The 51,271-nt window shown below is 52.3% G+C and overlaps 1 protein-coding gene across 2 annotated transcripts; it reads right to left on the reverse strand.

The window, feature by feature from the left end:
• Positions 1–4,599: 4,599 nt before the first annotated feature.
• Positions 4,600–30,026, reverse strand: LOC140392944 (uncharacterized). Of its 2 annotated transcripts, XM_072478738.1 has the most exons (5): positions 29,198–30,020; positions 24,511–24,599; positions 12,816–12,992; positions 9,822–9,975; positions 4,600–4,893 (listed from the first exon to the last, which is right to left on the reverse strand). In XM_072478738.1, the coding sequence occupies exons 1-5, from the start codon at positions 29,927–29,929 to the stop codon at positions 4,699–4,701; spliced, it is 1,347 nt and encodes a 448-aa protein (XP_072334839.1). In that variant the 5' UTR covers positions 29,930–30,020; the 3' UTR covers positions 4,600–4,698. The 2 variants fall into 2 exon arrangements, with proteins under 2 accessions (XP_072334839.1, XP_072334840.1); XM_072478739.1 differs by lacking the exon at positions 12,816–12,992 and having other exon boundaries at positions 29,198–30,026.
• Between the last annotated feature and the right edge of the window lie 21,245 nt (positions 30,027–51,271).

Genomic DNA, 51,271 nt, shown 5'->3' on the forward strand with positions numbered 1-51,271 from the left:
CCGGGGAGTGTGAGTGCCGGGGAGAGGGGGTGGGTGTGAGTGCCGGGGAGTGTGAGTGCCGGGGAGTGTGAGTGCCAGGGAGTGTGAGTGCCGGGGAGTGTGAGTGCCGGGGATGGGGGGAAAGTGTGAGTGCCGGGGAGTGTGAGTGCCAGGGGGAGAGTGTGAGTGCCGGGGAGGGTGAGTGCAGGGGAGTGTGAGTGCCGTGGAGGGGGGAGAGAGTGAGTGCCGGGGAGTGTGAGTGCCGGGGAGAGGGGGAGAGTGTGAGTGCCGGGGAGTGTGAGTGCCGGGGAGAGGGGGAGAGTGTGAGTGCCGGGGAGGGTGAGTGCAGGGGAGTGTGAGTGCCGTGGAGGGGGGAGAGTGTGAGTGCCGGGGAGTGTGAGTGCCGGGGAGAGGGGGAGAGAGTGAGTGCCGGGGAGTGTGAGTGCCGGGGAGAGGGGGAGAGTGTGAGTGCCGGGGAGGGTGAGTGCCGGGGAGTGTGAGTGCCAGGGAGTGTGAGTGCCAGGGAGTGTGAGTGCCGGGGAGGGGGGGAGAGTGTGAGTGCCGGGGAGTGTGAGTGCCGGGGAGAGGGGGGGAGTGTGGGTGCCGGGGAGTGTGAGTGCCGGGGAGTGTGAGTGCCGGGGAATGTGAGTGCCGGGGAGGGGGGGGAGAGTGTGAGTGCCGGGGAGTGTGAGTGCCGGGGAGTGTGAGTGCCGGGGATGGGGAAACTGGGGAGTGTGATTGCCAGTGAGGGTGAGTGCCGGGGAGTGTGAGTGCCGGGGAGGGGGGGAGAGTGTGAATGCCGGGGAGTGTGAATGCCGGGGAGGGTGAGTGCCGGGGATGGGGAAACTGGGGAGTGTGATTGCCAGTGAGGGTGAGTGCCGGGGAGTGTGAGTGCCGGGGAGGGGGGGACAGTGTGAGTGCCGGGGAGTGTGAGTGCCGGGGAGTGTGAGTGCCGGGGAGGGGGCGAGAGTGTGAGTGCGGGGGAGGGGGGGGAGAGTGTGAGTGCCGGGGAGGGGGGGAGAGTGTGAGTGCCGGGGAGTGTGAGTGCCGGGGAGAGGGGGAGAGTGTGAGTGCCGGGGAGTGTGAGTGCCGGGGAGATGGGGAGAGTGTGAGTGCCGCGGAGTGTGAGTGCCGGGGCGGGGGGAAGAGTGTGAGTGCCGGGGAGTGTGAGTGCCGGGGAGTGTGAGTGCCGGGGAGGGGGGGAGAGTGTGAGTGCGGGGGAGGGGGGGGAGAGTGTGAGTGCCGGGGAGGGGGGGGGAGTGTGAGTGCCGGGGAGGGGGGGGAGTGTGAGTTCCGGGGAGGGGGGGGAGTGCGAGTGCCGGGGAGGGGGGGGGGAGTGTGAGTGCCGGGGAGGGGGGGGGGGTGTGTGAGTGCCGGGGAGGGGGGGGGAGTGTGAGTGCCGGGGAGGGGGGGGGGGGAGTGTGAGTGCCGGGGAGTGTGAGTGCCGGGGAGTGTGAGTGCCGGGGATGGGGAAACTGGGGAGTGTGATTGCCAGTGAGGGTGAGTGCCGGGGAGTGTGAGTGCCGGGGAGGGGGGGAGAGTGTGAATGCCGGGGAGTGTGAATGCCGGGGAGGGTGAGTGCCGGGGATGGGGAAACTGGGGAGTGTGATTGCCAGTGAGGGTGAGTGCCGGGGAGTGTGAGTGCCGGGGAGGGGGGGAGAGTGTGAGTGCCGGGGAGTGTGAGTGCCGGGGAGTGTGAGTGCCGGGGAGGGGGCGAGAGTGTGAGTGCGGGGGAGGGGGGGGAGAGTGTGAGTGCCGGGGAGGGGGGGAGAGTGTGAGTGCCGGGGAGTGTGAGTGCCGGGGAGAGGGGGAGAGTGTGAGTGCCGGGGAGTGTGAGTGCCGGGGAGATGGGGAGAGTGTGAGTGCCGCGGAGTGTGAGTGCCGGGGCGGGGGGAAGAGTGTGAGTGCCGGGGAGTGTGAGTGCCGGGGAGTGTGAGTGCCGGGCAGGGGGGGAGAGTGTGAGTGCGGGGGAGGGGGGGGAGAGTGTGAGTGCCGGGGAGGGAGGGGGAGTGTGAGTGCCGGGGAGGGGGGGGAGTGTGAGTTCCGGGGAGGGGGGGGAGTGCGAGTGCCGGGGAGGGGGGGGGGAGTGTGAGTGCCGGGGAGGGGGGGGGCGTGTGTGAGTGCCGGGGAGGGGGGGGGAGTGTGAGTGCCGGGGAGGGGGGGGGAGTGTGAGTGCCGGGGAGGGGGGGGGAGTGTGAGTGCCGGGGAGGGGGGGAGAGTGTGAGTGCCGGGGAGGGGGGGAGAGTGTGAGTGCCGGGGAGGGGGGGAGAGTGTGAGTGCCGGGGAGTGTGTGTGCCGGGGAGGGGGGGGTAGTGTGAGTGCCGGGGAGGGGGGAGTGTGAGTGCCGGGGAGGGGGGGGGAGTGTGAGTGCCGGGGAGGGAGTGTGAGTGCCGGGGAGGGGGGGAGTGTGAGTGCCGGGGAGGGGGGGGGAGTGTGAGTGCCGGGGAGGGGGGGAGAGTGTGAGTGCAGGGGAGGGGGGAGAGTGTGAGTGCCGGGGAGTGTGAGTGCCGGGGAGGGGGGGGGGGGAGTGTGAGTGCCGGGGAGGGGGGGAGAGTGTGAGTGCAGGGGAGGGGGGAGAGTGTGAGTGCTGGGGAGTGTGAGTGCCGGGGAGGGGGGGGAGTGTGAGTGCCGGGGAGGGGGGGAGAGTGTGAGAGCTGGGGAGGGGGGAGAGTGTGAGTGCCGGGGAGCGCTGGGGAGTGTGAGTGCCGGGGATGGGGGGAGAGTGTGAGTGCCGGGGAGTGTGAGTGCCGGGGAGTGTGAGTGCCGGGGAGTGTGAGTGCCGGGGAAAGGGGGAGAGTGTGAGTGCCGGGGAGTGTGATTGCCGGGGAGTGTGAGTGCCGGGGAGGGTGAGTGCCGGGGAGGGTGAGTGCCGGGGATGGGGGGAGAGTGTTAGTGCCGGGGAGTGTGAGTGCCGGGGAGTGTGAGTGCCGGGGAGTGTGAGTGCCGGGAAGTGTGAGTGCCGGGGAGTGTGAGTGCCGGGGAGTGTGAGTGCCTGGGAGAGGGGGAGAGTGTGAGTGCCGGGGAATGTGAGTGCCGGGGAGTGTGAGTGCCGGGGAGAGGGGGAGAGTGTGAGAGCCGGGGAGTATGAGTGCCGGGGATGGGGAGGCTGGAGAGCGTGAGTGCCGGTGAGTGTGAGTGCCGGGGAGGGTGAGTGCCGGGGATGGGGGGAGAGTGTGAGTGCCGGGGAGGGTGAGTGCCGGGGATGGGGAGGCTGGAGTGGGTGAGTGCCGGGGAGTGTGAGTGCCGGGGAGAGGGGGAGAGTGTGAGTGCCGGGGAGTGTGAGTGCCGGGGAGTGTGCGTGCCGGGGAGGGGGGGAGAGTGTGAATGCCGGGGAGTGTGAGTGCCGCGGAGTGTGAGTGCCGGCGAGTGTGAGTGCCGGCGAGTGTGAGTGCTGGAGAGAGGGGGAGAGTGTGAGTGCCGGGGAGTGTGAGTGCCGGGGAGTGTGAGTGCCGGGGAGGGGGGGGAGAGTGTGAATGCCGGGGATTGTGAGTGCCCCTCCATTTTCCACCGACAGCTGGCAAATGGTTTAGCCAAGTTTTCTCGCCCCGAATGTCTGGTCCAGTACGTAGACGACCTACTACTGCAGACAGACACCAAGGAAGAGCACATCGAGCTTCTGACTGAACTCCTGGAACTCCTACAAGCAATTGGATGTAAAGTTAACCCCAAAAAGGCCCAGATTTTGGAACACAAGGTGATATATTTGGGAGCAATTATCACGCACGGTAAACGCGAGATCGAGCATAAAAGGATTGACTCGATTGCTAAATTGCCCCTTCCCCATAACGTTTCAGCCCTCCGGTCGTTTTTAGGACTGGTTGGCTACTGCCGAAACCACATTGACGGTTTCGCCAGCAAGGCAGCATCCCTCTCAGACCCCCTAAAGAAAGGAACCCCCTGGGAATGGCTTCCGCAGCATACGTATGCTGCGGACTCTTTGAAACAAGCACTCATAGCAGCCCCCGCACTACAAGTTCCAGACCCGCTTTCCCCCTATGTGATAGAGGTAGCAAGCACAGACCGCACCTTCAGGAGCGGCACAAACAGTTAAGGCCCGTGGCTTACGCCTCCAGAGTTTTAGATGCTGTGGAGCAGGGATTTTCAGCCTGTGAGAGGCACCTGTTCGCAGTTTTCTGGTCAGTTCAGTATTTTTCGTACATAACCGGACTGAACCCCATCACAATCCTCACGGAACACACCCCCACCCACCATTTACTGGACGGACGACTTAAGGACGGTACAGTTAGTACCTTACTAACTGGCCTTAGGCCTTAGCCATTTGCACAGTGGCGGTTGCCCTGAAGTTAAGTATTGGCTATTGTAGCTGATAGGCGTCGTTAAATTCGTTGTAGATATTGTGTTTGCATGTCGAAGTAATCCTAGTGTGTGTAAATAAACCATCTTTTGAACTGACTAGCTGGTTGTGTGGTCATTTGACCGATATAAGGGAAAGACTTGTGGTTCACCGAGATAAATAGAAATACCCACAGTATTGGCGACACTGTTGGGACATAACATCATATCATAAATAGGGCCTCATTATTAAAAGAGCAACTCTCTCTCTGTCTGTCTGTCTCTCTCTCTCTGTCTCTCTCACAATCAGTAAATTTCAGAGCCGCATTGTGAATGTTGGATGAGTTTATTGAGAGATGTGTTGTGTCCCAGTTGGGATTGTGACAGTTCAAAGTGTGAGAACCAACTGCTGGAACATCGCTTGTCCTAGAATCCGAATGTACCACGAGGTTTGGCATATCCGAGCTGTGACCAGTTGGTGAGTGAGGAGACGAGACCCAGGTAGGTATCAATCCTAATCGGCTGCTCCAGGAGTAAGACACCATTAGCACGTCCCGGAAGAGATTGGGTCTGATGGGCTCTCCGCACTGCCTCTGTCAAATACACCCGGAAACTGTAGAGCTGTCAAAGAGAGAGAGGGAGAGTTGAATAACTCAGGAGTGCATAACTGAGGGAGAGATATAAAGAGGGAGCGAATAACTGAGGGAGAGATAGGAGAGCGAGGAGGGCTCATGAAAAGTCCTTGGCAAGTAGGATTAAGGTGAATCCCAAAGTTTTTTATTCCTATGTAAAAAGCAAAAGGGTGGCCAGGAAAAGGATTGGACCACTTACGGACAATGGGGGGAATCTATGTGTTGAACCAGAGGAAATGAGCGAGGAACTAAATGAGTACTTTGCATCAGTGTTCATCAAAGAAAGGGACTTTGTGGAAGATGATTCTGGGGTAGGATGTGTGGACGTCTGAATCATGTCAACATCGAAAAGGAGGAGGTACTGGGACTTTTAAAAGAGATGAAGGGAGATAAGTCTCCTGGGCCTGATGGGATTTACCCCAGAATACTGAGGGAAGCAAGGGAGGAAATTGTTGGGGCCTTGACTGACATATTTGCATCCTCATTGGCTATAGGTGAGATCCCAGAGGACTAGAGAATAGCTAATGTGGTACCGCTGTTTAAGAAAGGTAGCAGGGATAATCCTGGAAACAATAGGCTGGTGAGCCTCACGCCGGTAGTAGATAAATTATTGGAGAGAATTCTCAGGGACAGGATTTATACCCATTTGCAAACTCATTAGCGATAGCCAGCATGGTTTTGTGAAGGAGAGGTCGTGCCTCACTAACTTGATCGAGTTTTTTGAAGAGGTGACAAAGATGATTGATCATAGAATTTACAGTGTGGAAGGAGGCCATTCGGCCCATGGAAAGAGCGCCCTATTCAAGCCCATGCCTCCACCCTATCCCTTTAACCCCACTTAACCTTTTTGGACACTAAGGGCAATTTAATATGGTCAATCCACCTATCCCGCACATCTCTGAACAGTGGGAGGAAACCGGAGCACCCGGGGGGAACCTACGCAGACACGGGGAGAACTTGCAGACTCCGCACAGACAGTGACCCAAGCTGGGAATCAAACCTGGCACCATAGAGCTGTGAAGCAACTGTGCTAACCACTGTGCTACCGTGCTGCCCACGGAGGTGAGGGGAGGGTGTTGGATGGTTTTTTCATGGACTTTAGTAAAGCCTTTGACAAGATGCCTCATGGCAGATTGGTGCAAAAGGTGAAGTCACATGAGATCAGAGGTGAGGTGGTAAGATGGATACAGAACTGGCTCGGTCACAGAAGGCAAAGGGTAGCAGTAGAAGGGTGTTTTTCTGAATGGAAGGTTGTGACAAGGATCTGTGCTTAAGCCTCTGTTGTTTGTAGTATACATAAACAATTTGGAGGAAAATGTAGCTGGTCTGATTAGTAAGTTTGCGGATGACATCAATGTTGGTGGATTGACAGATAGTGATGAGGATTGTCAGAGGATACAGCAGGACATTGATAGATTTGGGACTTGGGCAGAGAAATGGCGAATGGAGTTTAATCTGGACAAATGTGAGGTTTCATAGTCTAATATAGGTCTAATTTTCATAGGTCTAATATAGAGGGGAAATATACCGTAATTGACAAAACAGATCCACAGATCTTTGAAAGTGACAACACAAGTAGACAAGATAGTCAAGAAAGCATACGGAATGCTTGCTTTCATTGGAAGGGGCATCGAGTATAAAAACTGGCAAGTCATGCTACAGTTGTGTAGGACCTTGGTAAGGCTGCACTTGGAATATTGCGCACAATTCTGGTCGCCACTTTACCAGAAGAATGTAGAACATTACAGCAAAGTACAGGCCCTTCAGCCCTCGATGAAGGTTTTGGAGATGTAGAGGTTTTGGAGAGGGTGCAGAAGAGGATGTTCGTTATGTGGAGCAGCTGAATAGACTCGGATTGTTTTCATTAGAAAGACGGAGGTTGAGGGGTGACCTTATAGATGTCTGCAAGACTATGAGGGGCATAGAAAGAATGGATGGGCAGGCACTCTTTCCCAGGGTGGAGAGGTCAGTCACCAGGGGGAATAGGTTTAAGGTCTGTGGGGCAAGGTTTAGAGGAGATGTGTGAGGCAGGTTTTTTACACAGAGGGTGCTGAGTGCCTGGAACACGTTACCAGGGGAGGTTGTGGAAGCAGATACATTAACGGCATTCAAAAGGCATCTTTACAAACACATGGATAGGATGGGTATAGAGGGATACGGCACAAGGAAGTGCTGAGGGTTTTGGCAAAGGTTCGTATCATGACCGGTACAGGCTTGGAGGGCCGAAGGGCCTGATCCTGTGCTGTACTGTTCTTTGTTCTTTGAGGGAGAGATAGAGATAGTGAATGAATAACTGAGTTAGAGTTAGAGAGATAGAGAGAAGGTCTGAGGAACTGAGGGAGAGATAGAAAGAGGGAGTAAATAACTGAGGGAGCGAGGTGGAGTGAATAACTCAGGGATAGATAGAGAAGAAATGAATAACTGAAGGAGAAATAGAGAGAGTGAGTGGGTAACAGAGAGAGAGACAGTGCATAGGAGAAAAATGTAGAGAGAGGGAGTGAATAACTGAGGTGAGATAGAAAGAGGGAGTGAATAACAGAGAGAGGAAGAGAATAAGTGAGGGTGATAGAGAGGGGGAGGGAATAACAAAGGGAGATAGAGGGAGTGAATAACTGGGGGAGAGCGAGGGAGAGGTTTTAGAATGCCTGATAAAGTGGTAGAGAGGGGGCGTCGTGGAGTGAATAACTGAGAATGAGATAGAGAGGGGGAGTGAATAACTGAGGGAGAGTTAGTGAGAGTGAGTGAATTGCTGAGGGTGAGGTAGAGAGGGTGAGTGAATAACTGAGGGAGGGATGGAGAGGGGGAGTGAGTTACTGAGTATGAGGTAGAGAGAGGTAATGAATAACTGAGGATGAGATAGAGAGGGGAGTGAATAACTGAGGGTGAGATAGAGAGGGAGAGTGAATAACTAAGGGAGAGATAGAAAGAGGGAGTGATAGAGATAGAGGGGGGGAATGAAAAACTGAGGGTGAGATAGAGAGGGAGAGTGAATAACTGAGTGTGAGACAGTGAGGAGGAGTAAATAACTAAGGGAGAGATAGAAAGAGGGAGTGAATAACTGAGGGAGAGATAGAGAGGGGGAATGAATAACTGAGGGAGAGATTGAGAGAGGGAGTGAATAACTGAGGGGGAGATGGAGAGGGGGAGTGAATAACTGAGGGAGGGGTAGAGAGAGGGAGTAAATAATTGAGGGGGAGGTAGTGAGAGTGAGAGAATCACTGAGGGAGAGATAGGGGAAGTGAATAACTGAGGGGAGATAGAGAGTGGGAGTGATTAACTGAGGGAGGGATAGAGAGAGGGAGTGAATAACTGAGGGAGGGATAGAGAGGGAGTGAATAACCGAGGGACGGATATAGAGGGAGTGAATAACTGAGGGAGGGATAGCGAGGGGGAGTGAATAACTGAGGGAGGGATAGAGAGGGAGTGAATCACTGAGGGAGGGATAGAGAGGGAGTGAATAACTGAGGGAGGGATGGAGAGGGAGTGAATAACTGAGGGAGGGATAGAGAGGATAAATCAAAAAAACGAACAAAAAATTGACTTATTGAATAACTGAGAGATAGAGGCAGTGCATAACAGAGGGAGATATAGAGAGATGAAGAATAACTGAGAGAGGGGTAGAGAGAGGAGTGAATTACTGAGGGAGGGGAAGACAGAATGTGTCAAAAACTGAGGGAGAGATAGAGAGAGGGAGCAAATCACTGAAAGCGAGAGAGAAAGTGAATAACTGAGGGACAGACAGCAGGAGTGAGTGGATGAAGGAGAGACAGAAAGAAGGAAACAAGAACTGAGTGAGAGATAGAGGGGTGAATAAGTGAGGGAGAGGTAAGAGAGAAAAAGTGAACAACTTAGGGGGGAGATAGATAGAGTGAATAATTGAGGGAAAAATAGAGAGAGGGTGAGAATAACTGAGGGAGGGAGAGAGAGAGAAACTGAATAAGTGAGGGAGGTATAAAGAGAGGGAGTGAGTAACTGAGAATGAGATAGAGAGAGGAAGTGAATAACTCAAGAAGAGATAGCGAGGGAGTGAATTAATGATGGAGAAGGGGAGTGAATAACTGAGGGACAGATAGAAAGAGTGAGTTTCTGAAGGAGAGATAGAAACAGTAAGAAGTCTTACAACACCAGGTTAAAGTCCAACAGGTTTGTTTCAAATCACTAGCTTTCGGAGCACTGCTCCTTCCTCAGGTCCTGAGGAAGGAGCAGTGCTCCGAAAGCTTGTGTTTGAAACAAACCTGGTGGACTTTAACCTGGTGTTGTAAGACTTCTTACTGTGCTCACCCCAGTCCAACACCGGCATCTTACATCGAGAGATAGAAAGAGGGGGAGAATAACCACAGTAGCGATAGGGAGAGGGAGTGAATAACTGAGGGAGAGTGAAGGAGTGAGTACCTGAAGGAGGCATATAAAGAGGGAATAAATAAGGGAGGAATGGAGAGCAGGAATATGACTGAGGGGAAGATAGAGAGAAAAGGAGTGAGTAGCTGAAGGAGTGGTATAGAGGGACTGAATAACTGAAGGAGAGATAGAGAACGACTGAATAACCTAGGGAGGGAGAGAATGGGGGACAAAGAGAGCAAGATAGAGAGTGACATAGACCTGCAGAGGGAAGGAAAAAGTGGGAGGGAGCGACAGAAAGAGAAACTGGGAGAGGGACAGAGAGCCACAGAGATAGAGTGAGAGACAGACAGGGACAGGGACACAGAGTGAGAGGCAAGAAGATATAGACAGAGAGACAGAAAAAGGGGACAGTGAGAGAGAGACAGGGAAAGGAAGAGAGAGTGAGACAGAGAGACAAAGAGAGAAGGAGAAAGAGAGAGGGGGAGGCACTGAGAAAGAGAGGGATACAGAGCGAGAGAGGCACAGAGACAGAGTGAGGGATACAGTGTACCACTGCGCACTCACGCCCATCCTCACCTGGCAGAGAGGGTGCACTGTGCCATTTTTGCTAGCGGCTGGATGTTCAGTCAGAGCAATGAAGGGCATCTGACGGGACCAGGGATTCCAACGATCCAGGAATGATGGTTCCCGAAGTTTATCCCACTGGATCCTGAGGCCAGTGCCAGCCCTCCTGTGAACACAGACAGAAGGTCAACCATCGGAGGAATCTGACATGCCTGTACCCAATACTATGAACACAATCGCAAAGCCAACACACACCTAACTCACAGGGAGGAGCGAATCATTCCAGGTTCCAGATCCTGACCCCTGGGTTAGGGAGTCGGGTGAATCAGCCCGGGTTCCTGATCCCAGTTCAGTGACCCCTGGATTAGGGAGGGGTTGAATCAGCCTGGGTTCCTGATCCCAGTTCAGTGACCCCTGGGTTAGGGAGGGGGTGAAGTTGCCCGGGTTCCTGATCCCAGTCCAGTGACAACTGGGTTAGGGAGGGGGTGAAGTCGCCCGGGTTCCTGATCCCAGTCCAGTGACCCCTGGGTTAGGGAGGGGGTGAATCAGCCCGGGTTCCTGATACCAGTCCAGTGACCCCTGGGTTAGGGAGGGGGTGAATCAGCCCGGGTTCCTGATCCCAGTCCAGTGACCCCTGGGTTAGGGAGGGGGTGAATCAGCCCGGGTTCCTGATCCCAGTCCAGTGACCCCTGGGTTATGGAGGGGGTGAATCAGCCCGGGTTCCTGATCCCAGTCCAGTGACCCCTGGGTTAGGGAAAGGGTGAATCAGCCCGGGTTCCTGATCCCAGTCCAGTGACCCCTGGGTTAGGGAGTCGGGTGAATCAGCCCGGGTTCCTGATCCCAGTCCAGTGACCCCTGGGTTAGGGAGGGGGTGAATCAGCCCGGGTTCCTGATCCCAGTCCAGTGACCCCTGGGTTATGGAGGGGGTGAATCAGCCCGGGTTCCTGATCCCAGTCCAGTGACCCCTGGGTTAGGGAAAGGGTGAATCAGCCCGGGTTCCTGATCCCAGTCCAGTGACCCCTGGGTTAGGGAGTCGGGTGAATCAGCCCGGGTTCCTGATCCCAGTCCAGTGACCCCTGGGTTAGGGAGGGGGTGAATCAGCCCGGGTTCCTGATCCCAGTTCAGTGACCCCTGGGTTAGGGAGGGGGTGAATCAGCCCGGGTTCCTGATCCCAGTCCAGTGACCCCTGGGTTAGGGAGGGGGTGAATCAGCCCGGGTTCCTGATCCCAGTTCAGTGACCCCTGGGTTAGGGAGGGGGTGAATCAGCCCGGGTTCCAGATCCTAGTCCAGTGACCCCTGGGTTAGGGAGGGGGTGAATCAGCCCGGGTTCCTGATCCCAGTTCAGTGACCCCTGGGTTAGGGAGGGGGTGAATCAGCCCGGGTTCCTGATCCCAGTTCAGTGACCCCTGGGTTAGGGAGGGGGTGAATCAGCCCGGGTTCCTGCTCCTTTCATAATATTAATCTTTATTGTCACAAGTAGGCTTACATTAACACTACCATGTAGTTACTGTGAAAAGCCCCTAGTCTCCACATTCCGGCGTCTGTTCGGGTACACAATAGCGAGAATTCAGAATGTCCAAATTACCAACAGCACGCCTTTCTGGACTTGTGGGAGGAAACCGGAGCACCCGGAGGAAACACATGCAGGCACTGGGAGAACGTGCAGACTCCGCACAGACAGTGATCCAAGCCGGGAATTGAACCTGGGACCCTGGCGCTGTGAAGCGACAGTGCTAACCATTGTGCTACCCTGCTGCCTTGATCCCTGTCCAATAACCCTGGGTCAGGGAACAGGTGTGTCATCCGGGGTTCCTGCTCCTGATCTCCTGCTGCAGCCTGACTTGCCAATTTTTATACTCAATGCCCTGGCCGATGAAGGCAGCATGACGTGTGCCTTCTTGACTACATGCTACACCTGAGTTGCCACTTTCAGTGGCCTGTGGACCTGTACACCCAGATCCTTCTGCCTGTCAATACTCTTCAGTGTTCTGCCATTTACTGTCCTTTTCTCACCAGTATTAGACCTTCCAAAACGCATTATCTCAACCGGGGCTCCTTCTCCTGATCCCTGTCCTGTGATCCCTGGGTTAGGGAGAGGGGTAAATCAGCCTGGATCCCTGCTCCTCCTATGACACCTGGGTTAGGAATTGAATAGATTAGCCTGGGTTCCTGCTCCTGGTCCCTGTCTAGTGACCCTGCTTTGGGGAGAGGGGGGTGCCAGAACCTGGGCTATTTCACCTCTCACTGATCCAGGTGTCACTGGACTGGGACAGGAGCAGGAATGTTGACTGATTTACAACCTCCCTGAACCAAAGGTTCAATGGACACGGTTTCCCCTGGGTTAGCCAGGCTAACTGCTCCTGATCCCGGTTCAAGGACCCTTGGGTTGAGGAGGGGGGTGAATCAGCCCGGGTTCCTGCTCCTGATCCCTGCCAAGTGACCCCTGGGTTTGGGAGGGGGGTGAATCAGCCCGGGTTCCTGCTCCTGATCCCTGTCCACTGATCCCTGGGTTAGGGAGCGGGATAGAACATAGAACGATACAGCGCAGTACAGGCCCTTCGGCCCTCGATGTTGCACCGAAACAAAAGCCATCTAACCTACACTATGCCATTATCATCCATATGCTTATCCAATAAACTTTTAAATGCCCTCAATGTTGGCGAGTTCACTACTGTTGCCGGTAGGGCATTCCACGGCCTCACCACTCTTTGCGTAAAGAACCTACCTCTGACCTCTGTCCTGAATCATCCCGGCTAACTGCTCCTGATCCCTGTCCAGTTACTCTTGGTTAGAGGGAGGTGAATCAGCCCAGGTTCCTGCTCCTGATCCCTGTTCAATGACCCTTGGGTTAAGGAGGGGGATGAATCAAATTGGATTCTTGCTCCCGATCCCTGTCCAGTGACCCCTGGGTTAAGGAGGGTGTGAATCATCTTGTGTATCTGATGCTGCCTCCCCCAGTTCACCAGTTCGGTCTGCAGTACCTGTCTGCGACCTCTGGTTACTCACCGGCTAAATGATGTCTCGGGGAATGTAAAGGGTCCGTGTGTAATGGTATCGATATAGTTGAGGGGTACCCTCAGCACCTCATTACAATACAGACCGACAAAATCATATTGACACACAAGGAGAGATCCCTCTGTGATTAACACCAAGCGTTCTGCCTCTCGATTCCAGTGGTCCACCCTGAAAAAACACAACAGAGACACGCAACTGAAAGGGCGAGCCCAAAACACCCCTGCACAACTCCCAACTCACCCTCACTGTCTCTCTTCCTCTTTCTCTCACTCTACTTCTCTCTCTCTGTCTGCCTGCCTGTTTTTCTTCCTATCTGTCTGTTATAACCTGCCTACTTACCATTGGCTGGGGACTAATGACTATCCCACAATCCTGTGGGAGTATGAGCTTCCCCAATGACGGGGGCGGAGATACTCCTAGTATAAATAAGCTGGCCAGTTCAGGAACCAGGAGGAAGGAGTATGTAGCAAGGGAAGTTACTGCTACTGTTATGTATATATGTTATAGTAAATAAAGATGTTGTTACTTTGTATCCTTAAAACTCGTGCTGGATTCTTCGTGGCCCTTACAAAACTGGTGACGAAGGTAAAAGTGAATAGCTGTCTACACTGCTGAAGCCACCTCCCTGGATTTTTGTTGGATACAGGTTGGAAGTTGTTTTCTATTATACCATGCCTCTGTACGGACGTTTGGATGTTTTTGATGCTGCGCTGGAAAGCTGGAACCAGTACACACAACGGATGCGTTACTATTTCCGGGCAAACAATATCACCAAAAACGAGTGCCAGGTGGTCATATTGCTCACCGCCTGCGGCCCGCATACGTTTGGGGTGATTAGGAGCCTTACGTACCCAGCTGCACCGGACACAAAACGTTTGATGAACTTGTGAATATAGTGGGGCAACACTTTAACCCAACCCCGTCCACGATAGTCCAGCGTTACCGGTTTAATACCGCTGAGAGGACCCCTGGAGAATATCTTGCCGATTTTCTATCCAGGCTATGCAGGATTGCGGAGTACTGTGACTATGGTGAGACCTTGTCAGAAATGTTACGCGAATGTTTGGTTTGTAGTATTAACAATGCAGCCATCCAGAGAAAGTAGTTAGTGGAGCGAACATTGAATTTTCAACAGGCCATTCAAATAGTCTTGTCCCGAGAGAGCGCAGAGCGAGGAGTACAGGAGCTACAGGGAATGGAAGTGCATGCCTTGGGGCGCAACCCTTTCCGTCCAAAAACGTCCCCCCGCACTCCTGCGGTACCTTGGGCGAGGCAACGTCCGGACCGACGCCAGTGGCCATCGGACATTCCTCCCCGAAGGGAGCCTTCTCCAGAGCCAATGGATGAGGAGCCATGTCCGTGTCAGACTTGTAGGCGCCGACCCCGTCACGGACGACGGTCCTGGGGACGCCAGAGGCGCCGTCGTTCTGACCGAAACTGGGACCAGCCCAGAGGCCGTACCTCCCATGTGGATGAACCTGCGGCGACTACTCCTGAGGACGTGGAGATTGAGGACGACTGCCTGCAGCTGCATTGTGTGGCAGCTCCCCGTGTGGCCCCCATTAAGGTGACAGTAAGGGTCAATGGCCACCCGCTTGAGATGGAGTTGGATACTGGCGCAGCGGTCTCCGTGATCGCCCAGAGGACATTCGACCGCATCAAGCAGGGTATAGGCCCTTACATTAACCGACTCACAGGCCAGGTTGGCCACCTACACTGGGGAACCACTGGACATTGCAGGAACTACAATGACCCCTGTTGTCTATGGACGCCAGGAGGGGCGTTTCCCACTTATTGTGGTGCGCGGCCATGGGCCCAGCCTGTTGGGTCGGGACTGGTTGCGCCATTTGCGGTTGCAATGGCAGCACATCCTCCAAACAGTTTCTGAAGGGTTGACTGAGGTGCTAGGACGATACCCAGATGTATTCCAGCCTGGTTTGGGGAAAATAAAAGGGGCCGTAGCCCATATCCAAGTTGAACCAGGAGCCACGCCGCGCTATTTCCGGGCGCGCCCAGTGCCTTACGCCTTGCTCGTGAAGGTAGAAGGGGAGCTCACTCGTTTGGAGAGTTTGGGTATTATCAGGCCCGTCCGTTTTGCTGACTGGGCAGCACCAATTGTACCTGTAATGAAGCCAGATGCCACAGTTCGCTTGTGTGGCGACTATAAACTTACAGTGAATACAGTTTCCCGACTCGACCGATATCCAATGCCTCGCATAGAGGATCTCTACGCGAAACTTGCAGGTGGACTCGTTCACAAAATTAGATATGAGTCACGCCTACCTGCAGTTGGAGCTGGACCCTGCCTCCCGACCATATGTAACGATTAATACACACCGGGGCCTGTATGAATATACACGGTTGCCCTTTGGAGTATCCTCTGCCTGCGCAATCTTTCAACGTGTTATGGAGGGCATTTTGAGAGGTTTACCACGTGTGGCTGTCTACCTAGATGACGTTTTGATTACAGGGACGTCAGAGCAAGAACATTTGGAAAATCTGGATGCTGTCCTTAGACGCCTTTCGGAGGCTGGAGTCCGTTTACGTCGCACAAAGTGCGTATTTCAGGCAAAGGAAGTAGTCTACCTAGGTTATCGGGTGGACCGCGAAGGTCTGCACCCCGTCGCAGAGAAGGTGCGTGCAATTCAACATGCCCCCACCCCGACTGACACTTCACATCTTCGTTCTATTCTCGGTCTCGTAAACTATTACGGGAAGTTCCTCCCCAATCTGGCAACTACGCTGGCCCCTTTGCACCTTCTGCTAAAGAAAAATCACACCTGGGTTTGGGGTCAGCCGCAAGAAACCGCTTTCCGGTGGGTAAAGCAACAATTGTCGTCATCTGGGTTACTAACCCACTATGATCCTGGAAAGCCTTTGCTCGTCACATGTGATGCATCCCCGTATGGTATTGGGGACGTCCTGTCCCACAAGATGGAGAACGGGGCCGAGCGACCGATAGCTTTCGCCTCCCGCACATTGATTGCAGCGGAGAAAAAGTACGCGCAGATCGAGAAGGAGGGCCTGGCAGTGGTTTTTGCGGTGAAACGTTTCCACCAGTACGTGTACGGCCGCCATTTCACTATCGTGACTGATCATAAGCCCCTGCTGGGACTTTTCAGAGAGGATAAGCCAATACCGCCCATCGCTTCTGCACGGATCCAGCGCTGGGCTTTGTTGCTTGCTGCATACGAGTATTCTCTGGAGCACAAACCAGGTACACAGATAGCAAATGCTGACACACTGAGCCGATTGCCTTTATCGACCGGCCCCATGTCAACCCCCACGACCGGTGAGGTGGTTGCAACCCCAAATTTTATGGATACCTTGTCTGTCACGGCATCACAGATCCGTGAGTGGACCCAGACGGAGCCAGTCCTGTCAAAGGTTCGGCACATAGTCCTGTATGGTGGGCAGCATAGACAGCTCCCAGGCGAGTTGCGGGCATTTTCCTCCAAGCTGTCAGAATTCAGCGTGGAAGACGGCATCCTCTTGTGGGGGACGCGTGTCATTGTCCCGGAAAAAGGCCAGGAGCTGATACGATCAGACTTGCACAATGGGCATCCATGCGTGACAAATGAAAATGTTGGCCCGGAGTTATGTCTGGTGGCCAGACCTCGACACCGACATTGAGAAGGTGGCCCAATACTGCTCCATTTGCCAGGAGCATCAGAAGCTTCCGCCGGCCGCGCCGCTACATCACTGGGAATGGCCAGGGCGGCCTTGGGCATGCTTGCATGCAGATTTTGCGGGCCCTTTTCAAGGATCCATGTTCCTTCTATTAATTGACGCCCAGTCCAAATGGCTAGAGGTGCATAAGATGCAGGGGACAACGTCCTGTGCAACAATTGAAAAAATGCGTTTATCATTTAGCACGCATGGCCTCCCCGAGGTGCTGGTCACGGATAATGGCACTCCATTCACGAGTGAGGAGTTTGCTAGGTTTACAAAGATGAACGGCATCCGCCATATCCGCACTGCCCCTTACCACCCGGCTTCAAATGGGTTGGCAGAGCGTGCAGTGCAAACATTCAAAAGAGGCCTAAAGAAGCAGTCTTCCGGATCAATGGACACGAGACTGGCTCGCTTTTTGTTTACGTACAGGACCACCCCCCATGCAGTGACTGGGGTAGCTCCCGCAGAACTCCTAATGGGCCGGAGACTTCGCACCCGCCTTAGTATGATTTTCCCGGACATTGGCGCAAAAGTACACCGCACACAAGAACGGCAGGGACAGGGATTTTCTCGGCATCGTCCGATTCGGCAGTTTGCGCCCGGTGACCCAGTGTTCATTCGGAATTTTGCTGGTGGTGCCCAATGTGTTCCTGGTGTAATCTTTCGCCAAACGGGCCCTATATCTTACCAGGTGCAAGCCCAGGGTCGTCTCCAGCGAAAACATGTAGACCACGTTCGGTCCAGAAGATCATCCCCTCAAAAGATTCCCCGCCCCCGGAGCTCATTTCTACAGCCGCAGAGACCAGAGACAAGGGAAGGTAGTCCTCACAATCTTCCACTGGTGCCTCACTCGAAGCCTGCGCAGGTCGTTACGGGACCAAATGGAGATAGAGACGCTGACATGATGGAGGCAGCAGACTCTGACTCCGAGATGGAGACACAGGATGCATCAGAGGGGGAATCCTCGGGTCCACGGGCCGTGGATGTACAACCGTTGCGCCGTTCATCACGGAAGCGCCGGTCTCCATCTCGTTACATGCCGCCTGATCCAGCGCCGCGTGCAAATGGCGTCCGGCCTGCGGCCAAACGAGTCCGACGCTTTCCTTCGCCAGGGTCTTCGGTGGATTCCTTGGACTTTGGGGGGGGGGGATGTTATAACCTGCCTGCTTACCATTGGCTGGGGACTAATGACTATCCCACAATCCTGTGGGAGTATGAGCTTCCCCAATGAGGGGGCGGAGAAACTCCTAGTATAAATAAGCTGGCCAGTTCAGGAACCAGGAGGAAGGAGTATGTAGCAAGGAAGTTACTGCTACTGTTATGTATATATGTTATAGTAAATAAATGTTGTTACTTTGTATCCTTAAAACTCCTTCGTGGCCCTTACAAAACTGTCTCTCTTTCGGTCTCTTTCTCACGCTCTCTCTCTTGCTCCCCGTCTCTATCTCTTCGTCTCTTCTCCCTGTGCCTCGCTCTCTCACTCTGTCTCTTACACTCTCTCTCTCTCTCTCTCTCTCTCCTCATCTCCCCCTCCCAGTCTCTCTCTTCTTCTCTTTCATTTACTCTGAACTTCTTGCTCTCTACTGCCCCTCTCTCTCACTCTACCTCTCTCTCACTTCTGCCCCTCTCTCTCACTCTTTCTCTCTTTCACTCCTTCTGCCACCCCTACATCTCTCTCTCCCTGTCACACTCCGGCTGTTAAACCAAGCTGTGGAACTATTTCCAAGTTGTTGTTTTGAGAAGTGAAATATGTTAATGAGGCAGAACCTGTTTGACAGCTCTGTCTGTGGGAGCTGCAGTGGGGGAGGTGTGTGTGGAGTGTGCATGTACTGTCTCTGTCTCTCTCTCTCTCCCTCACTCACTCTGGGCGGGATTCTCTCAGCCGGCGGCGAGTCGCAGAATCCCTGGGGGGCCGCGCGAATCCCGCCACGCCGCTCCAACGCCAGAACATGATTCTCCGATGCGGATAAAAACGGGCGCGCGTGCATGGCGCCCCGCCGCACGGAGAATCACAACAAGCGGTCGTAGCGGCAATTCTCCGGTGGGCCAGTGATCCTCCGGGCCGGATCGGCCGAAGTCCCGCCGGTGTGACCGGATGTCACATATGGTCTAAAAAAGCGTCAACCAGTCGTGCTGGCTGACACTGCGGGAGGAGGTAGTTGACAACGTTGGGGGTGGGGACCCCGGGAGGGGGGACAGCACAGCCGTGGTTGCGGGCAGTGTGGGGTAGGCCCCCTAGGGGGGTTGGGTTGGTTGACGGCATTGGGGATGGGGACCCCGGGAGGGGGAACGGCATGGCCGTGGTTGCGGGCGGTGTAGGTTGGGGGGAGGGGGGTTTTCCACACATACGTTGCCGGAAGGAGCGGTGGGGGAGACAAAGGCTGCGGGCGGCCAATGCCCGCCATAACAGGGCGGATCCAGCGGCCCAGACACTATGACGGCAGACACGCGGATGTCCACCCAACCTGTTCGCTGTCGCGGCTCAGGCCGTCCTCACGTGTGCCAGAACACCCATGCCCCCCAGCTGGTGGCACCCACAAGCGGGTAGGTCCAGGGCGGCATACACGACAGCCCCCGGTGAGGGCAGTGCCACCAGACAGTGGCCCCCTGGCAGGGCGGACAGCCGGCCGGTCTCAGGGCACCAAGAAGGCGGGGGTGGGGCGCGTGTTGGCAACCGGGTCCAGCCATGTAGCCCATGGCACCTGGTTGTGGAGGGAGGGGGTATGCCAATGATGAAACCCCCTACGGATCGTACAATGTTTAGCCATCTTCCAGCGTTGTTGGCCACCATGGCAGGGGCCGCTGCCCTGCGTGAGGCCCAGTGGGAGCTGGAGCAGGGGCATGACAGGGAGGTGGCGGAGCCTGCTGTAGAGCAGCGGACCGCAGTCAGGCATGTGCAAGCCACCCAGGCCACAGGGCCACATGCCCGAGAGGCGCAGGAAGAGCACCAGGCCGTGCGGGAGCCACAGCACGAGGATACCGAGAGGAGGAGGAGGGTGTGCCACGGCCACCCGATGAGGTCCAATGAGGTCTCTAGTTTACCAGCGCCGCATGTCCTTCGAGGACTTCCCGGACAGGGCGTGCAGGAGGAGACTCTGGATGAGCCGGGAGACTGTCGTCCACAGGAGACATGCCCTCCTGGTGGCCGTCAAGGTGACGGTCGCCCTCAACTTCTTCGCGACGGGGTCATTCCAGTCGCCAAGTGGGGACATGCCTGGCATCTCGCAGCCATCGGTGCACAGGTGCATCCGGGCCGTCACTGACTCCCTGTACGACATCACGGACCGATACATACAGTTCCCTGTGGACTGCGCCCACCAGGATGCCCGCACAGCGGGGTTCGCCGCTGTTGCTCGGTTACCCATGGTCCAGGGGGCGATCGATGGAGTGCACATCGCCATGCGGCCCACGTCGGAGGAAAGGGCCATGTGCCTGAACAGCAAGGGTACGTACTCAATGAACGTGCAGGTGGTCTGTGACCACAGGATGACGATCCTGCACGTCTGCGCCAGGTACCCCGGCAATGTGCATGACTCTTTTATATGGGCCCAATCGTTTATTCTTGGCTTGTTCGAGGGACGCCCCCCCCCCCCCCCACCCCCCCCGGATTGCAGGGCTGGTTGCTGGGCGACAGGGGTTATCCGTTGCGGTCGTGGCTGATGACGCCTATACGGAGGCCACAGACTGCCGCAGTGCACCGTTACAATGATGCCCATAGTGCGACCAGGGGTGTGGTCGACAGGTGTTTTGGGCTGCTGAAGTTGCGCTTCAGGTGCCTGTACCGCTCTGGAGGGGCCCTCCAGTACCCATCGGTGAGGGTCGGCCACAACGTTGTGGTCTGCTGCAGAGGGGCGATGTGCTGGAGGAGGAGGGGGAGGATCAGGACGAAGGGCACTCCACTCCAGATGATGAGGAGGATGGCGAGGTGGGGGCCGATGCACGGGACATGGGGGATGGACGGCAACGGGATGCTGCCCGACGCCGCCGGCTGGGCCAGCAAGCACAGGAGGCGCTGATAGCCGCACGTTTCAGCGACCACGGTGGGTGGCAGGATTGATGGGCATGGGCACAGACAACAGAGTTCAGCACCTACCCCCACCACCGACCACCCTCACCTCCCCCACCGCCACATCACCCACATGCATACCACCCGTCCACGACACATTCACCTGCTGCACAACGGGATGGGGGTCTCACGGTTGACGGTGTAAGCGGGTCTGGTGCAAGGCATGGAGGATGATGACAGCCCGCTCTGCAATGGCGCTGAGCTGCACATCGTTCGACAGTGTCTGACCCATGGCCACATCAAGACCCTCCACCTGGGTGGACCATGCATGCGGCCTAGACACTGCATCTCATGGCCCTGTCGTATGGCTGGGGGGGTGGGTTGGCGTGGGTGAACAGTGTGGGGGGGGGGGGGTGCGTGCAAGTCACACTCACCGGAGCTAAACATTCCATCGCAGCACCCTGCACTCACACTGGCACCCAGTCCCCACCCCACCCCCGCACGCATCGGACAGAGCACAGAGGCAGCGTACAGAGGTGTGAAAGGTGTTTAATAACTGACGTCCTGTACATGTGTCCTAGCCCATTTAACTATTCTGTGCCCTGCACCCATGCCAACTTCCTCAGTGTCTACCTTTCTGGCCTTATTACTATGTCTAGGTGTTCCCCCAGACGGTACAGCAGGACTGGAGGCGGACTCCTGTGACCCCTGTCCTGTGACTAGGGACTCCTTTGGCGGCCGTTTCCTGGGGTGGCCCAGCCTGGATGGGGCGGGCTGCACCTCGGGCGATTGGGATGGTGTGGTGCCACCCTGGTCTGCCCGCTGCCCACCAGATGCAACAGGGACGGTAGGGGGAGTCCGAGGTGGCGCAGAGTTAGACATAGACATAGACATAGAATTTACAGTGCAGAAGGAGGCCATTCGGCCCATCGAGTCTGCACCGGCTCTTGGAAAGAGCACCCTACCGAAGGTCCAAACCTCCACCCTATCCCCATAACCCCACCTAATCCCCATAACCCAGTAACCCCACCCTACGGGCAATTTTGGACACTATGGGCAATTTAGCATGGCCAATCCACCTAACCCGCACATCTTTGGACTGTGGGAGGAAACCGGAGAACCCGGAGGAAACCCACGCACACACGGGGAGAACGTGCAAACTCCGCACAGACAGTGACCCAAGCCGGAATCGAACCTGGGACCCTGGAGCTGTGAAGCAATTGTGCTAACCACCATGCTACCGTGCTGCCCCTGCAGGGGGACCCGGAACGGGCCGCATCACCTCCTCCTCCCTCTGGGTGCCCGGTGGCCTCCGGGGCTCTCCATGGGATGAGGGTGCGAGCGGATCCTGCACCCGGGGCACCCCCATCACCTGACGCTGCCAGTCCTGGACGCCCGCGCTGGGGGGAGAGTGCTGAGGGGAGAGGGCCGGGGGGTGAGAGGGCCGGGGGGGGGGGGGTGGGAGGAGAGAAGAGAGAGGGCCGGGGGGGGGGGGGGAGAGAGAGGGGGCGGGGGGGGGGGGGGGGCTGGGGGGGGGGAAGAGAGGGGGCCGGGGGGTGGGGGGGGGGGGTGGGAGAGGGAGGGAAAGAGAGGAAAGAGGAGAAAGGGCCGGGGGGGGGGGGAGGGGGAGTGCTGTGGTTGTACCCCGGGGGAGGGGGTGGGTGTCACATGTCTGGGGGGTAGAGGGGCTGGCGCCATGGGTATATTGCTGGGTACATTGCTGGGTACTCACCCTGGTTACCCCAGTAGGTGGTTCACCTTTTTGCGGCACTGCTCGCCAGTCCTGGGTGTCACCGCGATGGCACTGACGGCCGTGCCCACCTCCCTCCATAGACGGCGGGCCACATTGGCTGGGGCCCTCTGGCCGGGTCCGGGTTACAAGCCCCCTCCTCTCCTCGAGGGCGTCCAGGAGCGTCTCTAGGTCATGATCCATGAACCGGGGCCTGCTCAGCGTGGCGCCATCCTGCTCCGTCGGCGGTGTGTGCGCCGATTGCGTGGCGCCGCGTCTCTGACGGCGTGCAACAATCCCGTTTTGACGCCGGCGTCAACACTTAGCCGATGTATGGTAGAATCCCGCCCTCTATCTCTCTCCCTGCCTTGCTCTGTCTCCCTCCCCCCCTCATTGAGTCATCAAGGTTTATAGCATGAAAACAGGCCCTTCGGCCCAATGTTCCGTGCTGCCCAGTTTTTACCACTTAGCTCGTCCCAATTGCCTGCATTTGGCCCATATCCCTCGATACCCATCTTACCCATAAAACTGTCTAAACTGTACCCGCCTCTACGATTGCCTCTGGCAGCTCGTTCCAGACACTCACCAGCCTCTATTTGAAAACATTTCCCCTCTGGACCCTCTCTTGCTCTGTCTCTCCCTCCCTCCCTCACTCTGTCTCTCTCTCACTCTCTCTCTCCCTCGCTCTGTCTCTGTCTCTCTCTCCCTCCCTCCCTTGTTCTGTCTCTCTCCCTCCCTCCCTTGCTCTGTCTCTCACTCTCTCGCTCTCTCTCCCCCCCCCTCCCGTGCTCTGTCTCTCTCTCCCTCCCGTGCTCTGTCGCTCTCTCTCTCTCTTTCTCCCTCCCTTGCTCTGTCTCTCTCTCCCTCCCTTGCTCTGTCGCTCTCTCTCTCTCTCTCTCTCCCTTGCTCTGTCGCTCTCTCTCTCTCTCTCTCTCTTTCCCTCCCTTGCTCTGCCTCTCTCTCCCCCTCCCTTGCTCTGTCTCTCTCTCCCTCCCTTGCTCTGCCTCTCTCTCCCCCTCCCTTGCTCTGTCTCTCTCTCTCTCTTCCTTCCTTGCTCGCTCTCTCTCCCTCCCTTGCTCTGCCACTCTCCCTCCCTCCCTTGCTCTGTCTCTCTCTCTCTCTCCCTCCCTTGCTCTGCCTCTCTCTCTCTCTTCCTTCCTTGCTCGCTCTCTCACTCTCTCCCTCCCTTGCTCTGCCACTCTCCCTCCCTCCCTTGCTCTCTCTCTCTCTCCCTCCCTCCCTCGGTCTCTCTCTCTCTCTCTATCTCCCTCCCTTGCTCTCTCTCTCTCCCTCCCTCGGTCTCTCTCTCTCTCTCTATCTCCCTCCCTTGCTCTCTCTCTCCCTCCCTCCCTTGCTTTGTCTGTCTCTCTCTCTCTTTCTCTCCCTCCCTTACTCTGACTCTCTCCCTCCCTTGCCCTGTCTCTCTCTCTCTCCCACCCTTGCTCTGTCGCTCTCTCTCTCTCTTTCTCCCTTCCTTGCCCTGTTTCTTTCCCTCCCTCCCTTGCTCTGCCTCTCTCCCTCCCTCCCGCCCTTGCTCTGCCTCTCTCTCCCCCTCCTTTGCTCTGTGTGTCTCTCTCTCTCTCCCTCCCTCGCTCTGTCTCTCTCTCTCTCCCTCCCTTGCTCTCTCTCTCCCTCCCTTGCTCTGTCACTACTCCCCTCCCTTGCTCTGTCTCTCTCCCTCCCTTGCTTTATCTGTCTCTCTCTCTCTTTCTCTCCCTCCCTTACGCTGACTCTCTCCCTCCCTCCCTTGCTCTGTCTCTCTCCCTCCCTCCCTTGCTCTGTCTCTCTCTCTCTCTCCCTCCCTCCCTCTGTTTCTCTCTCCCTCCCTTGCTCTGTCTCTCTCTCCCTCCCTCCCATGCTCTGTCTGTCTGTCTCTCTCTCTCTCTCTCCCTCCCTTGCTCTGTCTCTCTCCCTCCCTTGCTCTGTCTCTCTCCCTTCCTCCCCTGTTCTGAGTCTCTCCCTCCCTTGCTCTGTCTTTCTCTCTCTCCCTCCCTCGCTCTGTCTCCCTCCCTCCCTTGCTCTGTCTCTCTCTCTCTCCCCTTCCCTTGCTCTGTCTCTCGCTCCCTCCCTCCCTTGCTCTGTCTCTCGCTCCCTCCCTTGCTCTGTCTCTCGCTCCCTCCCTTGCTCTGCCTCTCTCTCCCCCCCTAACTCTGTCTTTCTCTCTCTCTCCCTCGCTCTGTCTCTCTCCCTCCCTTGCTCTGTCTCTCTCCCTCCGTTGCTCTGTCACTCCCATTTTGTCTCTTTGACTTACAGGTAATTCTCCATTTGTAACTCACTCTGTCAAAAGCCAGGAGTTCTGAAATCGCAATTCCTCCTCTGCTAGTTTCCTTCCAATATCCTTGATGGCCTCTTCAATGCATCCAGGCTGTAGGACAGAGAGAGAGTGAGACACAAACTAAGAGAGGGATAAGAATGAGGGATAACGAGAGACACAGAGAGGGAGACAGAGTGAGAGGGAGGCAGAAAGAAAGAGAGAGACACGGAGGAAGAGAGAGAGAGATGACAGAGAGCGACACAGAGAGACAACAGAGTGAGACAGACAAAGAGAGACAGAGAGAGAGACACATAGCGAGAGGGAGATTGTGGTAAACCACTGTTACTGTATTATATATATTGTGGTAAACCACTGTTACTGTATTGTAAATATTGTTTGTTGTCTCTGCTGGCTCCGCCTGTGGCTCCTCCCCTCAGGCTCTGCATAGAGGTGGCCGACCTCTGGCCCTGCCCCAGTTCGGGATCAGTTGCCAGCAGGTTCTCTTTTAGCTTATTAAAGACACAGTTTCGTTCCACAACTCGTCTTTGTTATAATTGATGGCACATCAATTTAATAAGCTAAACGCTTAAGTTGGATGCATCACTCAAGCCTGATCGCCTGGAACTGGACCCCAAGCAGCCGATGCCACTGCGACATTCGAGCACTGGCAATTCGCTGCTTCGAAGCTTACCTTGGATCTGCCGCCGACGCCGTTGCCGACATCCACAAGCTTCGATTCCTCAACGCCCAGGTAAGCCCGCAGGTTTTCCTCCTTTATCAGGGACACTGCCTCGTACGCGGAGGCGATATCGCTGCTGAAGGAGCAGTATGTAAAGGCAGTAAATGAGGTGTACGCTAGGCATCTCCTTGCCACGAGGGGTCAACGCCCCGGAGAATCGAAGGCCGAATTCCTGCGCACCTTGCGGATACTCGGCCGGGACTGTAGCTGTCAGGCGGTATCGGCTGTCCAGTACATGGAGCTGCTGATCAGGGACGCCTATGTCGCTGGCATAAAATCTAACTACATCCGCCAGCGCCTGCTAGAAGGGGGTACACTCGGCCTCCAAGAGACAGTGCAGCTCTCGAATTTGCTGGAAGTGACCTTCCATAACATGGATGCCTTCACCTCCGACCGCGCGACACCCTTGTGGACGTCGTGGGCGCCGGCATCACCCGACCCAGGGTGCGCCCCAAGCCTGTGCCGCGCATTAATCCGGCAACTCCGGAGGCCCGAGATGCTACTTCTGTGGCCAGGGTAAGCACCCCAGACAACGCTGCCCAGCACGGAGCGCGATCTGCAACGGGTGCAGAAAGAAGGGCCACTTCGCCAAAGTCTGCCAGACCCGACCTGTTCCTAAAGTTTCCAGACCCAGCAGCAGCAGCGCTGCGTGTTGCCTTTCGGGACTGCCCCCATCTACCACATCATCCGCCACGTGCGACCCGTAGGGGCCGCCATCTTCAACGCCACCCGCCATGTGCGACCCGTGGGGGCCGCCATCTTCGATGCAACCCGCCATATGCGACCCGTGGGGACTGCCTTCTTGGAATCAGCCCGCCGCCTCCCGGAACCCCTGCTCACCCAGTCGTACGCTGGCCTCTGCTATTCTCGACCAGCCCACCCACCTTCCGAAGCTCGCCTCCATCACCCTCGACCAGTCTCGACCTCATCACCTCACTAAATCCATGATGGCCGTCCGGATCAACGGGTACAAGACGACCTGCCTCTTCGACTCCAGGAGCACTGACAGCTTCATCCACCCAGAGATGGTAAGACGCTGCTCCCTCCCAATTTTACCCATGACCCAGAAAATCTCCCTGGCTTCCGGATCACATTCCGTGGAGATCCAGAGGTACTGTGTCGCAACCCATTCGGTACAGGGCGTAGAGTACGCTAATTTCAAGCTCTACGTCCGCCCTAATCTCTGCGCTGCCCTATTACTGGGTCTTGATTCTCAGTGCCACCTCCGAAACCTTACATAGAACATAGAACATAGAACAATACAGCGCAGTACAGGCCCTTCGGCCCACGATGTTGCACCGAAACAAAAGCCATCTAACCTACACTATGCCATTATCATCCATATGTTTATCCAATAAACTTTTAAATGCCCTCAATGTTGGCGAGTTCACTACTGTAGCAGGTAGGGCATTCCACGGCCTCACTACTCTTTGCGTAAAGAACCTACCTCTGACCTCTGTCCTATATCTATTACCCCTCAGTTTAAAGTTATGTCCCCTCGTGCCAGCCATATCCATCCGCGGGAGAAGGCTCTCACTGTCCACCCTATCCAACCCCCTGATCATTTTGTATGCCTCTATTAAGTCTCCTCTTAACCTTCTTCTCTCCAACGAAAACAACCTCAAGTCCATCAGCCTTTCCTCATAAGATTTTCCCTCCATACCAGGCAACATCCTGGTAAATCTCCTCTGCACCCGCTCCAAAGCCTCCACGTCCTTCCTATAATGCGGTGACCAGAACTGTACGCAATACTCCAAATGCGGCCGTACCAGAGTTCTGTACAGCTGCAACATGACCTCCCGACTCCGGAACTCAATCCCTCTACCAATAAAGGCCAACACTCCATAGGCCTTCTTCACAACGCTATCAACCTGGGTGGCAACTTTCAGGGATCTATGTACATGGACACCTAGATCCCTCTGCTCATCCACACTTTCAAGAACTTTACCATTAGCCAAATATTCCGCATTCCTGTTATTCCTTCCAAAGTGAATCACCTCACACTTCTCTACATTAAACTCCATTTGCCACCTCTCAGCCCAGCTCTGCAGCTTATCTATATCCCTCTGTAACCTGCTACATCCTTCCACACTATCGACAACACCACCGACTTTAGTATCGTCTGCAAATTTACTCACCCACCCTTCTGCGCCTTCCTCTAGGTCATTGATAAAAATGACAAACAGCAACGGCCCCAGAACAGATCCTTGTGGTACTCCACTTGTGACTGTACTCCATTCTGAACATTTCCCATCAACCACCACCCTCTGTCTTTCAGCTTGCCAATTTCTGATCCACATCTCTAAATCACCCTCAATCCCCAGCCTCCGTATTTTTGCAATAGCCTACCGTGGGGAACCTTATCAAACGCTTTACTGAAATCCATATACACCACATCAACTGCTCTACCCTCGTCTACCTGTTCAGTCACCTTCTCAAAGAACTCAATAAGGTTTGTGAGGCATGACCTACCCTTCACAAAGCCATGCTGACTATCCCTGATCATATTATTCCTATCTAGATGATTATAAATCTTGTCTCTTATAATCCCCTCCAAGACTTTACCCACTACAGACGTGAGGCTCACCGGTCTATAGTTGCCGGGGTTGTCTCTGCTTACCTTGAAGTTCGGTGGACCCCTGACCCCCCTCACTGTCTGTAGCCTCGCGACACTTGAGGTCGCTCCATCCTTGCTCTTCGCTAATCTCACCCCGGACTGTAAGCCCGTCGCCACTAGAAGCAGACGATACAGTGCCCGGGACAAGGCCTTTATCAGGTCAGAGGTCCAGCGACTCCTGCGGAAAGGGATCATAGAGGCCAATACCAGCCCCTGGAGAGCCCAAGTGGTGGTCGTCGGGACCGGGGAGAAGCACCGAATGGTCATCGACGACAACCAGGCGATCAACCGGTACATACAGCTCGATGCGTACCCCCTTCCCCGCATATCTGATATGGTCAATCAGATTGCGCAGTATCGAGTCTTCTCCACTGTTGACTTGAAGTCCACGTACCACCAGCTCCCTATCCGCCCGGAGGACCGCCAACACACTGCCTTCGGTGGCGAGGGAGAACACGACGGTCTGGAACGCCGTCCTTCTTGCCCTTCGGTCTAGAAGTCTCCCAGTTTCCCGCTGGCAGGAGGTCCTTCCCGATGCGCTCCACTCCATTCAGTTGCTCCTGTGCACTGCCACCAATGAGACCCCTCATGAACATATGTTTGTCTTCCCCAGCCTGTCCATCATCTAAAAGAACACAAGTCAGGAGTGTGATGGGAAACTCTCCCATTTGCCTGGATGAGTGCGGCTCCCAACAACACTCGAGAAGCTCAACACCATCCAGGACAAAGCAGCCCCGCTCGATCGACACACTAACCACAAACATTCACTCCCTCCACCACCGACGCTTAGTGGCAGCCGTGTGTAACGTATACAAGATGCACTGCAGCGACTCACCAAGGTTCCTCAGACAACACCTTCCGAACCCATGACCTCTACCGTTTGGAAGGACAAGGGGCAGCAGATACCTGGGAACCCCACCACCTGGAAGCTCCTCTCCAAGTAACACACCATCCCGACTGGGAAATATATTGGCCGTTCCTTCACTGTCACCACGTCAAAATCCTGGAGCTCCCTCCCTAACAGCGCCGTGGGTGTACCTACACCACACAGGGACTGCAGTGGTTCGAGAAGGCAGCTCACCCAACACCTTCTCAAGGGGTAATTAGGGATGGGCAACGAATGCTGAGCTTAGCCAGCGAAACCCACGTCCCATGAAATAATGACAGAAGATTGCATGGGAAGGTCCCACATATTGATCTCAGCAAGTGCAGTCAAGTATGGTTACTGAGGCCAGTACTCGGAGCACAACAGATTTCCACCCCTCCCCCCACCCGACTCACTCACCACTCTCTCCCACCACCATTCCCCTGCCCTGCATGTCTACCCAAACACCAACACATTCAGGCACTTACCCGTAACACAAAGTAATCATCCCGGGGGCTGGGATCACAAGGTGGGGTGATGTGAGGTGGGGTGTAGCTGCCCCTTGGGTTGGAGGGATAAAGGCGAGGGAGGTCATGGGGGGTCAAAGGCTCTAGCCTCCAGGAAAAAGGATTCCTCAACTCCTTGTTCTCGGAAATGGGCTTCCCAGAGTCTTGGTCCTGGGAAAAGGGGTTCCCCGAGCCTGGGTCCTGGGATATGGGGTTCGGAGCCTCATGCATGCATGTGCCAGGGGTGAGGGCACCTTCCGTCTGGACCTGGAGGGTGGCCGGAGCTCCCATTGGCTGAGCAGGGCGCTCAGGCTCTTGCATCTGGGGAAAGGGGGTCCCGGTTAAGTCTACCTGTGGGAGGGGGGTCGCGGATTCTTCCACTTGGGTGACAGCACTGGCAGGGTCTTCCACTTGGGTGGCGGGGGTCCCAGATTCTTCCACTTGGGTGACAGGGCTCACAGACTCTCCCACGTGGGTGGTGGGGGTCACAGATTCTCCTACTTGGGTGACAGCGCTCGCAGACTCTCCCTCGTGGGTGACGGGGGTCGCGGATTCTCCCACTTGGGTGACAAGGGCCGATGACATTCCCACATCTAGGCCGGGGGTCGTAGATTCCTCCTGTGAACAGGCAGTGGTCTCAGTGTCTCCCACCTCTGCCCAGAACTTGGTGCCAGTCTCCACTGCACCTGGGCGCAGGGCAGGGGGCTGTGACATTCCCTCGCAAGGGACGAGGGGATTTCCAGCGAAGATAATGCGACGATGCCAGGGCTGTCAGCAAAACCCGGAAGTGTGAGATCTATGAGCGGACTCTCCCACAAGCACCTGACACCACCTGAACATGCCGGAAAATAGGCTGCAGTTACCTAGCAACCGAGTGAAAAAAACAGGAGCAGGAAAAAAACAAGTTTAAAAAAAACGAGAGAGAGACAGAGCGAGAGAGAGAGAGAGACAGAGAGAAAGACAGAGCGAGAGAGAGAGAGATGAGACAGTTGAGAGAAGGACTTGTGAAACAGTCAGAGTGAGATAGAGTCAGAGAGAGACAGCAGAGAGTGACAGCAAGAGAGGGAGACAGCAAATGAGGCACAGAGAGTGACAGCGAGAGACGAGGCAGACAGTGAAAGGCAGCGAGAGAGAGATAGACAGACAGAGAGAGAAAGATGGTCTGGGCCGAGTGTAGGGAGCGACTGTGAAGGCAATGAGAATAAGAGGAAATATAACTTAGGAGAGGTTACTGATCGAGGTGTTAAGATTCAAAACAGAGGTAAAAAAGCCAACATAAGCGTACTTTACCTGAATGCTCGTAGTATTCGGAATAAGGTAAATGAGTTGATGGCGTAAATCATCGTGAATGACTATGGTTTAGTGGCCATTACTGAAACATGGTTAAAGGATGGTCACGACTGGGAGTTAAATATCCGAGGGTATCAAACTATTCGGAAGAACTGAGTGGATGGTAATCGAGGTGGTGTAGCTCTGTTATTGAAGGATGACATCCGGGCAACAGTAAGGGATGACATCGGTGCTATGGAGGATAAGGTTGAATCCATTTGGGTGGAAATCAGGAATAGTAAGGCAAAAAAAGTCACTGATAGGAGTAGTCTATAGGCCACCAAATTATGGTGGGGCAGGCAATAAACAAAGAAGTAACGGATGCATGTAGAAATGGTACAGCAGTTTTCATGGGGGATTTTAATCTACATGTCGATTGGTTTAACCAGGTCGGTCAAAGCAGCCTTGAGGTGGAGTTTATAGAATGTATCCGCGATAGTTTCCAAGAGCAGTATGTAATGGAACCTACGAGGGAACAAGCAGTTCTAGACCTGGTCCTGTGTAATGAGACAGGATTGATTCATGATCTCATAGTTAGGGATCCTCTCGGAAGGAGTGATCACATATGGTGGAATTTAAAATACAGATGGAGGGTGAGAAGGTAAAATCAAACACTAGTGTTTTGTGCTTAAACAAAGGCGATTACAATGGGATGAGAGAAGAACTAGCTAAGGTAGACTGGGAGCAAAGACTTTATGTTGAAACAGTTGAGGAACAGTGGAGAACCTTGCAAGCGATTTTTCGGAATTTGAATCGAGGTGGGACTTGAATTGAATTAAATTGAATCAGTAAGGCAGCTCCTTTTAAATTTCAGGAGTTTAAATTAATTTAAATTAAGCTAGTATTGTGCAGTGTAGGTTAACAAGGGCTGCCCCACCCACTCACATAACTGGTTGGCAGTTAAGTGTCAGTCACTTTAATCTACTTTGATCTGAAAGCAGGTGGGTGAGGGGAGTCAATTCAGGACAGTGTAAAAAGAGCCACTTGTAAACTCACTCCCAGTGAGTTCTCCCAGTGAGACAGAGAAGACAGCCAGGAGTGAGTTTGGGAATTTGAATCGAGGTGGGAATTCGAAGCTGTGTGGGGAGGAAGTGCTTTTTAGCCCTGGTAAATAACTGGTAAGTAGTGTTTCTGTTTCTTTTCATTGGTATATTTATTTATTTGTTTCTTCATTGTTTATTTATTTAGTTAAATTTTTTGGGGGGGAAATTGAAATTGTTCAAGTTAACCGAAGGTTTAAGACATGGCAGGAGATCTCAGACCCGTGTCATGCTCCTCGTGTGCGATGTGGGAGCTCAGGGACACGTCCACTGTCCCTGGCTCCTTCACGTGCAAGAAGTGTGTCCAGTTCCCTCAGAACCCTCAAGAGTATTGAAAGTCAAAGAGATCTAGGAGTACAGGTCCACAGATCACTGAAAGGGGCTACACAGGTGGAGAAGGTAGTCAAGAAGGCATACGGCATGCTTGCCTTCATTGGCCGGGGCATTGAGTATAAGAATTGGCAAGTCATGTTGCAGCTGTATAGAACCTTAGTTAGGCCACACTTGGAGTATAGTGTTCAATTCTGGTCGCCACACTACCAGAAGGATGTGGAGGCTTTAGAGAGGGTGCAGAAGAGATTTACCAGAATGTTGCCTGGTATGGAGGGCATAAGCTATGAGGAGCGATTGAATAAACTCGGTTTGTTCTCACTGGAACGAAGGAGGTTGAGGGGCGACCTGATAGAGGTATACAAAATTATGAGGGGCATAGACAGAGTGGATAGTCAGAGGCTTTTCCCCAGGGTAGAGGGGTCAATTACTAGGGGGCATAGGTTTAAGGTGAGAGGGGCAAAGTTTAGAGTAGATGTACGAGGCAAGTTTTTTACGCAGAGGGTAGTGGGTGCCTGGAACTCACTACCGGAGGAGGTAGTGGAGGCAGGGACGATAGGGACATTTAAGGGGCATCTTGACAAATATATGAATAGGATGGGAATAGAAGGATACGGACCCAGGAAGTGTAGAAGATTGTAGTTTAGTCGGGCACCATGGTCGGCACGGGCTTGGAGGGCCGAAGGGCCTGTTCCTGTGCTGTACATTTCTTTGTTCTTTGTTCTTTTGTAGTTGCAGCTCCTGTTAGACCGCTTGACGGCTCTGGAGCTGCGGATGGACTCACTTTGGAGCGTCCGCGATGCTGAGGACGTCGTGGATAGCACGTTTAGCGAGTTGGTCACACCGCAGGTGAAAGGTACTGAGGGAGATAGTAAATGGGTGACCAAAAGACAGAGCAAGAGTAGGAAGGCAGTGCAGGTGTCCTCTGCGGTCATCTCCCTGCAAAACAGATATACCGCTTTGGATACTGTTGAGGGAGATGGCTCACCAGGGGAAGGCGGCAGCAGCCAGGTTCATGGCACCGTGGCTGGCTCTGCTGCGCAGCTGGGCAGGAAGAAGAATGGCAGGGCAATAGTGAGAGGGGACTCAATTGTAAGGGGAATAGACAGGCGGTTCTGCGGACGAAATCGAGACTCCAGGATGGTATGTTGCCTCCCTGGTGCAAGGGTCAAGGATGTCTCGGAGCGGCTGCAGGACATTCTGGGGGGGGGGAGGGTAAACAGCCAGCTGTCGTGGTGCACGTAGGCACCAACGATATAGGTAAAAAACGGGACGAGGTCCTACAAGCTGAATTTAGGGAGCTAGGAGTTAAACTAAAAAGTAGGACCTCAAAGGTAGTAATCTCAGGATTGCTACCAGTGCCACGAGCTAGTCAGAGTAGGAATGTCAGGATAGAGAGGATGAATACGTGGCTCGAGAGATGGTGCAAGAGGGAGGGATTCAAATTCCTGGGACATTGGAACCGATTCTGGGGGAGGTGGGACCAGTACAAACCGGACGGTCTGCACCTGGGCAGGACTGGAACCGATGTCCTAGGGGGGGTGTTTGCTAGAGCTGTTGGGGAGAGTTTAAACTAATGTGGCAGGGGGATGGGAACCGATGCAGGAAGTTGGAAGGTAATAAAACAGGGACAGAAATAAAAGGCAGTAAGGGGGAAAGTGTAAGGCAGAGAAGCCATAGTCAAAAATCAAAAAGGGCGACAGTACAAGGTACAGTGACTGAGGGGAGCTCAGTGAATAGGACCAGGAATACTAAAAGAAATAAAACGGGAAGTGAAAACATTAATGGTAAGCGCTGCGGCAGGTTGTTACAGGAAGATGTGGGTTCGACGACAAGGAAAATTAGGAGAAAGGTTAAGAGGAAATATAACTTAGGAGAGGTTACTGATCGAGGTGTTAAGATTAAGAACAGAGGTAAAAAAGCCAACATAAGTGTACTTTACCTGAATGCTCGTAGTATTCGGAATAAGGTAAATGTGTTGATGGCGCAAATCATCGTGAATGACTATGATTTAATGGCCATTACTGAAACATGGTTAAAGGATGGTCACGACTGGGAGTTAAATATCCGAGGGTATCAAACTTTTCGGAAGGACAGAGTGGATGGTAAGGGAGGTGGTGTAGCTCTGTTATTTAAGGATGACATCCGGGCAACAGTAAGGGATGACATCGGTGCTATGGAGGATAAGGTTGAATACATTTGGGTGGAAATCAGGACTAGTAAGGCGAAAAAGTCACTGATAGGAGTAATCTATAGGCCACCAAATAGTAACATTATGGTGGGGCAGGCAATAAACAAAGAAATAACAGATGCATGTAGAAATGGTACAGCAGTTATCATGGGGGATTTTAATCTACATGTTGATTGGTTTAACCAGGTCGGTCAAGGCAGCCTTGAGGAGGAGTTTATAGAATGTATCCGCGATAGTTTCCTCAAACAGTATGTAATGGAACCTACAAGGGAACAAGCGGTCCTAGATCTGGTCCTGTGTAATAAGACAGGATTGATTCAGGATCTCATAGTTAGGGATCCTCTCGGAAGGAGCGATCACAATATGGTGGAATTTAAAATACAGATGGAGGGTGAGAAGGTAAAATCAAGCACTAGTGTTTTGTGCTTAAACAAAGGAGATTACAATGGGATGAGAGAAGAACTAGCTAAGGTAGACTGGGAGCAAAGACTTTATGGTGAAACAGTTGAGGAACAGTGGAGAACCTTCCAAGTGATTTTTCACAGTGCCCAGCAAAGGTTTATACCAACAAAAAGGTCGGACGGTAGAAAGAGGGAAAATCGACCATGGATATCTCAGGAAATAAGGGAGAGTATCAAATTGAAGGAAAAAGCATACAAAGTGGCAAAGATTAGGGGGAGACTAGGGGACTGGGAAATCTTTAGGGGGCAACAGAAAGCTACTAAAAAAGCTATAAAGAAGAGTAAGATAGATTATGAGAGTAAACTTGCTCAGAATATAAAAACAGATAGTAAAAGTTTCTACAAGTATATAAAACAAAAAAGAGTGGCTAAGGTAAATATTGGTCCTTTAGAGGATGAGAAGGGAGATTTAATAGTGGGAGATGAGGAAATGGCTGAGGAACTGAACAGGTTTTTTGGGTCGGTCTTCACAGTGGAAAACACAAATAACATGCCAGTGACTGAAAGAAATGCGGCTATGACAGGTGAGGACCTTGAGAGGATTGTTATCACTAAGGAGGTAGTGATGAGCAAGCTAATGGGCTAAAGGTAGACAAGTCTCCTGGCCCTGATGGAATGCATCCCAGAGTACTAAGAGAGATGGCTAGGGAAATTGCAAATGCACTAGTAATAATTTACCAAAATTCACTAGACTCTGGGGTGGTCCCGGTGGATTGGAAATTAGCAAACGTGACACCACTGTTTAAAAAAGGAGGTCGGCAGAAAGCGGGTAATTATAGGCCAGTGAGCTTAACTTCAGTAGTAGGGAAGATGCTGGAACCTATCATCAAGGAAGAAAAAGCGAGGCACCTGGATGGAAATTGTCCCATTGGACAGACGCAGCATGGGTTCATAAAGGGCAGGTCGTGCCTAACTAATTTAGTGGAATTGTTTGAGGATATTAACAGTGCGGTAGATAAGGGGGAGCCAATGGATGTGGTATATCTGGATTTCCAGAAAGCCTTTGACAAGGTGCCACACAAAAGGTTGCTGCATAAGATAAAGATGCATGGCATTAAGGATAAAGTAGTAGCATGGATAGAGGATTGGTTAATTAATAGAAAGCCAAGAGTGGGGAGGTTGAGGGGCGACCTGATAGAGGTCTACAAAATTATGAGGGGCATAGACAGAGTGGATAGTCAGAGGCTTTTCCCTGGGGTAGAGGGGTCAATTACTAGGGGGCTTAGGTTAAAGGTGAGAGGGGCAAGGTTTAGAGTAGATGTACGAGGCAAGTTTTTTACGCAGAGGGTAGTGGGTGCCTGGAACTCGCTACCGGAGGAGGTGGTGGAAGCAGGGACGATAGTGACATTTAAGGGGCATCTTGACAAATACATGAATAGGATGGGAATAGAGGGATACGGACCCAGGAAGTGTAGAAGATTGTAGTTTAGTCGGGCAGCATGGTCGGCACGGGCTTGGAGGGCCGAAGGGCCTGTTCCTGTGCGGTACATTTCTTTGTTCTTTGTTCTAATGGGTGTTTCTCTGGTTGGCAATCAGTAGCTAGTGGTGTCCCTCAGGGATCAGTGTTGGGCCCACAACTGTTCACAATTTACATAGATGATTTGGAGTTGGGGACCAAGGGCAATGTGTCCAAGTTTGCAGACGACACTAAGATGAGTGGTAAAGCAAAAAGTGCAGAGGATACTGGAAGTGTGCAGAGGGATTTGGATAGGCTAAGTGAATGGTGTAGGATCTGACAGATGGAATACAATGTTGACAGGTTATCACAAATGTGAGGTTATCCATTTTGGTAGGAATAATAGCAAAAGGGATTATATTTAAATGATAAAATATTAAAACATGCTGCTGTGCAGAGAGACCTGGGTGTGCTAGTGCATGAGTCGCAAAAAGTTGGTTTACAGGTGCAACAGGTGATTAAGAAGGCAAATGGAATTTTGTCCTTCATTGCTAGAGAGATAGAGTTTAAGACTAGGGAGGTTATGCTGCAATTGTACAAGGTGTTAGTGAGGCCACACCTGGAGTATTGTGTTCAGTTTTGGTCTCCTTACTTGAGAAAGGCCGTACTGGCACTGGAGGCACTGGAATCTCCTAGAGGAGATTCACTAGGTTAATCCCAGAGCTGAAGGGGTTGGATTACGAGGAGAGGTTGAGTAGACTGGGACTGTACTCGTTGGAATTTAGAAGGATGAGGGGGGATCTTATAGAAACATATAAAATTATGAAGGGAATAGATAGGATAGATGCGGGCAGGTTTTTTCCACTGGCGGGTAATAGCAGAACTAGGGGGCATAGCCTCAAAATAAGGGGAAGTAGATTTAGGACTGAGTTTAGGAGGAACTTCTTCACCCAAAGGGTTGTGAATCTATGGAATTCCTTGCCCAGTGAAGCAGTAGAGGCTCCTTCATTAAATGTTTTTAAGATAAAGATAGATAGTTTTTTGAAGAATAAAGGGATTAAGGGTTATGGTCTTCGGGCCGGAAAGTGGAGCTGAGTCCACAAAATATCAGCCATGATCTCATTGAATGGTGGAGCAGGCTCGAGGGGCCAGATGGCCTACTCCTGCTCCTAGTTCTTATGTTCTTATGAGAGTGTTACAGGGAGGGGTGTAGGGTATATCAAAGTGTTACAGTGAGTAATGCGGGTATATCAGAGCATCACAGTGAGGGATTTGGGACAGATCAGAGTGCTTCAGTGAGGAGTGTGGGATATATCAGAGTGTTACACTGAGGGGTATGTGATATATCAAAATGTTACAATGAGGGGTGTTGGATATATCAGAGTATTGCAGTGAGGGGTGTGGGATAGATCAGAATATTACAGTGAGGGGTGTGGGGTATATCAGAGTGTTACAGTGAGGGATGTGGGATATATCAGAATGTTACAGTGAGGGGTGTGGGATATATCAGAGTGTTACAGTGAGGGATGTGGGATGTATCAGAATGTTACAGTGAGGGGTGTGGGATATAACAGAGCGTTACAGTGAGGGATGTTGGATGTATTAGAGTGTTACAGTGAGGGGTGTTGGATATATCAGAGTATTACAGTGAGGGGTGTGGGATAGATCAGAATATTACAGTGAGGGGTGTGGGGTATATCAGAGTGTTACAGTGAGGGATGTGGGATATATCAGAATGTTACAGTGAGGGGTGTGGGATATATCAGAGTGTTACAGTGAGGGATGTGGGATGTATCAGAATGTTACAGTGAGGGGTGTGGGATATAACAGAGCGTTACAGTGAGGGATGTTGGATGTATTAGAGTGTTACAGTGAGGGGTGTGGGATATATCAGAGTGTTACAGTGAGGGGTGTGGGTCATATCAGAGTGTTACAGTGAGGGGTGTGGGGTATATCAGAGTGTTACAGTGAGGGATGTGGGATATATCAGAATGTTACAGTGAGGGGTGTGGGATATATCAGAGTGTTACAGTGAGGGATGTGGGATGTATCAGAATGTTACAGTGAGGGGTGTGGGATATAACAGAGCGTTACAGTGAGGGATGTTGGATGTATCAGAGTGTTACCGTGAGGGGTGTGGGATATATCAGAGTGTTACAGTGAGGGGTGTGGGTCATATCAGAGTGTTACAGTGAGGGGTGTGGGGTATATCAGAGTGTTACAGTGAGGGGTGTGGGATATATCAGAATGTTACAGTGAGGGGTGTGGGGTATATCAGAGTGTTACAGTGAGGGCTGTGGGATATATCAGAGTGTTACAGTGAGGGGTGTGGGTATATCAGAGTGTTACAGTGAGGGCTGTGGGATATATCAGAGTGTTACAGTGAGGGGTGTGGGATGTATCAGAGTGTTACAGTGAGGGGTGTGGGGTATATCAGAGTGTTTCAGTGAGGGGTGTGGGGTATATCAGAGTGTTACAGTGAGGGCTGTGGGATATATCAGAGTGTTACAGTGAGGGGTGTGGGTATATCAGAGTGTTACAGTGAGGGCTGTGGGGTACATCAGAGTGTTACAGTGAGGGGTGTGGGATGTATCAGAGTGTTACAGTGAGGGGTGTGGGGTATATCAGAGTGTTTCAGTGAGGGGTGTGGGGTATATCAGAGTGTTTCAGTGAGGGGTGTGGGGTACACCAGAGTGTTACATTGAGGGGTGTGGGATATATCAGAGTGTTACAGTGAGGGGTGTGGGATATATCAGAGTGTTACAGTGAGGGGTGTGTGATATATCAGAGTGTTACAGTGAGGGATGTTGGATATATCAGAATGTTACAGTGAGGGGTGTGGGATATATCAGAGTGTTACAGTGAGGGGTGTTGGATATATCAGAGTGTTGTTAGGATGTTGTCAACACTTTGTCTCTCCTGTGTTTCCTTCTTAGTCCCTGTCCTGCAGACTGCCTTTGATCTTCTGTCTTCTTGCTCGTGGCTACAACACTGAGATTTTTGCTTAAACTACAGACTGACAGACCTGAAACACCCCTGGTTTAAGGATTTGCCCAGGACTTCCCTTTTAGGTTCTGTGTCAGAGCCCGTGATATCTGTTTGACAGATTTGGCAAGCAGCCAATTGGTGAACCTGCAGTTCTGAACTATCTCCTGCTGTTGCTTGCAATTGGTGGAGCCATTCAGAATTTTCAAGAAGAAAGGTGGGTCATCTGTAGAACTCTAGTTTTAGAGAGAAGTTCAGCCAGGAAGCAGCTTGAATATTCTCTCTCTGCTCTCTCTCTCCCTCTCTGCCAGGCAAATTAAAAAAATTCTAGTTAGATCTGTGAAGGGAAACTTCTGGAGTGGAAAATTGAAAGCAGTTTCTCAACCACTCAGCCAGGGCTGAGAGTCTTTAATCCTCTGTCTGAATGGCTGGGAAGAACCCAATCAGAGAACACTCTTTATAATACAGACAGAGTTTCTGTACAGAGATCAGGTACATGGAAAACACAGTAAAAATTCGCAGGATTAAACTTCCGGTAATATCTCATGGGGTTACATCTGGTCGTCAGAGGTCAGAATTGCACTGAACTGAATCTCTTCTGTGAGCTCCATCTCGTGGTCAGAGGTCAGAATTTCACCAAACTGAATCTCTGATATGAACCAATTCCCCAGAACGTCACATTATAATAATAATCTTTCTTAGTGTCACAAGTAGGCTTACATTAACACTGCAATGAAGTTACTGTGAAAATCCGCCAGTTACCACACTGCGGCACCTTTTCAGGTACATTGAGGGCAAATTCAGAATGTCCAATTCACCTAATAAGCACGTCTTTTTTTCACTTGTGGGAGGAAACCTGAGCACTCGAGTGAGTCCCATGGAGTAGCCTGGGAGGTTCCGGGCACCCCGAGTGATGAGGGGTGATGGAGTCTCAGGGGTTAGCTCTGCTTGCACCCCAGTTTCATGGAGTAGCCCGGGGGACACCAGGCACCCTGAGTGAGGAGGTGGTGATGGGGCCCGTGCTGGTGGCTCCCATATGGGAGGTACCGGAAGACCGCAGCACCTCGGACACCACCCCCCTCCTGGCCCTGGCGCATCTGGTGGGCAGCAGGCAGAACAGGGTGGCACCATGCCACCTGGCACACTCAAGCAGCAGCCAAAGAAGACTGCCATCAAAGGGGACCCAGGTCACAGGGCAGGAATCACTCCTGATGTTCCGTCTTGGGCTCCACCTAGACATAAGGCCAGAAAAGTAGGAGACACCAGTTAAGTTGGGTGCAGGGCAAAGTTTAGCAGTAGCAGAAGGAAAGAAAAAGCATTCTCCAGCTTACACCCAGGGCCCGTGTGAACCTCATTTCGAGGAGTTTTTAAGGTATTGGGATACAGCACTGGTATTGGGAATTAATCTCCACTGCGCGTAACCATGAGTCAAGCGTGAATGGCCTGGTAACATCCCACACCGAAGACCAGAAGAGCAGTCAAAAGATGTGCAGCTTAGGTGGATTGGCCACGCTAAATTGACCCATAGTGTCCACGATGTATAGGTTATGGGGATAGGAGGGGGGGGGGGAAAGAGAGTGGGTCTGGGTAGGGTGCTCTTCCAGAGGGTTGGTGCTGACTCAATGCGCCGAATGGCCTCATTCTAGGAATTCGATGGTTCGATGGTTCTATGGTAACAGTTTCCCTGACACCCTTCCAAGTAACCCAGCAGGCTGAATTCTCCAGTCTCCATGTCACATGTTTCTCGATGGTGCACCTCTCGCTGGCAGCGGCATTCTATCTTCTTGCCTCTTGTCAAAGGGATTTCCCATTTAAGCCACCCACACCACCAGCAAACCCGCAGGCGGGGCTGCACTTTTTGTTTAGAATTTACAGTGCAGAAGGAGGCCATTCGGCTCATCGAGTCTGCACCCACCAAGAGCACCCCACTTAACCCCACAACTCCACCCTATCCACTTATCCCAGTAACCCCACCAAACCCCTAGGGGACATGGCTACTCCACCTCACCTGCACATCTTTGGACTGTGGGAGGAAACCGGAGCACCCGGAGGAAACCCACACAGACACAGGGAGAACGTGTGGACTCTGCACAGACAGTGACCCAAGCCGGGAAGCGAACCTAGGACCCTGGAGCTGTGAAGCAACAGTGCTAATCACTGTGCTACTGTGCTGCCAACTAGTCAACGGGAAAAGAGAATCCCAACGGGCGGATTTCCAGCCAACATCTTTAATTGGAGGTGGATTGCCCTAGATCAGCAACCTTTGAGTGGAGTGTCTAACCCCCTCTGTTTTTGTCCAACACCTTGGGACATCCTGGGCAATTAGATCAGTGTTTTCAAAACTCTTTCTTGGGACCCAATTTTACCAACTGGCCGACGTTTGTGACCAATGCCGGCCAACCTTTACAACCTACACCGGTCAACCTTCGCAACCCACGCCGCCCGAACTTCACGACCCACCATTTTTTTTTTTTTGCTTTAATGCGACAGATGAGCCTGCTTGGTCCTCACGATCTCACTTGCTTTGTCAGTCAATGTTACATTTCTGTATAGATTGTTCTTCAGAGGTCCTGGAGCTCACACCAGCACTGCTTGTTGTCCTGTTGTGGACTGCCCTGAGCCACACTCTCCAGAAAATTGTTTGTGAGATCCTGGTCTGTTTGTGTCTCTGGCCCTCTCTTCACGCGTGATCTGCTCTCTGCGGCCGCTTCTGGCGGGAAGACAAATAGATTAAAAAAGAAATCTGCTCCCGGAACAGCGCGCTGACGTCCGGAGAAGGCAGTCTGCCCGCTGGGCTCTGGGCCTGCGCACTGCTGTATTTGGCTCAGGGGACACGTGCGCAGGATGGCCGGCACTCTTGAAAGCCGGTTGCGGCCGTTGGGCATTCTTCCCGCAACCGATCGCTCCGTGACCCTCCCGACACCCGCCCGCAACCCACTTGTGGGTTCATGACTGAATGAAATGATTACTTGAATGGAGGCATCATGTCGTAGGTTAAGCAGGGGAATAGCAGTAAGTCATAATGCTTATTTGGAGTGCAGGGACCTTGGGTCGAATGGGCATCCTTCTGCACCATAACATCAGAAAATAGGAGAAGGAATAGTCCCTTCATTAGGATCATGATGATCATCCAACTCAGTAATCTGTCCCCTACCTCCTCCCGCCCCCACCACCAATATCATTTGATCCCTTTAGTCCCAAGAGCTACATCTAACTCCTTCTTGAAAACATACAGGTCCCCCAGCCGCATGTTTTTCGGCCACGCACTTTCGCTGGGATTCTATTTTCCCGCGGCTCGTCAATGGGATTTCCCATTGAAGCCACCCCATGCCCGCCAGGATACCTGGGGTCAGAGCGGGGGTTGCGCTGCTGACAGGAAAAGTGAATCTCAATAGCCGGATGATTCCCGCCTACCTGCTGGTTCCGCCCAGCAAGGCGGAGTATAAGAGCCCGTGTCTCCCCAGCAGCTGCCTTCTGTACCTGCGCTGCTGGGGGAAACATCTAGTGTAATAAAGCCTTCAATTGTCTCCAATATCACTTCTGGAGTGATTGATCGAGCATCATGTTTTCAATCCTGTCATTCTGTGATGCAAGATGTATTATTTTCAGGGGATCTGGTAACTGTGGATTTATGGAAACTCAGAATAAAAAACCCTTCCCGTTAACACGGTGTGTTCAGTAATGAGCCTCTAACCACCTATTACACAAGACATTGTTAGGTCTGTTTCAAATTCGTCTTCCCATTCATTCTCCCACAGATTCACTACCAACTCCAGGGATATCGTTTGATCAGTAGACTGGCCTGTATGTGGTCGGAGAGACGGTCACCATTAACTGCAGAATGGCCAGGGATATTCACAATAAATATTTCTATTTTTACCAAGGGAACTGGTTGTCTGACTTTCCTGTAGTATTTGCAAAAGGCAAAGTTGGAAAATTCAGAATCTCCGCTAAGTCAATAGTGGGCAAATGCAAATGTAGAACATTCATGGACAGGAGTTAGCGGGCTCCACTTCAGCAAGGCCGTGAGAATCATGGTAGCAGGTGAGTGACCCTAAGCGGAAATGGACCCAATTGTTAAATCGTTGCACTTGTAATGTGGGATGCTCCTATCGAGGTTGCAAGTCAGTAGGCCACTCGCTTCACATCAGCCCAGACTTTTGCCTGTATTGTGAGGAATCGGATGAAAATCTAGTGATGTGTTACACACGTGTTTGTTGAGTTGAGGCGTACACCAACATATGAATCAGGCAGAGGCCATTCGGCCCCTCTAGCCTGGTTAACCAATCAATAGTTACTTGGCTGATCCCCACATTCTGCTAATGGGTTAGCACTGCTGCCTCACAGAGCCAGGGTCCCAAGTTCAATTCCAATCTTGGGTGACTGTCTGTGTGGAGTCTGCAGGTTCTCCTCATGTCTGCAAGGGTTTCCTCTGGGTCCTCCGGTTTCCTCCCACAGTCCAAAGATGTGCAGATTAGGCAGATTGGCCATGCTAAATTGCCCTTTAGTGCCTTGTTATAACCTGCCTGCTTACCATTGGCTGGGGAATAATGATAATCCCACAATCCTGTGGGAGTATGAGCTTCCCCAATGAGGGGGGTGGAGAAACCATTAGTAAACTCCAAGTATAAATAAAGCTGGCCAGTTTGGAACCAACAGGAAGGAGTGTGCAGCAAGGGAAGTTGCTGCTGCTGTTATATATATATATATATATATATATATATATGTTATTGTAAATAAATGTTATTACTTTGTATCCTTAAAACTCGTGCTGGATTCTCCGTGGCCCTCACAAAATGCCTAGAGATGTGTACAAAAAAAAATCACAAACTTGGTACAGGTTGGGGGCCAGTTTAACTCAGTTGGCTGGACGGCTGGTTCATGATGCAGAGCAAGGCCAACAGCACGTGTTCAATTCCTGTACTGGCTGAGGTTATTCCCAATCTTGCTCCTCGCCTGAGGTATGGTGATCCTCAGGTTAAATCACCACCAGATAGCTCTCCCCCTCAAAGGGGAAAGTAGTCTATGGTCATTTGGGACTTTGGCGACTTGCCCTTTACCTTTTCAGGTTATGTGGATTGGCCATGCTAAATTGCCCTTAAGTGTCCAAAGATATACAGGTTAGGTGTACTGGTGGGGATAGTGAGAGTTCTGCACTGCTATTCAATGACACTTAGTCACCTCCCTGGAGAGTTTCTCACCGGTTTAGCCTACACTTAGAATTTTTTTTAGCACTGATGAGCTGAACTCAGAGATTGAGCTGCCATTTTGAAAGGGTGTCCTGATCTCTAAGTGGGCTTGTGGGTCCCCCATGTTGTGTTATGCGTCTTCGTGTAGCATAAGCTGCTTCCTTGATGTATGCTTTGACAAAGGAAGGTCCAGACTTTGTAATGAGCTCAATATGTTTATTGAATCATTAGCACAGTTCTCTATGAGTTTGACTCTCCTGTTAATCTTGCTATAGAAACTCAGTCTAACTAACCAGTCTGCTCTAAGCCACGTGGTGGGTGTGATGCTTCTGATCTGCCCCTGCCCTACTCTCTTAGTGTCGCCTGTGGAAAGAGACGGAGCATGTGTGTCCTGTCCTTATATATGGGTTGTGTAATGCTCCCTTGTGATAGTGTCACCTCTGGGTGTCTTGACTTCCCATGTGTTCATTAGCTGTATGTCTGCATGTCATGACATCTCTGGTGCTCTGGTGTTTACTTAGTCGTAGTGTATTTACATGAACCCCTTCTGTATTTACAGTGATGCATATCACCACATCCCCCTTTTTTCACGTTACATATTTTCTGTACAGTGTTAAAGAAAAAATGAACAAAAACAGGTAAATAAGTGATGACATGTACAAGTTATGATGACTGTGATGACGATACAAGATCAAAGAATAGTTATGATGACGTTGAGGATTATACAATACCAAATGATAGTCATGAGTCCAAAGTTCATGAATTTACACGGTCGAGTGGCTTTCTTGTGCTGTTATGGAAGTGTTGATGTTGATGTTGTAATTCCCTTGTGAACGCCATCAGTGTCCTGGTGTTTACGTAACCAAGAAGTCATCAGGAGGTGTTCAAATGGTCAAATCACTTCATTGTCTGAGGTGGACTCTTTTCTTTTTATGCTTGTGGTAGCAATTCTTGATGACATCTTTCCTGAAAGCTGGTTTGCTTGTCCGTAGTGTTTCAAACGTGAATTGGTAAGATGTGTTGACATGCCATGGTATGTCTGCACACTTGCCATGGTCTTGAGCTGTGCTGTCACAGTGTCCTGCATTTGCAAAGTTGTACCATGTCGTACCAGTTGTTGTTCCATTGTTGTTGTTTTTGTCATGTTTGTTGTCGACGTTGGTGCCTTTGGTACACTTCTTGTTGTTGTCGGTGTTGTATTTGTAGGTTTTGTTGCTGTGCTTGTTGCGCTCAATGACCATTCCGAGTGAAGAATTTGAGTCCTTCATAAAGTTACTTGTGTCTGTGTCCTTTGTGGCACCTGCTGACTGATTGAGCGTTTCATTCTTGATTCCTCGGTGCTCCCCGTCTGGAGTCATGTATGTTCACTTGAATCATTTTCGGTTTGTTGATGCTCCCCGTCTGGAGTCATTTCTGGTTCACCTGAATCATCTGTGGTTTCTTGATGCTCCTCGTCTGGAGTCAAAATGTTCAAGATTTCATTTTCTTGTGGATAGGCTCGAGGGGATGAGGTTTGAATTGACGTGGTCTCACTGGATGCACTAGGAATCTCACTTTGATTGTCGAGTGCCTCTGTACATACGAGCTGAGAGCCGTCAGTCTCGCCGTGATGTTGCACACCTTGTGATTCCTTCGTCACTTGTCTCACATACAGTGGGTAGACCTTCAGCATCTTCTGGTTGGTTAAATGAGCTGGGCAGACTTTCATAGTCTTGTTCTGGTGGCTCAAATAAGCTGGGTAGACTGTCATAGTCTGTGTGTTGTTCACGTGAGCGTGGTAGACCTCCATCGTCTGCTGCTGGTTGCTCAGATAAAGTGGATAGACCTTCATGGTCTTGTTCATGCATGGACTGCGCTGTGGAGTCTTGAGTTGCTTCCATTGTGGAATCTGTCAACGAGCTCGCTGTGGAGGGATACATCGCTCTCTCTGTGGAGTTGGAGGCCCTTTGTGGTGCGTGGACAACTCTCTGTGTGGCGTCAGGCCGCTCTCTGTGGGCTTGTACCGCTCTCTGTCTCTTGGCATCAGGCCACAGCAGAATCCTGTCCTCATGGGTCGGGATGTCGTCTATGCTGGGCTGAGGATCCTCAGATCTGAATAACTCGTCCATGACTGTGTCGGATGCTTTAATGTACAACACATCTCATTGTGGTTCGGATTTGGTACTGTGGTCGCCACGTCCAATGATGAAATCATCGTCTGAGTCACAGTCTTCAAGGACTAAATCATCTCTTATGGTGGTGCTAACTGCTTGTTGCAGGGTTCTGCGGAGGTTACTTTCAGTTACTGGTTGAAGTTCAGGCATTGTGCTGTTGTTCCAGGCGAAATAATTGTGTTTTCTGGCTTTAAATTTTTTTTCACTATTTTCGGACATTTCCCCTTTAAGTGGGTGTGGTCCGGGGCCTCTGACGTCATGACACTTGTGACGTAGAGCGTAGGAATGGATTGCGCATACGCAGATCGCATTCCCTTCACTGTGCACTCTTTTCGCAACTGAGCATGCGTGGCTTCTCGTACATGCGCAAAACACTGTTTCGCCGTTTCGCGTCTTGGGCTGCCATCAAAATTGCCGTTTGCCTCGGCTGCAAGCCTACCTTTGCCTCGTGGTGAGTATAGGCGCCAGTTTTACCTATTTCTGTTGTGTTCACCTCGCAGTAGTTTTCAAACTTGTCCAGGACTGTCTGGAAGTCTCTCTTGTCCTGCCCTTTGGAGTACTTGAAGGAGTTGAAGATTTATGTTGCACTTTCACCCACAATGGTGAGTAGACGATCTATCTTCTCAGCAATGGCCACGTCATCTAGGTCGGATGCTACCATGTAAATCTCAAATCTCTGCTTGAATGCACGGCAGTTGGTACTGAGATTGCCGTGGTACCTGAGCTGCTGAGGAACCGGAATCTCGATCATCTTGCCTGGGTGCTATTACTGGTAGTCACGGATCTTGCTGAGTTGAACTATATAGATTCAACAGGCACTACTGGTACCATGTTGTGTTATGCTTCTTCGTGTAGCATAAGCTGCTTCCTTGATATATGCTTGACAAAGGAAGGTCCAGACTTTGTAATGAGTTCAATATGTTTATTGAACCATTAGCACAGTTCTCTATGAGTTCGACTCTCCTGCTAATCTTGCTATAGTAACTCAGTCTTACTAACCAGTCTGCTCTAAGCCACGTGGTGGGTGTGATGCTTCTGATCTGCCCCTGTCCTACTCTCTAAGTGTCGCCTGTGGAAAGAGATGGAGCATGTGTGCCCTGTCCTTATATATGGGTTGTGTAATGCCCCCTTGTGGTAGTGTCACCTCTGGGTGTCTTGACCACCCATTGGTTGTGTCCTATTCTATGTGTTCATTAGCTGTATGTCTGCGTGTCATGGCGTCTCTGGTGCTCCCTCTAGTGTTTACTTAATCGTAGCATATTTACATTAACCCCTTGTGTATTTACAGTGATGCATATCACCACACCCCACACCCTGTGCCCATGGTCAACGTCACCCCCACACACATGTACCCATGGGCAACATCACCCCCACACACATGGACACTGCCTCACACCCCCGAAGTGAGCATTCCCCGCTATGGGATCCCCGGGGTCCCCCTTCTTCAGTTTCCCCCCCCTCCCTTACAGCACCCCCTTTCTTCTAGGCTCCCACCCATCACCCACCCAACCTTCCTGAGGCCCCTACCTACCTACCCTGCACACCCCCATCCTTCAAACCCCTCCTCCACCCTCATTTTATGGGCATGGCCTGCTCATCCCCTGGCCCTTGGCAGTGCCACACTGGCACTTGGGCACCTTTGCACTTACACCCTGGCACCCAGGCAGTGGTCCTGCTGGCTTGGCAGTGCCATCCGGACACCTATGATTATTGCAAATCAGGAAGATGCCTTCCATTCCAAAGGGCTGCCGACATTGATGCCGCCACCGGGCTCGTGGAGTACCGGGCCCGTAAGAACCGAAGTGCCCTCAAACTGGTCCCCTTACATGTGGCCTCCTCACCTGACCCCAAATCGACCATTCCTCCACCGCCCACTTCCTAACCATTGCAATGTTTGCTGCCCAATAGTAGTTAGCAAGCTCAGCAATTCTAACCATCCCATCCCCCACCCCCAGCGATCCCTCGACAAGATCACCCTCCTAACCCGCGAAGCCTTCCCCGCCCATACATAGAACATAGAACATATAACAGTACAGCACAGAACAGGCCCTTCGGCCCTCAATGTTGTGCCGAGCTTTGTCCGAAACCAAGATCAAGCTATCCCACTCCCTGTCATTCTGGTGTGCTCCATGTGCCTATCCAATAACCGCTTGAAAGTTCCTAAAGTATCCAACTCCACTATCACAGCAGGCAGTCCATTCCACACCCTAACCACTCTCTGAGTAAAGAAAACCTTAAAATCATCCCCTGAAAAAGGACTTGGCCACAAAATAAGGAAGCTTCTAGAACACAAACAAAAACTTCAGCAACACCATCATCTTTACCATCTGGCTGACCATCCAACGATACTGGTACCACATCCCACCCCTTAAAGTCTGCCTTCATTCCATCCACCAATCGTGCCAGGTTCAATTGATGCAGCTGGGCCCAACTCTGTGCCACCTGTATCCCAAGGTAACAAAGCTTGCCCCTACCAACCGGAGTGGCAGTTCCCCCAACCTCCTCTCCTGTCCTAGGGGATCAATTCGGAATACCTCACTTTTCCCCATGTTAAGCTTGTACCCCGAAAAGCGCCCAAAATCCCCATGATCCTAGCGAAGCTCCCGACTGGGTCCGAAATGTACAGCAGGAGATCATCCATGTACAAAGAAACTCAGTGCTCGACTCCACCACGCCCCTCCCCCGTCCCCCATAGCTGAAATCCCCTCCACCCCCTCAAACCCCTAAGCGTCATTGCCAACGTCTCAATCATCAGGGTGAGAACGAGCACCCTGTCTTGTCCCCCGGTGCAACCCACAGTACTCTGAGCTTACATTGTTAGTCCGAACACTTGCCTTATGCGCCTTATACAGCAACCGAGCCCAGTCCACAAACCGCTGCCCAAACGCAAACTGCCCCAGCACCTCAAATAAGTACACCCACTCCACCCAATCCAAAGCTTTCTCTGGGTCCATCGCCACAACCATTTCAACTTCTCGGACCTCCGAGGGCGTCATAATTACATGAAGTAACCTCCATATATTCGGCTGCCGCACCTTCACAAACCCCATCTGCTCCTCACATATACCTCCCCAAAACATAATCCTCGATCTGTGTCACCAGCACCTTAGCCAACAACTCCGCATTTACATTCAACAGCAAGATCGGGTGGTAAAGTCCACACTGCACCAGGTCTTTGTCTTTCTTTAACATAAGCAATATCGAAACCTGAGACAGCGTGGGGGGGAGCTCTCCTTTCTCCATCTCCACTCGTAGGGGATCCAGCTCTGACGCAATAGAACTCAACTGAAAACCCATCCGGATTTGGGACCTTCCCGGCCTGCTGCGGCCCTACACAGTCCATCACCTCTCTCAAGCCAATCACAACCCCCAGTCCATGCATCTTCGCCACCTCCACCCTCAGAAACTCCAGCCCATCCAAAAGCCACCTCATCCTTTCCTCCCCCACTGGAAGCTCCGAGTTATACAATTTCTGATAAAAAGTCTCAAAAACCTTGTTCATCCCGTTCGGCTCCGATACTTCTGTACCCCTATCGTTTCTCATCCTCCGAATCTCCCTCATCGCCACCTGCTTCCTTAGCTGCTGGCTTTCTCCCCGTATTCATAGACCGCCACTCTGACTCTAGGCAATTGCCCGACCACCTTTCCTGTGGATACCAGCCCAAACTCTATCTGAAGCCTCTGCCTCTCCTTTAGTAGCACCGGTCCACCCTTAGAATGACCTCCACAAGCATCATCCTCTTAGCCCACTCCACTCTCTCCCTGTACGCCCAAATGGATATAAAGTCCCCCCTTACCATCGCCTTCAGTGCCTCACACAACATGGAGGCAAAAACCTCCCCCATCTTATTCTACTCCACATAGTTCCGGAGGTGTCCCCTCCAACTTTCCACTCATCATCACAAACCTACCCCCCGGTTCAGTCACAATACTCCCCAGCTCAAAAGCCACCCTCATATTGATCAACACCGCCAATCCCCTTGCCTTCATATCCTTACCTGAATATAACACCTGCCCCATCCAAGCCCTTTCTCAGCCTCATCTGGACCCCAACTTCAGGCGCGTCTCCTGACGAAACACAACTTCAGCCTTTAAACCCCTTAAATGTGCAAAGGTGCAAGACCTTTTAACCGGGCCATTCAAACCCAAAACATTCCATGTAATCAAGTAATAGTCAAGAAAGCATACGGAATGCTTGCCTTCATTGGACGGGGCATCAAGTATAAAAACTAGCAAGTCATGCTGCAGTTGTATAGAACCTTGGTAAGGCCGCACTTGGAATATTGTGCAAAATTCTGGTCGCCAAACTACCAGAAGGATGTGAAGGCTTTGGAGAGGATGCAGAGGGTGCACCAGAGTGTTAGTTATGCATGGAGGCTGAATAGACTCGGACTGTTTTCATTAGAAAGTCGGAGGTTGAGGGGTGAGCTGATACAGATCTACAAGATTATGAGGGACATTGATAGAGTGGATGGGTAGGCACTGATGTGTTTGTTGTTCTGGATTACATACAGGTCACCAACACTTGAAATAGTGCAACACTATTTTATTGAATCATTATCTGTTTAAACTTACTGAGACTGTGGGTAAATACGATACTAACTTTAACTAAAGACCTTTGCCTTGTCCTAACCAGTCGATGCACTCAGCACATGGTGAATGTCTGTGTTGCAGGCTGTGAGCTCTGTCCTCCTAGCTAGCTGCAACTCGAATGAGCGGGAACTCTGATGCCCCCTACGAGTGGAGATGTGTTGATTGGTCCCACTGTGTGTCCATCAGTGTGTGTCTGCACCATGATATACTGGTGTATATTATGACAGGCACTCTTTCCCAGAGTGGAGGGATCAGTCACCAGGGGGCATAGGTTTAAGGTCCATGGGGTAAAGTTTAGAGGAGATGTCCAAGGCAGGTTTTTTTACGCAGGTGGTGGTGAGTGCCTGGAATGCGTTACCAGGGGAGGTTGTGGAAGCAGATACATTCGC

This window comes from Scyliorhinus torazame, chromosome 16, assembly GCF_047496885.1.
Source record: "Scyliorhinus torazame isolate Kashiwa2021f chromosome 16, sScyTor2.1, whole genome shotgun sequence".
NCBI classification, from domain to species: domain Eukaryota; kingdom Metazoa; phylum Chordata; class Chondrichthyes; order Carcharhiniformes; family Scyliorhinidae; genus Scyliorhinus; species Scyliorhinus torazame.

Coding starts and splice junctions, on each gene's coding strand:
- LOC140392944 (XM_072478738.1), bottom strand. CDS start 29,929: ATGTCACAGCCCCCTGCCCTGCGCCCAGGTGCAGTGGAGACTGGCACC. Junction 12,993..24,510: donor AACTCCTGGCTTTTGACAGA/GTGAGTTACAAA, acceptor GTGTTTTTTCAG/GGTGGACCACTGGAATCGAG. Junction 4,894..9,821: donor CAGTGCACCCTCTCTGCCAG/GTGAGGATGGGC, acceptor TCTCTTTGACAG/CTCTACAGTTTCCGGGTGTA.